The sequence below is a fragment of the Haliotis asinina genome, chromosome 14 (genome assembly GCF_037392515.1).
Source record: "Haliotis asinina isolate JCU_RB_2024 chromosome 14, JCU_Hal_asi_v2, whole genome shotgun sequence".
NCBI classification, from domain to species: Eukaryota; Metazoa; Mollusca; class Gastropoda; order Lepetellida; family Haliotidae; genus Haliotis; species Haliotis asinina.
Window position 1 is genome coordinate 9,841,356 of NC_090293.1, and position 72,089 is coordinate 9,913,444.

At 39.6% G+C, this 72,089-nt stretch overlaps 3 protein-coding genes and 1 long non-coding RNA gene across 5 annotated transcripts in view; 2 read left to right on the plus strand and 2 right to left on the minus strand.

Moving 5' to 3' along the window:
• Positions 1-2,150: 2,150 nt before the first annotated feature.
• On the minus strand, positions 2,151-20,542 carry LOC137261591 (zinc finger CCCH domain-containing protein 13-like). Of its 2 annotated transcripts, none has more exons than XM_067799370.1 (6): positions 20,476-20,542; positions 14,765-14,824; positions 8,009-8,056; positions 7,052-7,299; positions 5,629-5,786; positions 2,151-4,862 (listed from the first exon to the last, which is right to left on the minus strand). In XM_067799370.1, exons 2-6 carry the CDS (start codon positions 14,772-14,774, stop codon positions 4,331-4,333), a joined length of 996 nt encoding a protein of 331 aa, XP_067655471.1. In that variant the 5' UTR covers positions 14,775-14,824; positions 20,476-20,542; the 3' UTR covers positions 2,151-4,330. The 2 variants fall into 2 exon arrangements, with proteins under 2 accessions (XP_067655471.1, XP_067655472.1); XM_067799371.1 differs by lacking the exon at positions 20,476-20,542 and adding an exon at positions 20,316-20,353.
• Positions 20,543-21,733: 1,191 nt separating this feature from the next.
• Positions 21,734-31,897, plus strand: LOC137262015 (protein FAM221A-like). Its single transcript, XM_067799813.1, has 8 exons — positions 21,734-21,921; positions 23,993-24,071; positions 24,390-24,484; positions 24,838-25,028; positions 26,099-26,311; positions 28,131-28,241; positions 28,500-28,612; positions 29,402-31,897. The coding sequence occupies exons 1-8, from the start codon at positions 21,845-21,847 to the stop codon at positions 29,522-29,524; spliced, it is 1,002 nt and encodes a 333-aa protein (XP_067655914.1). The 5' UTR covers positions 21,734-21,844; the 3' UTR covers positions 29,525-31,897.
• Positions 31,898-54,116: 22,219 nt separating this feature from the next.
• The window catches only part of LOC137261668 (uncharacterized), an 80,942-nt gene continuing 62,969 nt past the window's right edge, over positions 54,117-72,089 (minus strand). Inside the window, exon 3 of the long non-coding RNA XR_010954860.1 lies at positions 54,117-54,777. This is a non-coding gene — a long non-coding RNA (uncharacterized lncRNA). The remainder of the gene's footprint in view (positions 54,778-72,089) is intronic.
• Positions 54,648-72,089, plus strand: part of LOC137261667 (streptococcal hemagglutinin-like) — a 101,736-nt gene continuing 84,294 nt past the window's right edge. Inside the window, exon 1 of the mRNA XM_067799444.1 lies at positions 54,648-54,801. Within this exon, the coding sequence (XP_067655545.1) occupies positions 54,711-54,801 (91 nt within the window). The 5' untranslated portion in view covers positions 54,648-54,710. The remainder of the gene's footprint in view (positions 54,802-72,089) is intronic.

Consider the following 72,089-nt stretch of genomic DNA (forward strand, 5'->3'; position numbering starts at 1 on the left):
TCATTGTACGTGAAGACGCGCCATGAAAGGTAACAATTTCAGATCAACACACGTGCTGTTATTCACATGACCAGGACCAGTTTGGAGTTTTCTCCAACGACCTGGCGGACTTGCTTCGGATATTTTATGTGCGCTTTTATGAGTAGGTCATGTCATTAAATATATATTGTAATATTAAGTACCTACCAGTTACCTTTATACTTAAACACCGTGCCCACATTTCACTTCACTGGGTATAGTTTAGTCTGACGTTAGTGGCGCCATTCATATGATGTACAGTGTATTCATTATAAACGTAAAATTATTTCATTAACTGACTGGGTTGAAGGTAACGTAATCAGACACATGCAATGTAATCAGACATATGTGTGCGTTATTTACGTGATCAGTGCTATTTTAACTCTTTTTAATCATGGAAGGTGACTTTTTGAATGACGTCACCAGTATAAAAATGCGTTCTCATTCTTCATTAAATTCAACAAAGAGTATGGCAGTGAGGTTGCATGCAAGTTCCCGCACCTGGTAGGCATCGATTATACTAAATCATGATAGTACTTCCTGCGAATTCTTCAGATCAGAAATACAGCTCACATATAATGTTATTTTTATTGTCTGTGCAGGGTGAACACCCCACCTGCGATACTCAAACAATGTTTAGACATACACCAAACGCTAATAAGAAACGTTGCCATCCTACCTTTATGAATTTTCAAAAGTACGTTAGAAGGCATTAGGTTACAAGAAAGCTGTTCAACACTGCTTTATGCAAATTGCAAAAAGAATGTCTCAAAAGCATTCATATTAAGGTAAAAGGTAAACAATTTGAAGCCTCCATTTTTCAACTAAATATATTAGAACAAGAAACATTTGTTTTAGAGTGTGTAAATTTGTAAAAGAATCATCCCTATGATTTCAGTCTGTTAAAACACGTTCTGTTGATGTACATTAGTGGAAACAAATACAATGGTAAAAGATGTTCAGGAACGCTTAAAGTTATCTTCCTTGACATATTTGCATGCAAAGTAACATTTTCTTCCATTTTTGTTTAGAGATATCAATATCAATCGCCAAAACAGGGTAAGATTCAAACAGTATTTGCATCAATGTCATGCGTAGAATGATTTTTTTGGGGTGTGAAGAGAGCTTGGAATGGATGATACACAAGTACTAGAAATATTCAGCTACTAGAAGTTACAGCTCAAGAGAGAGAGGGAGAGCAATTGTTATGTTGTAGATGGGGTCGGCATAAATTGTTGTTACCAACTCCTTCGGATGCCACCGTATTTAAACAGACTGTGCTGACCATGGACAGACCAAGAATATGACGTGCTTAGAGTGCTTCAGTAGTGCTTATTATGGAAATTAGCAAAAATGCTTCTTTGACGTTCTATCACAAGTACCAGTTCTATAAGAACTGTTCGAGTCAGAGAATACGTCTCCAGAAGGGCTGGGTAGTGGCCAAGAAACTGAACACTGAGACGTTGCTTCGAAGAAAAACCCGTATCAACCCATTTTCGTCCACAAGTCAACTTTCGTCAAACTGGATCTTGTTATCAGATAAATGTTGGTTCTTTTCAGGTCTTTCGTCAAGGGTGGGATCGAACCCAAAGCAGCAATATTTTCCTGATATGAAGGAACAGTTGACGTAAATGATCCTTATCGTCTCATGGGTGAAAAGGATGTCTTTAGTGCATCACCTAGTGGCCAGTCATTTCTAAAAGATGTAGTATTCATTAATACCAAGAATCTTGTAATTCTTCTTCTGTGTAAATGACAAGGTAGACTGACCTTAGACAACAAGGATGGTTATATCAAGGACTGGGTGTTTCAAGACTGGCCTAGAAAAGATAAGAATGTGATCACTCGATACATCAGTGTTGATGAATGTGATCAATTGAAACATCAGTTTGACGCCATAAGCACCTTACAAGACGTTTTGGTGAATGTTCTCTCAGAGCTGCCGAGATTCTCAGTTTTGTGGCCAGTTTTTTGCCAAAGGATATTACAGAATTCAGTGTGCTGTTTTTATGAATACATCCTGGAAAACGAAAACCTAACATTAAAACTACTTCGTCGATAGGCAAGCCAATTGTAATTTCAGTTTGAGACCAATCAAAGGCACACGTATATAATAACAAACACGGTATGTAAATCTTTATCAAATTTACTTAAAATCATCATTTACTTTTCATCATGTTAAAATAATTAGTGTTAGCTAAATGCAATAAAAGTAGAAAATGCATATTACTACAGTATACAAATTTTCAGTTGTGTGTGTTATGTTCGGTTAGTGTCTTCATCGGTATGACTCCTCAAACCTCTTATACAAAATATCTCTGCGTACATGCAGTTAGCAAAATAGTTTCAAAACTTCTGCTAGCCAGGCGAACTACCTATGCCTGAAAGTTACGGGCATTTGAATTTGAATATAGACACTCAACAAAAGATTACAAAAATAGAAAAGAAGAAGACATTGTCGACATGACGCGGGTTTTATCATTGCGCGCGCTCGTAATAAAGGACAAGGTATGATAAGGGTGGTTTTTGGCTCATTGACAGAATTGGCTGAAAACATGTTATTTGTTTAGAGACAAGTTAGCTTTGCATAAAAATGCTATATTTTATATGTTCTGAGGTGTAATTTTACTGCAGAGGGGCCCAAAATGGGTTTTATCAGTTTCCATGAAAAATAACAAGAAGTCTGAAATATCAGTGTGTATAATGGCTTATTTACAACTGTCATTTTATTTACATACAAATTACAGCAGTTTTACGACAGGTAGTCATGCTGAAAAACATGTCAATGTTAGTTATAATTTTTTTACCTCCAGGGGCCCAATTAGGGTTGCAAAACATTGTTAATTCAAATACTTGCCAATTGTGTCCCCAAAACTCAGTCATTATTCACAGCATTCTTTGCAAATGTAATCCATGGGTCCATTGTACAACATGTAAGCATGATAACAATCATGTTGCACTAAGAATCACAGGGGCCTGTGTTGGGTAAAGCTTCATTTTGGGCACAGCTTCATTCTAACTAGTAAGTGTTGCAAGTCAGCATTTACAACCAGTTTTAGCAAATATACAGTTAAAATCTCAATCATCATATGTTATTGCAATAGCCAACCATGTTGCACTAAAAATCACAGGTCTTGACCTCAAAGGGGCCTATTTCAGGTGAAATTTCATTGTTATCACAGGTTCATATTAACACCGTGCACATGTTAAAGTTAGTATTCAAAAGACTCCACAGAGTAATTATTCACAACCTTTCCACTTTAAACATCTAAAACATCCATTATTACTCTTCATTCACACAGTCATCAATCTCAGTATCTGATTCACTCTCAAGAACTGCAGTATTCAAAAGTGTATAAACCTGAAGTAGATCAAAATATATAAAATATGAATTTAAAATATTGGGAACAAAGGCAACTGGACCGACTTGAAAAGGTGAATGGTCAGTGTCTCAAGAAAAGATTTACATGATGTTAATTAAAGCTTGTTTCACCAGTGTTGTAACATAGATTACCAAACTTAAGAACAAAATTACAATATTTGGATTTGATGTGAAACAGTTTAGTTAAACATTGTAGACTTTATAAACAAAACTTTGAAAAAAAAGAAAGGTTACATGGATTTGAACCTGCATGTCTGATAACAAAGAAAACAACAGTCCACCATTGCAACCATTATGCCACATATTCCTTTGCCTCTCACTGTGAATTTAAGCTTATATATTACACTTTACAACTATGTATGACTTGACGTCTGTGTTCATCATCTGCTAGACCTTGATACAATGTTCTTATTCTAACTAACAAAATCTTTTCATACAGTTAAGTGTAGTGATTTTGGTTAAATGAAATCTAATATGTCATTGGAAACATCAAGGTTTCTAGAGGATATTGTAAAATATGTTAACCTTGAGGTCTTCCAAGAGGAAAACTAACAACACTAAAAACATAAAAATGCAATTGGAGCTATCTTCAACAATTGATTTAGCTCCTTTTATGCTAAAATTATCGTGTTGTAAAATTTGGATAATCATGACATGTTGTGGGCCAATAAGGGCCTCTATCATACCTTGTCCTTTATGATGAACATTTTACTAGGTCATAATCTTGCAATAATGTATCGTGTTTTATAACTTAATAAGTCGAAGACAGTGATATAGTTACAAAATGACCACGTGAAAATCACTTGCGAGTCAGGCCAGCTGAGTGAGGACATTTACTGGCACGACTGGATTTTTACCCTCGATTGCCAGATCCAATACTCCTGCTCAGCACAACACCGTGTCAAAACGCAACAGGATATATTCACGCAACTAGGATCTATAAGCTGCGTCGCCACTGTTAACCCGATTCTTGCCTCTGTTGTGGTCATCACCACTATTCACAGCACGAGGGTGTGGCTTATGTTTGGGGCTTTCTCTCACATCATCCTTTTCCCTGTAGTTTTCTGGGGAAGCCTCTCTTTTGCCTCTCTGGGTCATCTCCCCGCTCATGATCCGACTCTTGTCTCTCTTAAACATCTGACCACTGTTGGCTGCTCTCGGTCGTACTCGGGGAGGATCAGCCATTCTGTTGTCTCTTTGTTCACGCTTGTTATCTGCTGGGTCATTCTGGGATACTCTAGCTGGTCTTTCTTTGGTAGATCTTTCTTTGGCCTGTCTTTCTCTGGCCGACTCTTCTCTATTTTCTCTATTTTCTCTGTCCGCCCTGCTAGCTCTTCCTTCTTCTGTGACCTTAGCCCAATGGGCTGTTACCTCCTCTTTCAGCTTCTGTGCATATGCTCTCTTCAGTTCTTCCAAACGTTCTACCACACTTTCAATATGACTTTGTCTGTCCTTCAGCGCCCTGCAAAACAAATGATTATTTTATTCAAGATAATGAAGTTATTTGTGTTTCTGTAGTGACAATACGATCTTTGTCGACAAAATGTAGAGGAATTCAAATGTCTTCAAGATGTGGATGGTGGACGGCAATATTAAGTCTGTATCTGATATTCCCAAGCTATAGTATTCCTGGGATGATGGGATGATAATACGACAATCAACCCTCCTCCCTGTGCACCCACCATTGAGTACAGATGAACATATTGATAACTACATGGGACATGCTACAATAGAAGAGGTGGGTTTATGACTAAGCAGACTTCAGCATTAGTGTGCCCAATCCCATGCATCGGGGAACGGTAGAAATGGATTCCAAGCACTATACCAATGTGGAACATTGGACCCTGTCTGTATCACTATTTTGTCTCGATGTCTTCTAACAACATTCGTAAATATTGGTTGTTTGTTTTTGTAAGGGGGTGTTTTGCAGTTAAAGAGTCGTCACATTCGGGGACTGAACCACAATCAAAACCCCGATGAATGTAGACAAAAAGGCGTACGACGTATATAGTATTCAGCGCTTGTATACATGGTGTAGCCTAGTGGTTAAGATGATCGCTCCTAACGACTAAAAGTCAATTTCGAATCCCTACACGGGTACATTACCTTAACACCAATGCTAGTGTCTGCACTGACAATGTTCATAAAAGCGGCGTAACACCACACTCGCACACTCATATACCAAACCACATGGTGTGGGGAAAAACAAATGTATAAACCATACTCACACTTTGTCTATGATGAGACTGTCCTCAAACAGCTCCATCACCATCACCATCCTGTCTTGACGAGCCTTTCTTCTGTCTTTTCGCAGCTGGTCATCACCAGCTTCCTTCCACCTTCCTCGGTTGTCCCTGCTCTTGTCGTTTGCCTGTTTAGCATCTCTCTGCAACAATTCCTCAAGTTATTGAGCTTCAGTTTGATGATGCACTCGGGACAGGAGGGGTGTTTAGTTGGAATATGTGTTTACTTACAACAGCACAAAATGTTCAAACTCGTCAATGAATATATGTTAAAATATTTTGAAATACATACAGAACACGTTCTCTGCTCGACAGCCACCAGCGTAGGTCGGGACATTCTATTCACTCAGTATGTAATTTACTGATAGAATAGTTGGAATGTCATTAATCGTTATATTCATACCCCGGTAGAAAACACGTCAACCTTTCAAACAGTACTGTGGGTTGAATTAACTTAATCGAATTAAAATATAATCAGACTTTTCATCTATGTTTAATTCCATTATTAATTAATCACATTTTAACAGGTCCCGTTAACACACTGTGTATACTTCATGCATTCCACGTTTCTAAATAAGAACCGGGCTTGTAATACAAGGCGGCAGTGTGATTCATAAACGTCCTGAAAATGATGACCTCCCCTATGACATTGTTTGGATGACCTCCCCTATGACATTGTTTGGATGACCTACCCAATGAACTTGTTTGTTTTACCATGACCCCTTCCAAAACAGACGAAAGGCAAAACAAAATAAACCCTTAACAAAGACTCAGTCAAAACCTCATAGCAAACGTTGATGTGAAAATAAATGTTAAAGAAGAACCGCATCTATTCTCACTTCAGTACGAAGCAATGATTTCTTAAATCTATATATAACGTGATTATCAGGGATGGAATAACATATTATAAGATTAATTATTGTACCTGATTATTATATGATCAATATAAGTGACGTTGAAACAGCTTCCTCGCCTAACAACGGGTTCATGCGAAATATTGATCTCAACCACATTCCATTACGGACATTATGAACACAACAAATGCTGAGCAGTTTTCAGGACATGCTGTATTCAAACGAGGCCAGCTCTACCAAGTAGTAGTACCAAGTTATATACCTTAGTCGGTAGAGGATCCTTTGATAGTGAGTTCCAATAGTGGCCTTCATAATCAGTCTTGTTTTGTTATTATCATGCTCGAGGCAACGGGTGGCATACTTTAGAGATCTGCATTATATTGGTGGGTTTTTTTTTTACTCCCATATATGTTACTCCATGGATGATCGGAACGAGCCTAGTCATTACAGTATCATTTTAAATATCAATAAATATTGTTACGCGCTCTAATAAAAGTGGCGCGCTGATGCCCGAGAAACATGTCACTTTGTTCTATTTAGCCCTATATGTTTACCTCATTATTCGTTGGTGACGGGTCCCTGTCTGACCAGTCGTCATCCTCGTCATTTACATGTGGTTTGTTGTTATCATATTTGTGGGATTGCCTCCCCTGGTTTGTAGGCTCCTTACTCGATCCGTAGGGTGGGGACTTTGACCCTCTTCGGCCTGACGCGTAACGTCCGCCCTTTACATTGGAATCCCGTTCCTGGTTGTTCATGCTTCCCTTCTCAGCTTTAGAAGGACGCGCGTTTCCAGCATTACCTGAACAACATCAAAGGTAAATATACTGGAAAAAAATAGATATGGATGTATGTAAAATTTTGAAATTATGAATAATTAGGTATTTATTCACTGCCATACTGATAAAATATATGTCATAAAAAACAATATCCACAAAAGTTATTTTGTGCAGTATATATACGTCTACCTATTGGCAGCGAGTATGTACGCACCTCTCAAGCCACAACAATGAAATTCAATACAATTGCTCCAAAATGACAGACTGTGTCCGTTCAGCTCCCAAATGTACAGTTTAATATGAAGTCAACAACCCTTCTTGTCGTGACAAGCTACTGGTGGGAACAGGTGGTCAGATGCACTGGCCTGCCAGATGCATTTCGTCATATGGCGGGGCTGTGGGATAGCCTAGTGGTTAAGACGTTCGCTCGTAACGCCTAAGACCCGGGTTCGATTCCCCACATGGGTAGATTATGTGAAGCCCAGTTCTCGTTTGCCCCGTCGTGATATTGCTGGAATATTGATAAAAGTGGCGTAAAACCCAACTCACTCACTCACTCACTCACTCACTTCATCACTAAATGTCTGAATTATCTTGTCCAGATTCGATAATGATGTCGACCGTCGCTATGTATCCGGCATATTGCTGACAGCGACGTCACAGCAGACAAACGGCTTTGGGGCAGTTAAAGAACACTAAGGTAAGTAAACAATATAATAGCTCAATACGCACCTCTGTCTTGTTTACGCGAAGTGTCCCTGTTCTTGTCTCTTCCAGTCGCTGGAAACAAAAGACACATTGACTTCAGATAGGACGCAGTGAAGTTTAAGAATAACTCACAATGGCCATCACCAAGAACCAGGCAGGGTAGCAAGAAGTACAGTCAGAGCAATAGGAATGAATTCGAACCATCAACAACCTTTATCCCGGCAGATACCTGTGAAGGTCCGGGGTTGAATATGCCTTCAGCAACCCATGCTTGCCAAAAAAAGGTGGTTATGCATGTCGTAAGAGGCGACTAACGGGATCGGGTGGTCAGGCCCGCTGCCCTGGACGGCACATGTCATCGGTTCCTAATTGCGCAGATCGATGCTCACGTTGTGTGTCACTGGATTGTCTGGTCCAGACTCTAATATTTACAGACCGCCGCCATATAGCTGGAATATTGCTGGGTGCGGCATAAAACCCACTCACTCATGCTGGCAGACACTCTGTACACTACACCAAGTAACCCACACATGAATCTTTGAAGTACATGTAATTTTTATTTGATGATTAAAGACGCTCCTTATTACGTCTGTAGCAACAGGGTTTGGGCCAGATACTTCAGTGATTGATACTATGAACAACGACCCACGCCGTCATAATACATCAACAGAACCATACGGTCAAATAGCATAGGTAGCCGTGGACCAAGTCTAACCCAGAAATCCAGTTAATTACGTACGTCTTAATGGCCTTTTGTGGCAGTGATAACAGAATGTTCATACCCTAAGTGCCATATTAAGAATAGAAACGGCCACAGGTTATAGGAGTACAGTCAGTTTTATACAACACAAATTTAGCCACATAGACAGATATATTGTATCGTTGACCCAAATCTGTGTTCAAGACGGGAAGTCAATGGGCGAATTCGAGAGAAGTGAGCATGTGCCAGTATTACCAATCTTCAAGCAGTATTACGGCGGGGGACACTAGATGGGCCTCACACATTGTACCCATGTGGGGAATCGAACCAGGTGTGACAAGAGAACGTTTTATCCAGTAGGCTATTGCGACCGGTTACGAGTTGTATAAGTGTGTTCCACGTGGAACAATCGTTCAGGTGTTCATGAACGCCCAATAGCGATCCTTGATGGTGTGTATTAGGGGATTCCTAAATAATGCCATATTAATAGAATCACGATTAATCATAGTGTGAAGAAATTATGGAACATACCGTGTGCTTCAATACTTTGGTTTTCTTTAATGCATTGATCAAATACGTGGAATATATTTGGAAATAATCACGTTATAAATATACTCTCTGTTCTCACTTGGGAACATCATTTGATGATAGAACATTTCGGTCATAAATCAATGAATTCATAATTCATTCCACTATTCAACAGGATAGATAGATAAACAGGAGCGATCAACAACGTGTTTAGCGGCAGTGACGCAAGTCCCTAGCCTGTTGACTATAAACCGTCATATGACTGGCATGTGGGGTGTTTATGGAGTGTGTGTGCGCTTAAATGCTGGCATCAGCACTGTTCCATGTCACCGTGACCTTTGATCGAGCTAGGTAAACGAAAACCCAGTTAAGAAAATAATGCTACAAAGAGCTCTGACAGGTGTGATATCTTCCGAATAACTTAGCCAAGGATGCTATATTCGTACTTGTTATTTATTTGTTAGTGTTCTATTTAGTATGTTTGTTAAATGGCATATTCAGTGAAAAAAATCCAACAACTTATCCCCGGCTTGTAAATAATCGAATCTGGACTAGCATCTGGAGTGATTAATGCAATGACAAACAACCCATGGAGTCTCTGTACACACACCCAACCGGACCAAGTGACCTAGGCGACCGCGGCGACTGATTCTGTCGCACAGGTTGATGGGTATCAATTTACAGATGTATTCAGCAAGTGAATACTGAGGGAAAATATGAACCTAACGTCCGTGAGATTTGTTGAATGTGGAAGTGAAAAAACAGTTGTGAAATCCGGCAAACAGACTGTAGACGTTTACCATGTGAAAGGCAAATCATAAAAATAAGACTACAGGAATGGAACTGCATCAGCCGCTACTTAATTCCCACTGGAAGTGTGGAACGGGATAATCTTCGAATCCCATAAAAACACCCTCTCTACCTGTAGAATTTATGGACATGTATAATCATGTCGGATTAAAAGTATTTCTATCTTAAGGACGGCGAAATTGTCGGAGTTTCTCGGTGTCTTCTGTACTGAAGGAATATGATTTCATGCCGCACCCAGCAATATTGCAGCTGTATTATGGGTTTCCTCAATAAACTGACAATCAAAAGAAAGTGAACACCCACATTTGATGATAAAATAATAAAATAAATACAAATTGCATTTTCGAAAATGGTGCATTTGATCCTGATATTCTAGCTGTGACAGCAACAGCGACACTTGTTTCAGCGACATTTGTTTCAGTGACACTTGTTTCAGCGACAGTTGTTAGTATAATGAAGTTAATGAAACATGAGAATTTTTTGGCGAAGTTTTATCCAGTTTTCAAGCGTATACTTTCATTTGTCCCGTAATATACAATAGGTCACGCGTTACACCTGTAACTACCATATATACCAACTGCATATTTATAATAATATATATTTACAATAATACACCCAATCCAGACATGCTGATCACAGGATTGTCTGGTCGATTGCTTACATAGCACCGCCATACAGCTGGCATATTATTGTGCGTTAAATAACAAACGAACTAACAACGACAAACAAAAATATGACGAAAGGACACGCAATCCACCCACAAACCCAAACCTTAAAACGTTCACAGAAACAATAAAAAAAATTCATAAAGAAACTGAACCATAATGAAGCCGTACATTTTGTATGAAAGAAAACAACTAAAGAAAACTTCAGTTATTCGATTCTTACCTCTCTGACACTCCTCGGAACAGAAAATTCGAAAGGACTGCGTCCCGTGCGGTTTTCAATCCATAATAATACATATACCTGTACAAAGAGATCCCACTCTCTGATGTCATACTAGTATACACGATAACCGGACCCCAGTCTCCCTGAGTGTGCACCTGCGATGTAATCAATTTAGAGTGTTCCATTTCCTTAACCCATTAATATTGCAAGCCAGCTTCGATTCTTCTTCCAGTAACTTAACAAGCTATCGTATTCTCGCTATTAAGAACCAGCGGATTAACGGTTTCTATAAAACTCGGATCGGCATGAAAAGGCTTTCAGTGCGGTTCTGAACCTATAAATGAGTGACAAAAATAATGGTAAAAGAAACTGTCAATAATTCACGGATGTACGCAAATCTTGGCTGTCAATGTCTATTCAGGTGGTCACGGAGTAACGATATAACATTCCTAAAACACTGTAGGTTGTTAGAAGGCCGTGTTTCATTAGAAAAACGCATTTACGTCAAATCGCATTTTTATCAGGTTTGGCTTATACACGTTTAGAAACTAATTCTCCCAGGGATGTTGTTATACATTATTTGTTAGATGAAAACTAACATTTTAGCACAACTGGTTCTATACAAGACAACCCAGTGATTGATATTATGAGCATTATCTCTTGTCTTCGGGGTTTCAAAGAAGACACCGTGTCTGACCTCATCCTTAGGCCTCTAACAAACGCTTCTGAGTAAAAGTTCCGACTGGGAAGCCAAGTAGGTCGTCTTATCTAATGGTAGTGGAGAAGGATACTGGTTAAAGCTTTCCACGCTCTTCCCCGGGTTTAATTCTCCACACTGGCATACCGGTTAGAACCGAGGATAAACCAGAATACATTAGTGTTAGTTACACTTACACAGCCGTTCAAACACACACCTTTTACGAGAAGAATATGGTTTCTTTGTGTCACTTCACATTTTAGCTCTTTCCATTTTCCATGCATACTATAATTCATGTCATTCTGTCATGACACTGCTTCCACAGTTAACGCTGAAAATAGTCACCAGAGTGGTACAGGAATTCCTGTCACGAATTCGAAGCAACCTCTACTGAGGTCAACCTTAACTCCCATTTTTAAACATTTCTCTAGGGTTACCTTAGTGACTTACGACTACCTTAGTGCTTAGTGAAAGGAGGCTTGTTTCGTGATTACCTCCCTACGTACTAAAGGTTTTGCTTATCCAGCGGAGGGAGGGTTAACGTGCGATATATTAACTGTCCCATGTCATCCATTTAGTTGAGATCAATGAAACAAACTACAAAAAGTCCATTCTAGTCACCGTAAAAAATGACCATTGTGACCATGCACTTTCAAGCATAGTGTAAGGATTGGTCACTATATGATCCGTATTCTGATCCAGTGTTTTAACGCCAAAGTCTGCTGAAAGAAACACAAATTATGTCTGCCCTGTTTAATGCTGTTTAAGGCTTACATCACACCTGCAAAATCATAAAGCTATCTTTGCATCCATGTTTTTAAGATATGTGACATATATCTAATCTAGGCCAGAATGCATATTTGTTCATTATTAACGGGAACGCAAATTTTGTTTTTGCGACATATGTGGACATTGAGGAATTTAGACACTTGTGGTTCCAGACAATGATCATAGACCTCTGAAGTAATGATTATTGATCTTATCTAATCCTGGATAATGTGTATGATCATCAACACGTGTTCATGTGTCTGCATGCACTGTTTAGAGTGTGTGAGTTTTCAACCGCAAACTCGCACCGGGCGAGACGCACTGATGGAGCTATTGTGCAGAGAGAAGATGGCTTCGAGCAATCGCTGCTACAACACACAGACTACTTGTTCCATGAATTTCCCCCACAAAGCAAACGCTCACGTCCAATATCTCGAACAAGTTTGTTAAAAAGATCAATAAGCAATCTATATGATAGACGGCATGTTAAGTATTCTTTTCGTGGCATTGTGCATGTAACAGGGCAGCAGTTGTGTGATGTGGGATTCGAATCATCCTGGTCCGAATCCTTGCTCCGTTATATTTATGGCCTTGTGAAGATCAGAAAGAATTTGCCTTGAGCAACCATGGCATGTCTTAAGGGCCGGGATCGGTAGTGAGGATCGGCAGTGAGGTTGATATATGTTATCTATCTCTGTCGTATCCAATCATTGGATTGTCGAGACATGAGCTGATTGTTTCCAGACTGCTTTCATTTATAACTGGAATGTTATTGAGTGTGGAGTGAAAACATAAAAAACCCATGACTATCACTATTATCATTATTGTTATTACTCTGTTAAAACCTCGACGCTGGCAGTGGAACTAAAAAAGGAGTTACCAGCTGTTTTCCACCCACTTTAATGATATTCCAAGCGCCCCAAAACTCAGCTCCTTACTGACTCTCCCCGTCTGTCTGTGATTTTTAGTATATCATTTAACCTCGTTAATTTATCAGTGATTGCATTTGATACTAAGAACAACAGATCGAGAAGCTAATGTCTCATTTCAGCATAGCTGAATATAAAGCGGTTAAAGAGTTGATAGTTACCTGTTCTGGCTATGTAATTAGCACCACCACGTACACTGGAAAGATCACTTGAAGTCAAGTCAAGAGAAAACAACACGTTTAGCCATCTGTGCCAAACTGCTTTCTGTGAAATTCACATAAGTATCCTCCGTCTCTGATCACTGGCACATGCCGAATGCGACAGATGCAGAAAACCCGAGAAGCATGCTTCAAAAGAGCATCCGGTTACTCTTCCTTTTGACCAACGTTCGACATCAAGTGGAGAGTGTGGACCATATGTTCGAGAAGGATCCGTCACTGTATGGCCAACAAGCCATTTCCCGATGGCTAACGTATTGATTCTGTGCCTATTAATCAGCATAAGGCTGATGATGAACGATATTTGCCCCAGATCTCCTGTCGTCGGCATTGATTCTTAATCTGAAGTAATTAAAATGCCATCAATATTTCTGCGTTCAATGGAACGCGATAATTGGAACCATGGCGTCAGACAGACGCATAACTTTGATTTATGTATGTAAAATAACCAAAGCAAAGACGTACCCATACATAAATATATACACGTGTTATACGTACATATAACACATATTCGTATTTACATACATATATATATGTGTGTGTGTCTGTGTGTGTGTCTGTGTCTGTGTCTGTCTGTCTGTCTGTCTGTCTGTCTGTCTGTCTGTCTGTCTGTGTGTGTGTGTGTGTGTGTGTGTGTGTGTGTGTGTGTGTGTGTGTGTGTGTGTGTGTGTGTGTGCCTTTGGTCAAAGTGAGTCTTCCGTTTTGCACTGTAAACCAGGACATTTTTCCGAGCAACTCGCAAAATTTTATTGTCGCATTTATGGTATTGACTGTTCAATCGCAAAACCTTATCGACTAAAAACATTTCTGGTTTACATTACGTAAAAACATGTGCAGCAGAAAACATTAAAGCCAGGGAAACATTTCATATGTCGAAATAGATGGTATTTACAGGGTAAACCTAACTAGTGGTGAAAACTTGAACACAGATATTCACTGATAACACAGAAACAATAAACATGTCCTTCCCAAATATACAGACAGAATCAGTATAAACCTATCAATAAAGCCAGTATGATTGATATTGTTTCGGAAATTATATGAATAATAAAGCAATGCAACCGATTCATTACGAAGATATTATCACTGAAGTTGAATCTGATGCTCATCAGATTTTGGACGGCATCATCGTCTGTGATAAGCAACGATGAGTAACAAACAAAGAGACGATACAACTGTTTGTTTGTACAATCGATCCGTATGACTTAATAACCAGGAATCAATATAATGCCCAATACGTACATTCGCTCATCTTTTGCGGGATTCTGGAACATCTAGGTCCTCTAGATCTTCATTGATTTCCTGTAAAACATCAGAAGAGGTTATGTTAAGAATCTTTGTTGTTGTTTCTTGCACCAAAGTCACCAACAGTTCAGCTAAACTGACGGACTGAAGAAAGTATACATATAAGAGTGATAGTTGCTGAAAGTGAAACAAACAAGATGTGCTTTTTCGACGGTAATGCATTAGAGACGAGTAACATGAGTAAGTACATCTATCACATACGTGCGGTATTTACTTTCTCTTTCCCGAGTAGAAAACATTACGGAGATTTTATCTGCATACAAAATGTGCGTGAAAACCTGTTAATTTCAGGAAGCAGTGATATATAGTCACGTGCTTCCATATGTGCTTCCGTATATAATCATGTGAAGAAGACCATATGTGTTTCCTCCCGCCGTGGTAGTGTTTTTATATAATAAACAAGCTGTTGAAAAGCCAACATACTCATTGATAAATTCAAGTCATCACCACTATGACAGTCGCCGTTGGTGAGACAAAGGTCATATGCACTGTCATGTAGATGTATTGAGAAATGTTACAAATATTCCTGGTTCTCTAACAATCACATCATATGGAATATTTCACATGCTGTATACAAAATGCTCGCCCCAATCCACCCATCAAACCCAACCCATCGCCCATGAATACATGATCATCGTCATGCCATGTTACACTGATGAGTTTCTGACGTAAGTCAAGAGAGTCAAATTGTTCCTTCTCTGTGCAATACCTTTATACAAACCATATATGTTCCCTGATACTGAAACAGCGAGAAGACTAGACGGTAACTGCGCAATTTTGCAGATGGCTTGCGAGAAATATTGTAATCTGAGTGCTCATCAGCCAAGACTCTCGCCGGGTTTGCTCTCGCTGTAATAAGGCCGTGGTTGGTTAAAAACGGTAACAGCAAAGCGGGTCCATTCTTACCCCATACTTTACAGGAAGATAGCTTCGTTCTCAGAATCGGAACCTCCTCTCTGTCCCTCGTTTCAAACTGCAAACTATTCTAAGTAAACCCTTTGCCTGCTCGGCCCTTCAGCTCTGGAACTCCCTTCCTATCACCGTTAAATCAGCAGCTGATTTTAATTCCTTTAAACGATTCCTAAAGACCCATCTGTTTTCAATGCATTAGTACTAGCTACCAGTCTCTCATAGATAGATAGATAGATAGATAGATAGATAGATAGATAGATAGATAGATAGATAGATAGATAGATAGATAGATAGATAGATAGATAGACCTTGCGCATGGGAAAGGCGCATCATTATATCACATTTATTATTATGATAGTGTCCCAAGATGGAGATTCACATCGCGAGGATGGCACTTGGTGATAGAGGAACGTAGTGATCATTTAAACCATTCTGTAATGCAGGTATGCAGTTCTTACTGACTTAAAGAGTTGGATTTTACGCTTGTGGCAATATTCCAGCAATATCACAGCGGGGAACACCAGGAATGATCTAGGTTGGTTTAGAAAACTGGAAGCAGTTTAAATGTGGTCAAGATTGAAAGGTGTGAATAGGTGGATGATCATACTGCCATCATAGTAATCAGAATAAATGCCCCATTCTTTGCTAACTTTATAGGAACAGTACCAGCATCTGTGTTCTGCAGGCTTGCTGTTGAAGAGGGACAATACTTCATTGGTTTAGATGAGCGACGTTTCGGTGCAGATTCTAACACTGTTATCTATTTGATGCTTGCTTTTAAATGCCACTTAAAGAGGTAATAGACTCTCTATTTACAAATATTAACGTTCCGTGCAAAACATTTCACGGAGTTGAAGCTTTCCATTTTACAGGCCACTTTAATGTAATCTTTTTTAACTTTTGAGATCGAATTCACGCAAAAGAGATTTAGACGACAAGATGTGACAGAGCTATGAAGTACCGATGAAAAGCTTAAAGTTCAAAAGCAAGCTGTGTACTGATGCATCCATTTCAAGGATCTCGATGTATCTACTCCGTAATGCTTCATTGGTAGATAGCACATAACAGTACATTAGCGGTAAACAATCCCGCAACGACCCTTTAGTGATATGCACCAGACATGCCTCAGTTTATGTCACAAAACCTAGCGACACAATAGTGACAGTGCTTGGAGAAAAGCAAAGAAACATGTGCTTCCAAATAAATTTTTAAATTTCACCCATTCAATTCTAAACAACAAAACATGATCATCCTTTGATGCACTTCTTACTCGTAACTTCCACCAGTAAACCAACCAACCAACCAAGCAACCATTAGTAAACTTTGCGTCGATCTAAGAGATGAGGCTTCAACGAGACGATTGCATAATGTAGACAGACAGCTGAGAAGAACGGAAAACATACGATGGGTGACAAGGGTCGTTATTGAATCGCCTACAGTACACACATCACAAAGTACTAATGCTCTTTATGACTGTACTGTCGCATCACATGTACACTACACTATAACTTTCTGCATCACTCTATAGCACAGTACTATCCCTGATGATTACACGATGCCATTTAGAAAGTGGTCAAATGCAACATATGTCATATTTGGGATTTCACTTTCTTAGTAAAGTACAAATTCTAGTACTTTTTTTCGGTTGAGTCCCATCCGGGATTCGAACCCGCACCCTCAGAGTCAGGCACCTAATCGCCAGCACACAAAGTCAGCCGCCTAGCCCGCTCAGCCACCGCGACTTCCACAAAAATGAAAGTCGGACAACTGGTAGTCTAGACTGCGTACTTTGTGTACCCCTCTGATGAGTGTAAATTGGCACGGCTCCCACGGCCGAAAGCTATGATTACACGATGCCATTTAGAAAGTGGTCAAATGCAACATGTCATATTTGGGATTTCACTTTCTTAGTAAAGTACAAATTCTAGTACTTTTTTTCTGATGAGAGGGGTACACAAAGTACGCAGTCTAGACTACCAGTTGTCCGACTTTCATTTTTGTGGAAGTCGCGGTGGCTGAGCGGGCTAGGCGGCTGACTTTGTGTGCTGGCGATTAGGTGCCTGACTCTGAGGGTGCGGGTTCGAATCCCGGATGGGACTCAACCGAAAAAAGTACTAGAATTTGTACTTTACTAAGAAAGTGAAATCCCAAATATGACATATGTTGCAGTACTATCCCTATTATCAAATCGTAATATCTACCTGTCGTACTTGCATCGCGGTTACACAACACTGCATCGCTCTGCTGCATCGCAATATCACGAAGCAACATCCCGCTCTCTGACGGCGCAATCGGCCTATTTGCATTTAGTTACATTTATTTTGTTATCACAGTATCATACGGCCTTATCTAAAAAACTCCTAAGAGGCGAAGGTGATGTATTTATGGCTTCCCTCAGCCACCACGATAGACTAGGGCATACAATATGTAGTATGTAAAAAGTTGCATGTTTCACTCCACCAACCATGCATGCCTGCATGTAATGAAGTACACCGACAACGCCATCGACAAGAAGACGCATCACAATACATCGTGAAAGGAGAAGTGACACGTGCGCCACGATATTGACAATCTATAGACTTGGTCGTATGTCAAGTTACTTGAGGGAAATACTGCCGATGTATGCCTCTGGGGGATGTAACGTCGTATAATGGAAGCTGTGCACCAATGCATGATTAAACTGGTTTAAACAGTTTTAACCCATCACGGGTGTGTGAGTTTAGTTTTACGCCGCTTTTTACAATATTCCAGCAATATCAGAATTCAAGAAATTAGGCTTCACACATTGTACCCTTGAAGGAAATCGAATCCAGTTCGGTGTCACAATTAATCGCTTTAGCCACTAGATTACCCAATCCTGCTGTCACACTTTATGTAAATAATAAATTCAGTAAATAATCGAGAAGCAGAACCACCAACCACCATGAAATCTCTCTCTGGTGGTGATATGGTTGTGGATGTAATGGATTCAAGGCGCATGCAAACTAGTAACCTATACATGTAAATAACTGTTTCTATGAACATCATCCCGTATTGTTACGATGCGGAAGCACCCGCTAACGTAATACGTATATCGATTAACACTGCTCGGTGATAAACAAATGAAATCATATAAAGATAGTAGACACTGCGAGCTTAGAAACCGGAAAAGGAATAAAATCTAACCAGGCTACAATCCGTGTGTTTGTTTGTTTTGATTGTTGTTAAGCAACGCTCTTGGCAATAGTGAAACACATACCCTTCAGATTCAGAACCCAGTGCGAGAACGCCGACTGAGGGGTTTTATGTCACGACGAGTCAGTTTGATGAGGGAGCCGACACAATACTGACAACTTTGGTAAAACCTCCAGGCACTGTGGTGCTCACGAATCTGGAAACGTTATCTGGGAGAGCTGGGATCCGAACATTAGGTTTCCGATCCGAAGTTACAATGTCTCATCGTTGCCCTATGTCGGCGTGGCACAGGGTAGTCCAAACTACAACCCTTTGTGCACGTCGGAGTGAGAGACTGAGTGTTATTTGACGCTTGCGCTGAAATGGGCGTCACACATAGTACGTACACACGTGGAGAATCAAACCCGGGTCTTCGTAAGCGGAGCGAACGCTTTTCCCACTAGGCTACCCCATCTGTGCACGTCAAAAGCCCTTTTCTCTAAAGGGACCACTTGATCGATCGGGATCAGTATCTTGACTGGTGTATGCCACCTGTGGATCGATACTCCTGACGCCAACATCTGGACTCTCTGGGCTCACTTACACAAGGCGATCTTAGCGCTGCAACTATTTTAACTCCCGTTCTTTAACTTAGGCTTAAGACAGTCGTAGCGCAAAGATCATGTATTTACACAACCACAGTGACATCATTATTGCGTTTCTTTGACAACAACCAAAAATGAGGTTCAAAGAAAATAACAACGTCGTCGTCCGTGTACAACTTTAAAGGATAAATTTTGTAAATTGATATTTACAGTGTCCACTCTAAATGGATATGAAATGCGGTTTCGACGTTAAATGAGTTCAAAGTCAACCCGTTCCGGTCGACCGTTCAGTTTGAGTAGAGCGCAGGTAATGCTATGTTTCAAGTAAGTAACGGGGTTAATTGTCAACGGTATGATGAAGATCCAGGACACCAGAGATACATGGTGAATAAAAACTGGTGAAATCATGTCATGAAATGAGCGATAGTATCTGAGCAAAGTGTCTGAAAACGCATGCACGCACTCACCTGTATACACCAGCGTTCCACACACACCCTAATCCCGTTTACGCCTGTGCATGCATGTATGTATGTGTGCAGTCAGGTAGTGACATACATAACTCAATGTCCCTAAAGAATTAAAGTGAAATTACCAATTAAGTTCTACTAAAAAATTCGTTACGTTTTGATCATAACATGCAAACAATTTGATCATTTCATGAAACTCTCGAGGGCCCCGTTCCACAAAGTGATTTTAGCATTACGGTTGTTTCAAGCCCGCTTTGAAATATTTGAATACCGAACATCTTAGCTTTAAGATTGCTTTATGGCTGTGTTCGAGCTTGAAATACAACATAATACTGCGATGTAACAGCTCACCTCGAGCAGAATATATGGTAGTGTTCACAGAAAAAGACAGAGTCTCCAATAGCTTTCGTCAAATACATAACGGTGGCACGAACACCCATGAAGCTTATCCCAGGAGTTTGATTCATAATTTACTGTTATGCCCTCTTACGATTAGAAGAACAACACTCACCTTGTGAGACACCGTATCATCAGTGATGTTTGTTCCCCTTCAACATGCCAACCACCATTTTCTTTTCAGTTACGGTAGTTGGTGTAAACAAATCGATCTACTCCCATTGATGAGCGAGTTGTGTTCTGCAAGATATTTTCAATTTGTATTAGTGAATCAATACTACTTAGTGGCATGTTTTATGTAGATCCATTGATCCGTTTTTCGTTTGTTTACATCAGTGTTGCCATAGAGTTTAAACTTCCCGTATTTTCTCATCACTGTTGGCTCATGACGAGGCGGAAAACCTGAACATTTACTGCCATGAACGCAGAATGTTTTATTCAGTTCGTTTATTGCTTCTTTCAACGAAATCCCAATTACAGCAGCGTGTTTCGTTTTAATTTGGCAGGAGGGCGGTAACTGTTCCTGGTTTTAGATGTTTCCATCTCGGCGAAGCCTATGGTTTGGTGTATTGAAACCAAGTACCATAAATCGGGTGCAAAACCACAAACCACTTATTTCAATGATCAGCATATCAATCGAGTTAGCTTTATACTACACAAACTAGTGGTTGCCAGCAAGAGCAACGAGCCCAACCAGATGTCATTAGAAAGTGCATCAGTTAGTTGGCTCAGTCAGTTCACACATGTCTGGATTCAGGATCAGATATTCATACTTGTGTATGACTGAGATCAGATTTTCAACTGTGGCTGGTCAGATTCTAATATTTACAGACAGGCGATACATAGTGAGTGAGTGAGTGAGTTTAAATTTATCGTCACATCGGCAATATTACAGCCATATCATGACAAGAATTAATTTTATACATATTAGCTCAGGGTAAACTGTAAAAAGACGATATAACATAGCTGAGAACGGAGTTAAATAACAATCACACGTCGGTGAAGACATGAAAACAAAAATAGGAAACTAAACAAAAGATTTGCATAATTCTTGTTGTTTGTTTGATGCTTGTTTAGTTCTTATTTATTGTTGATGTTTTCGATGTGCATCGTGTATAAACACTAATTTCATCTAAATTTCAAAACATTATAAAAAGTGTGCAAATAATCGTATCAATCAATAACAGACTATATGGCCACATTCCTCTCATCACGGGATAATCCCAGTGCATGGAGACACGAAAAATGTCCGGTAACAATTATCTGAGAGAAGACATGCACTCTACCATCTATCGCAAGCAAACCAGTCTAAACTGAAGAAACTGGAGAGTTGCCTCCCGCGAAACTCTCCTCTCAATGAGATCACATTCCGCACTGGTTACTTCCGCTGTCAATGTAAACAAGCTGAACACAATCCTGTCGCGATATATTGAGTGTTTATTTACGGTCGATTACGCGTTCTCGGCTGCATTTGCTCTGACAAAATGGGTGAGAAACAGTACCACCTCAAATTTGATGGCACCAAAGCACAAGCTGTCGATGCCTACCTCGAGTACAAAAGGTAAAAGATGCGTTATGTTATATCACATTTGCGTCTCGCTCTCACTCTCACTATGTCGAAGTGGAGCGTACAATGTCCACCAGTGTATGGCTATGACCTCTGTCATCTCAGTACAAAAAGGCCATTTCACCTTACGTTTGCTTCGTATTTGTAGTCTTCAACACAGACTTTATGATCAGAAAGGGCACTCATACAGTGTTCATGGTGGTGTCTCAAAGTAACCGGACATTAGGTCCTGTAAGTTTCAGATTTAACATATCTTATCACTTGCATTGAAATTATTAACATTATATGATAACAAACATAAGATTTCTAAACAGCAAACAAGTGTCACATGCAACAAATAACAACTTCACACAAAGTCATTGTGAAATATTCAGTCAGACACTGGGACTGGCGGGTTGGTGATTTCTATCTAACCAACTGTCGAATCTGCCAGATTTGTCAGAGTGTCAGGCGCTATTCGTGAACACTGCTCATAGTGTGTAGATATCCTGTAATCCCGAGGTACAGTCGGGGTGGGGGATAGGTGGTTGTGATAATTGTTATGCAGTTACATGTACAATGTGAACCCCCGCCCCCAAAAGTGAATGTACAAAGTAAGTGACCATCACCACCCACCCCACAACACCCCACCCCAACCCACTCCACCCGCACCCTCACTCACACATCTGCCATAAATTATGAACGGTACCTAGTTAACATAAATTTGAAACAAATCTCAAACCGAAGACATAGTATGTCCTCTTCATCAACAGCGACAATAACAACAATGATAGCGGTTTTAATAACGATAACTGATCTACCAGGTCACCATTTCTCATTGCACAGTGTTACCCTGATCGTAATTAGCTATTTTACAGACATGGAAAGTCGTGAATAGGGCAGTAACAATACGAGTGGTGGCCGGTAACGTTGTCGCTGTGAAATCCATGTATGCTTTCACGACAATAATTCATTTATTAGGAAAATCGTGGATTCGGAAATTGCCAGCGGCAGTGCTAGTTTAAAAAGTTTCGTTGTATACTTGTGCAAATACAGTGTTATTGGTGTGATACATTTATGTTGATCGATTGGATCGGATTTGACAGATATCGAACATCTTGGAAGGCTGAAGCCCGTAATATATGCATGCTGTTTTACAACAGGTCAGGGGTCACGTGCCAATGTTTGTTAGATCCGCTATGTTAAACAAGGCGCACCCGTCAAATGTACGGTTAGAATAGAGTTCGGTGTGTGTGTGTAAGTTGAATATATAGCTGGTCAGACAGGGCGATTGAGATTTTTTCACTACAGACATTTCTGATAATATGAGTTCATGAATGAATGTTATTTGTTAATTTCTGAAAATATTAGGAACTATTGTAATCTAAATCAGAGGGCATAAAAATCTGAAAAGACTCTGACCCGCGGCATTATGTGCGCGACATTTTCTTTCAGCATAAAACCTTTTCGGCTAAGAAACATTAAATCTGCATTATCCAATAGATTTGGCGCCTCTTCATGGATACACCAGGCGGTATGTCCATAAGAGAGGCTTATGCACGCATACATGTACTCCAAATAGCAAACTGTGGAGGTGGCAATACTTAAGAATGTTTAATAAACGACCCTTCACTCACTCACTGCAGTGTATGCATTGTGTACATGTTACTAGACAGGCAAGACCGGTGCAGATCCGGGTTATCTTCAGTAGCCCATGCTTGTCGTAACAGGCGACTAACGGAATCGGATAATCAGGATTGCTGACTTGGCTGACATATGTCATTGTATCCCAGCAGCGTGGATCGACAGCCACCATACAGCTGGAATATTGCTGATTGCATCGTCAAACTACACTCACTCACTCACTCATTCACTCACTGAAAATCTTATCCTAATCAAGTCACGTCTGAACTAATTTTGACCGACCATTAAATTGACACAACAAGAAATCGACAGGTCACTTTACCTGAAAGCTTGCGACAGTTTCCCTAGTAACTAGAAACTTGCAGGTATTTATTTACACGTAAACAACACCACATAGTGAACCTTGCGATTGGGAAAGAATCTATTCTGTCACCACTTCCAGGATTGTTGGGGATGACGATGGCGGCGTCATGTTCACCCCCGACGAGTACGAGGACTACAAGAAAAGGGTCATACCTATGGTGAGTCGTCATCATCATCAGTAGCAGTATATTTTAGTATATTTGTAGTGCATATTTTTCTAATTTTAATGACGTTAGTTATTAAGGACGCAAATCTACTTTGGAGGTAGGGGTTTTTTTCCAGCTTCAATGTTGGTTTATGTACTGCAATCTATTAATCTATTTGTGTATACAATTATCAATTATCATCATTATTATCATTAAGAAAACTATAAATGCGTGTCAGTGCATTATGAAGAACAAATGTTCTTAAATACACGTAACTGTACCCAAACTAACTTGATGTAATAGTTTGACCTAATATTCCTCAACTTTCAGCGAATGAAAAACCGCCTGTTCACGAGCTGGTCGTCGCCGACTGGCATGGACTGTAAAATGATAGGTCCAGAAACCCTTTGCTTTTGTAAACACAGGTACGTGAACAGCACAAACACCCAGATCGGAGTCCAGCCAAAGAAAGCGTTATTTATCGAAGCGCCTGTAAAATATATTGCTTAAATGATCTTTATAAGCCCGTCTTGGTAAGACCGAACATCACACCAGTGTATGTTTACGTGCTTATATTTCATGTTTGTTTCACACAAAAATAGAGAAGGAAGCATATTGAATTGGTGATTATAGGAACAGGTTTCACTACTGCAGCATCATTGTAAAGATATGCTCGCTTAAATGGTTTTAATAAGGCGTCCCATTTATCAAGTTTCGACTCAGTCGGGGTGTTTACTGCGGTAAATACGGTCACTGTGTTTGTTTCTCCTCGGTGTAGGTATAAGCAGCACCAGACCGACTTCGAGGATATCCCCACAGAACGCCCCATCCTCCTCCCATGCCGGGCCAAGGGGTGCAAGTGCATTTCCTACCATTACGTCCCCCTCAACGGCGGCCAGCCTGTACGCTGCACGTGTAAACACACGGCAGATGACCACTCTGAGAAGAGGCCGTTCGTGTGCAAAAAAGGTCTGTATGCCCTGTTAGAATCGGTATTTACGTTAATTGAGATGTGATATGGGTCTGATATGGCTGAAATATTGCCGATGTGACGATAAATCTTAACTCACTCACTCACTGATAGGGGTCTACATTGTACAGCTGTTTATGGTGTATAGCGGATACACACAATTTCTCCAAGTTGTATCCGTTAGAGCGCCAGCTGTTAGGTACTCCTACTTGTGTCATTTCAAACGGCGTTACAAGATGGAACTTGTACATGTTGTTACCCCGACTGGCACTTAGCAAATAAGGCCGTGAAGATCCGGGGATCGAAATGATCTTCAGTAACCCATGCTTTTCGTAAGAGGCGACTCACGGGCAGTCATATGGCTGGATTATTGCTGACTGCTGCGTAAAACTAAACTCACTCACTCTGAAAGGAATAAAACCGGCACTTATTGGTTCGGAGTCAGTTAATACTATTGGCTAACACTATGAAACCAACGGTATTCCAGACCAGTACAGGTGCTCTGGAGTACTTGCAGCTTTAGGGGTACTGCAAGCACTAACCGCGTTTATGAATATAATTAAGGAAAATTCTTAGCATACGTAGAACGTCCTCAAACATATGAATATATAAGCAGACAGAGACTGTCTATGAATACCTTTTCCGATACACAATTCCATACCCCAGACAAACTACTGTTATACAAGAAGTGCTATCCCAAATCATCTGTGACCAATTGTGCTGAATCTGAATTGTTAGAAACAGACAAGTTGCCTTTTTCATTTTACCATAAGATCACATCACTGTCTACTGACAGATACAGTAAGAATTATTTGCTTGTCCATCTTACGTTGGCGTCAGTCTGATAACAAACCATTCATATGTAAATGTACATCATAACATACAGGATGCGATGGTGTATGTCCCTAGGGATCTAGATGGGGAGAGCTTATCTAAGTTGAATAGCTTGTGCCCAATCCGTTTCTTTATTGAATAAAATATGTTTCCGTCGAATCAATCAATCAGAGATATAGGTTATTACGTTTAAGAACAATAACTTAAACTATAACTGTAATGACTATTAATGTAGGTGGCTGTACAAAGTGCACAGGCTTCAAGAGTCCCTTCACCTGTGGCTGTGGTTCGGCCGTCCATCAACACATCATGATCGTTGAGACAGCAAGTGAGAGGGAGGGGAGAGGTCACCCTGTAGGTCAGGCCACGCCCTACGCCGCCATGGGTGGGTTGACTGGTTTCTCCTCACTGGCGGAGGGGTACATGAGGCTGGACCCAAGTGGACAAGGTAACGTGACAAGTATCTGTGACCTTCTGACTAAGACATCTACATGAAGGATTGTTTATTTTACGGTTTGAAATACATGTATAGTCTGGTTCATAATTATTGAGAATTTTTCTTCTTACTTTGAGCTATCCTAACACCTCAACTGATTCACTGATACTTAAAACTAAGTAATGGTATAAGGGAGGTAACTCATCTTGGCCTACTGAGTATAGTACAATTAGAGTTACCTCCCCTGAATTTGTAGCAGACGTCATTTTCCTCAGCACTGTCAACAATGTCTGCTGAAGATAAAAGAAGGTTGATTTTTGAGTTGTGTAATCAAGAAATTGATGATGTAAATACATTGGCAGAGAGAACAGGAACTCCTCTTTCTACTGTGTATAGGATTAGGAAGAATTTTAAAGAGGGAAAGGATTTGGGGCATCAGAAAGGAGCAGGGAGACCCAGAAAATTGGACTTCTCAGATCGCGTCCGGCTGGGAATTTTAGCGTCTAAAAAGCAAAGGGCAAGCATCTCCAACATCAGGTATGAAATGATAGAAAGGGGATCAACAGTTGTATCAAAATCTACATTTAGAAGAAATTTGATTGATCTTGGATGGGAGAAAAAGACTGGAATTCTTTCTCCTCTCATGAAACAAGAACATAAAGACAGGCGTGTTGAGTGGTGTTTGGCACATGAAAACTTTGACTGGGAAAATGTGATTTTTACTGATGAAAGCTCAATATGGGTATATCCCAATTATGTGAAAATATGGACAAAGTCTGCGTCAGCACCGTTGTATCGACGACCTAAATACAGCCCAAAGGTTCATGTATGGGGAGGGATATCCTTATCAGGAACGACCCCGCTGTGTGTGTTTGAGGGAAATCTGACAAGTCAACGCTACACTAACATATTAGATAATTTTCTGCTTCCAAGTGCACATGTGTTTTATGGAAATGACTGGATTTTGCAGCAAGATAATGATCCTAAACACACCGCAAAACATGCCAAGCAGTGGTTTCAGGAGAAAAATGTGACTGCATTACCATTTCCTGCATATAGTCCTGACTTAAATCCCATTGAGAACATTTGGGGGATGATGAAGGAATGTGTGAATCAAAAGGGGTTGACAAAAATTGAAGACATGAAGAGAGAAGTGGTCCGATACTGGGACAGCATAACTCACGAGACACTAACCTCTCTTATAGGAAGTATGCCTACCCGTCTTAGACTGTACCGTGAAGCTCAAGGAGACTTGATAAAATATTAAATTGTTACCTACACAACATGAAAAGGTCAGTTCACTTTCACAATACATTCAATTTTATCTGATTTGTTCTCGTTTAATAATATGAAATGCTTTAGCTATTCTCAATAATTTTGAACCATACTGTATGTCTTCACAAAGCGACACACGGCCTGACCGAGGAAACGGGCTGTTTGAACAGGAGTGTTACTTTCTTAAAGTAGCATGTCAATTGCTGTACATTGGTAACAAATCATTTCCTGTTCTGGCATATGGGGAGATGGGCTATGTGTCTGTCAGCCAGTATGCTGAGTTAGGGTATTTGCCAGTCACTGTTTCAAGGCATGATTTTGTTCTTTTTATCAAAGCGGCATTTCAATTTTCGTGAAGGCCAGTTTTCTCAGCGATTATTTTTCTTTCCTTGACCTCGCTGGGAATAGTCGCAAGAATTACTTACACACTCGCTCAAATTTTCCTTGGTAAACCTGACAACTGTACACAGAAAAGAATCACATACACGTAATAGCCGTTTGATACATTTCCTTTGATGGCTGATAGATGATGTTATACCTTCAATCTTGCTGATAGGTGCCCCCAGCCAGGAGTTCCTTGACCAGGAAATCACCTCCAACGACAACCCGTTCTTGAGGGCCAACGTCCATTCTATCAAAGCTCATCAGATGGCCAAGAAGACTTCAGGTAAACAGTAGAACCAACATGTGAGGAATGGTCACTATTAGCGTGTTTATGGAAAACGATATAGACCAAAGTGCAGTGTAGCCACGGGAAAAGAAGGTCAGTTACATCCTTTCGATAGTTTTACAACTTTATTGTTGGAGTTGCAAGAGATATTAACATGCAGAGGTGGGATAGCGCCTTTTAAAGATGAAGATATCTCCTTTTCTGCTGTTCCGTATCACCTCCTTTTCAACTCATTAACCGATTCTATGACACCAGGTATCAAGGGTGCGGACGACGAGGTGTTCGACGACATCACAGAGAGGGTGTCCGCCATGCGACGCCCAGGAGAGGATGACATGGATTACTTCGAGAGGCGGTACCAGGAGAGGGTATGTCAGTGGAGTGTTAAAGTCAAGACTTGTGTTGCACGCATGTACAAACGCTGATGGGAACATGGGAGGCCCGTCAGTTCCAAACGTATGATCGTGAGTTCGAATCCCTTAGGAGTTTTTTTATTGTTTCTAGGTCTGTCAACACTAAAGTCCGGGTGTTCCCAGCAGATTTGTAAATGTCTAGACTTACATATGTTTCACTTCGGACTGGCCACAATACTCAGTCTTCCTCCACATGCCACATTTCCTCTAGTAAGCTTTCTGGGGTAAAGCACCTCACTAACAATTATATATATGGTAATTACTAAGACAGAAGCGCGGGTCGGGGGGTCTAGTGAAAACATTAGCGCCGAAGCGCTTGTAGAGGAAATACGGTACCCTTAGGAATGTTAAAAGTGTATGTCCACGTAAATGTCATGTTTAATCCAGTGCTGAGTGATTTTTCTCTTCCCTCCAAGTTTGGTGTCTCTCAGCTTGATACACAATTAAGAAGTTTTCTGGTATCAAACATTCAGTATTCCGATACGTACGTAATGTTAATGAACCAGCTGACAACCTCAATGTCACAATGTTCCAGCTTTGTCAGGGTCATACCATATTTATTTCAAGAGTGGTCAACGTTTAAGACAACCACCAGGTCAGATTTTCCTTCCTAGCTGACGCATTACGGTTTACCTATGAAATACTGATGAAAACTCATTTACACAATTATTTACACCTCTCGCAAATGTTACTTGTCGCAAAGTGAATCACAGATAAATCTTTAATTGGATTGTATTTTTTTAGCTGAAGGCAGAGAAGGCGGCCAAACGGAAAGAGATCGGCCCAAACTTGAGACAGGGTCAAAGGAAGGCTATTACACCAAAGCCCAAGACACCAGCAGGTCGGAGTGGAACCCCAGGCAAATAGACGAGACTAAGCTGACACTGATTGCTTCACAAGTGCTATTGCGTAAACCTTAGAGCTTTCACTAATCTGTGCGCTGATGTGTGACCTGATCAGATTGTATTTGTCTCTGAACCATGGTTGTTGTAGTCAAAGATATGATACAAAAGGTCTTTGAACAACAAAGGTGTTTTTAGTTCAAGAGTAGATAGCAGACGTGTGTTGACAATGAAGACGCGTGTTCTTGAAGTGAAGAAATTCTGACTGCAAAGGACACGGGTGGTATAATGTATTCAATTTGGGTTATTTTTGCTGTGTGTATGGTGTAAAATGAACCCCATAACTCCACTGCTTGACAGAACAGTATTGTGCTAAGCCAGTCTCAGCGCCAAGTAACTGATCAATGCATTTATTTAATTTGTGAATACTATAATTGATTCATTATAATGATTATAATATGGTTTTAGTTGTTAGATAGAACAGTCAAAAAGATATTCATTTTTATAAATGACATTAGAAACAAATATAACTAGGACACCGTTTGTCTAGTTAGCCAAAGAAGCACCGGAAGGGACTTGGAATCCTTGTTTGGCTGTCCTTTCCTTACCTGGTCTGTCAGTACCATGAAGTTCTGATGGAGTTCTCCAAAGTGATGCCTACAGACGAGATTACCTGGAGATGTCACTGTCATAAAATCTGACGCACAATGGTACAACTGAAAAACTCGAATACTTAATGTGTGCCCTCAGGAGACACTTTTAAAGCAGTGCACAACAGAAAGGAAATGAACATATACTGGACAAAATTAGTTAGGGATATTGGTATTTTTATGACTGATAATTTATAAGTGTGTCACTGAATAAATACATCATTATTCATACTTTCAAAATTTACAAATATCCCTAACTACTTTTTGTCAAGTATATTACATTGTGACCACGAAACATCTTAAAAATTAGAATAGGGTAATTTCCAGACTAACTTCAGTCGATAGAAACCGTAAACTGTGTAATGGTATATTATATCATAGATGTGTGAATTTTTAATGTATACTGCTGGCCTACTCTATTAATTTATATAATTTCAGGGTCCCTACTATTCTATACATTCAAATTTTTAGATGTTTGCAATTATGTCTCCATACATTATCAACACATTATTTGTTTCCCATGCGATTCACCAACAAAACGCTAGAGTTACGTTACGCCAGAAAGCGTCACATCCACTTCAGGTTAAATATCACATCAAAGGTTACGACTTCGATCGACAAGATACATGAAATGTCTTCACTCGTAATGAAGTCCAGTTACCTGACTAGCCAGTTTCGGAAACATTAAATGTCGAAATCATACACAAGGATTATCCAACGTGACGTCACACTGTCTCGTATGACGTCTTCCATTTATCCCTCTGCGTCTTGGTTCCCGGATCCTCGCTGTTGTCGCTGCACATACCCGTCCCATCCTGTCGGAGGAACCAACAGGAACCAGTCTTACCCCACTATAACTGTTGTTTTGCAGTTGAGGCTCTATGTCGACCACTTTGACGTACGACATGTCTGATTTTGTGACATAAACACATTTCACGTGGAAATATTGTTATTCGTTGCATTATGGGCGGTAGAATGGCCTCGTGGTTAAAGCGCTACCTCGTCACGCCGAAGACCCGAGTTCGATTCGCAATGTGTGAAACCCGTTTCTGGTGACCCAGGCGGCAACTTTGCTGGAATATTGCTAAAGCCAAACCAAACTCACTCACTCACTCAGTAGAGAGTACGGGATTTACCACCTGTTTTTGTTCGTGTACAACCCTCGACTTTCTGTCTCGTGGAGTATCCCCCATACCCAGCTATTAACACGCACCTCATTCTTCGTCAACTTTAATCAAAACATTCCTTGAAGAGCGGCAGCAAGGACCAATAGTCTCTCAATGTGTGTTAGTTATGTAGTTATGGATTTCTTGATGTTAATGTGTGTTTTTGTCCACATGATACGTGTTGAACAGTTTAAAAGTTGTTTGTTCATATTTGTTTCAATCAAATCTTTATGTCCTTGTTCAGTAAATGTTATGGCAATAATTTCACTATTTACCCCCCGAGAGCCCAGATATTTCTGATGCTTATACTGAACATCAAAAGAAACGTAAGTTTCAAAAACAGAAATCTCATGCATGAAGTAATGTTTATGTTTATGTCTTCAATTTTAAAACTGGACAAAAAGCAGTTGCGTTTCTTTTGTTGTTCGGAATATTTGCACTATGAAGTGATAGGTCAAAGCAATGCTCGCACGAACTGAGCAAGTCATGATTTTACATATGATCCGTCCGCGAAGAAACATATATATTACTTTTTATATAGATGCATGAGTTTATTTTAATAAAGTATATTTTAGTTCACGACATATTTTTCAACTTGTTTATGGTATGTATACTTCATGATGACTGAAGTCTGGCAAACTACGGCAACGTATAAGGATACACAATCATTAACATGATATTTCAAAACATATTGACATTCTTGGCATTGGGAACCAATGCGGTAAACACTCCTTGGGCGGCTCACGCCGAAAACCAAGGCTCGATTCACTTCGTGGGTTATAATCAGTGAAGCCCATTCCTGGTGTCCCCCGATGTGATATTGCTGGAATGTTGCGAAAAGCGGCGTAAAACCATACTCACTCATTCTTTGGGCGGCGCGGTGGCAATGTTGTTCAAGGGTTCATTCTTGGGTTCAAGCGGTCATGTTCAGTTCTCAGTGTGAATCCAGTATGCGAGACCCTATCTTGAGGTGTTGAACACCTACCGTATCTACCGTATCATAATGTCTTCAGTGTGACAAGACCGTGGGATCGTGGGCGTTGAAACTATTCATTTAACTTTAACAAGATTATTTGATTTTTTTTTTTTTTCCTTTCTTTATAAATCAACATCAACATACATACGTGTTCCTTGCGTAGAAATATATAAACTCACTCACGTTAGACTCGTGACGATACAGGTTAAAACTGATCATCAGTGGCCGATCCATAGTGGCGACTAACGGGATGAGGTAGGCTCCCCGACCCGGTTGACACATGTCATCGTGCTCCAGTTGCCTAGATCGATGTTGATCACTGGATTGTCTTGTCCAGACTCGATTTGTTTCGGTCGCAATGTAGCGAGAATATTGCTGAGTGCGAGCTTAAACAAAGAGCACCTATAACCCAATTCACGCACACGTATTCCCCTCATACTTAAGACATAACAAGTACTCCTCTCTTTGACACAGTTACCAAGACCATTCTAACACATGTTCTCGTGATATGAACATAGTTTCAAAAGCTTGGTGTAAATCTGTCATCACCTGTCTAATATTGTTATCAACCACATCAAAATACAGAATGGCGACGTCTAGTGTAATCACTCACCATTTCTTCGATGCTGTTGGGGCAATTAAATAAATCCAGCGACACAGAAGATATTAACCATGAGAATCAGAGCATGAACATAAGGTAGGGAATCGATAGAGATTTTACTAACTGGTCCGTACTTGTACAGTAGTACCGTCTACGGGTCCCGGAGTTGTTTATTACCCATGTGGTCAACGTGTGGGTAGTTGCATACTAATCTCCCGCTTACCTGTGTCGTAACGACTTGACCAGAGATTCTAACGATTTGATTGGATAACCGATGACCTCTCAATTACTTGACCTTGTGACTGAACTTGTTTCCATACATAACAAACACGTGAATTCAATCATTCTACAACTTATGTGCATTGATTGTGAGTCGAACTGGCACATTATATCTGTCGAAAAACATAAACGCAACATTTCTACCAGTGATGTTAGATGAGTGAGGCAACTGCAAACCCAGAAAAGGGGTGCTACGCAACTCCATGCTAAGTCATCGCTGCACTAGAGTGTGGGTAGGACACTCGTTATAATTCGTATGTAATGAGAAGTAGGATTCTCTAGGTGTCACCACAATCCTTCGAGTGGTTGGTATTGCCGGTATTCCGCAAAACGCCCTTTAAATGGTACGTATTACAATAAAACGATTACGGTGTTTTAGACGAGAAAATATAATTTATGGTTTTCAGTTAATATCTGAAGACTTTCCACCAACTGAGAATTTAACAGCATACTTCGCTTACTACAAAAATACATATAAAGGGAGACAACTCTTTCAAACCTGACGACACAACCAAGTGAAGTAGAAGACACAACCAAGTGAAGATATATAAGAAGGCATTAGTTTACAAGAGAAATGCTTCATTCAAATCACGAAAAAACTACTCAGATGGACTCATATTTAGGTGAAATGCATCTTTCACAGAAGAATCATTGTTCCTATTTTCGGCCATGCTGAAACAAAACAATAACAGTGATTTAGATGTCCGAAAGAAAGGTTGAAATAAATGTCTGCTTTTAAACAAAGATAAACCATTTAAAATCGCCATTTTTTAACTATTTTAAAACAAGAAACAACTGTTGTGTATACAATTGTAAAAGAATTACTCATATGGTTTCATTTTTTAAACATTTTCTGCTGATTTGCATTAGTAAAAACAAGTAAACCGCGTCTTTGATATTCTGAAAAGGCGTTTAGGAACGTCTAAAATTATCTTGCTTGCATCTTTCTATTTCCTGTTTACACATTGGGAGGCAATATCAGTCGCCAAAACGTAGCAATATTCAAACAGTACTTACCTCCATTTCACATGTAGAATGATTCTATAGTTTATAAAGAGAGAGTAGCATGCATGATATGATGCACAGATACAAGAAATATGCCACGATTAACAGCTGAAGAGAGAGAAAGATGCAGATGGGATCGACATGTTGCCAACGCCTTCGGATGCCACTGTATCGCGATTATGTATAAGACTTATACAATGCTACAGATAGACTGGGATCACCATAGACAGACCAAGAAGTGGGCGTCCACGCATCACAACGCCAGTTTAAGATAAGTTCCTCACACATTGGATAACGTTCCTTTTGGCGTTTATATTTAGTGTACATTGACGGCTTGAGTGAAAATCGAAACATCATATTCTTTTAGGGATTCCAAACGACGCCTTTCATTTAAACACACAAATTGTTTAAGAAAACAACCAACACATCCTCCAGTCAGATGATGTGTCAGCGTAAAAATGGTTTTCAGCAATTCCTGCTTGCCACAAAAAGCGACTATGCTTGTCGTAAGAGAGGTGATCGGGGGCTCAGGACCGCTGCTTCGTTGACGCATGTCTTCGTAGATCGATGCTTATGCTGTTGATCACTGTGATGTCTGGTCCAGACTCGATTATTTATAGACCGCCGCCAAATAGCTGGAATATTGTTGAGTGTGGCGTAAAACTAAACTCACTGACCCACCCAAAACCTCTCATCACTATCCCGCCAACCAATCAACCAGTCACCAGATGTAGATCTAAACCAGCACGTTTTCACAGTTCTAGAAATTTCTTCTGCATCTAACGCCGCAGGACCATATGCGTGTTATTTCTAAACACTTAGAAACAATAATCACACCAACCGACCAGTTAATATCGTAATAGTTAGTACTTCCTTATCATTTCTTATTTATCAGTTTATTTAAACATTTCCAAACCATAATATTTACACATACCCAAACAATCACACATCAATCAACCAGCAGATATCGACATATAGTCTATGTCAACACACTTCGCCATGTAGTCAGGTCACCACCTGCATCAACATAACTATCCCACACCTAATCATGAGGCTTCGTTATCTCAATGAAGCAATCTCACTCTCAATGGATAACCCCTCTGATATTACGTCCACAAATATGACACATAGCAGAAGCGGTTAATTAGATTCTCATGTCTTCTCGCCGAAGGTGTCAGAAAGAAACACGCCCTTTTAACTGTTACGCAGAATGGCGCGGTGCGTTTCTGTGCAAATACGGGTAAGATCGTGATGTTTGCTGTCTGTCGATTTCTTTTTCTCTCTTCGCGTTGTTTCTTCATTTATAAGTGTTTCAAGTAGGCTGGAATGCTGGGGGCAGCTAGTATAATGCGTCTTGATAATGTGTCGGTGAAACATTCCCCTGATTCCTCATTCAACGAGTGGTCTGTGCGGGCTTGACTCAAGGGGTTGCAGTAATTCTGCACACTATCTGTCTGAGTGGTGTCGTAGCGCAGTAGTGTAAAAACTTTTTTAAGTTGATTCAGTTTTTTGTTTCTTTTTACCGACCAAACTGCAAACATCGGGTTGGTGTAATCACGTAGGGCAATAACAGCGAGATTATTCGATAGCCATGGCCATTTGGCCAAGTGAGTAAGTGAGGTATTATGCCACTTTCAGCAATATTCCAGCAACATCTCTGTAAGGGACACCAGAAATGGAATTCTCTCACTGCACCCATATAGGGAATCGAACACGGGTCCTCCACGTTACAGGCAAACACATTAACCACTAGGCCACTCAACCGCCAAACATAGCCAATTGTGGAATACTTAACATCATAATGGGTTTCTAGCGTGCCCCTTCATGAATTTGGTGAAATATCTGTAAAAGCAGAAAATACACTCACTCAGCTGGCGTTCCTGATTATGAGTTCCAATCAAAACACAATCTGATGTATATCACGTTTGTGTCGCCATGTTCCTGCAATTCTTCTCCATTCGTTTTATTGAAAACAGCGATCATTTTCAATTTGTTTCAGCTTGAGATGTATTTTAGATTCACGGAAATACATGTCGATGAATAATACCACTGAAAGTGAGTGTTCTAGTGGAGTTTAATGCCAGTTCGTACCAAGCCGTGAGCGTTACATAAACTTGGGCATTCCTTTCAACATTCCTGTGTAACATGTGATTCCCCTCATGGATACAGCGTAGGAAGTCCATATCTGGTGTCCCCCGTCGTGATATTGCTCGACTATTGATAAAAGCGGCGTAAAACCAAATTCACTCACTCACATCGCTGTGTACATGAACTAATCACAACGCCAAACCCTATGTCACCGAGCCGATGTGCTGCTGACAAGACTAGCCTACTTGATGAGCTTAAAGTCTGACATGTTCCATCATGGTTTGCACTTCATCAAAGTCGTCTGTATTCTTTAGACGATTTTTCGATTAACGTGCAAACGTCAGTTTAAGAATGACATTAAATGCTCCATTCCTGAATTTTATTGCTTTCAAAATCCACACAAGAGTGTTCAAACCAAACATTTACATTTTATGTCACATCAAACGCACACAGCTCAGGAAAACCTTCGGTTTATGGTCTCCCGTGCGGACATTTATGTCATTAAAATCTCATTCAGCCTTCCTATACTAAACAGACTACAGAACAGAATAATCGTAGAGTTAAAGCGTCAGGAATCACACCAAAGTCCTGGGTTTGATTCCCAATATGGGTATACCATTGTAATGTCCTCCTCCGTATTATTACATAGCATTGCTATTATAAGCTTTACATATGGTTCGTTAGCAGACTTGGTCGGTAGGCTAGTCAAGTGGTAAAAGCGCCCGCTCCTCACGCCGAAGACCCGGGTACGATTCCCCATACAAGGCAGCGTATCACTATGTTCCTCCGTTGTACAGAGCTGCAGATAATATTTGGGGTCACTGAGTTATGTAATCGCGTTTGTTCAACTCCCTTTGGGTATCTTAATTTTCCTTAAATAACCAAATAAATTGTTCTCACCTCACATATCTCAGTTTGGTAATTTGCCATTTTCGAAAAATTTAAAAATTAGAATAAAGTTTAAATGTTAGTGCTGCTATTTATATCTGATCTGTAATGTGAAAAACGATAAGAAGGACTGCAAGTTGTCAAGTGCATGTCCTGAAATAAAACATCTTAAGATACCTCAGTTATTTTATCTATCCACCGGTACGCCAGATTTGACACTTTTGTGTGAACGCACGTAAGATTTATTGAGTATTTACAAAAATTCAAACGTACTTGTACGCAATAGATAGATAGGAATTGAGTGCTCACATAAATATTTGTGTACTTTACGCAGATATGCAGTATATCTATATCTCTGAGTACTGAGATAGTTACATAAATAGAAATCGACACAGGATAATCGTGGTTAGAGGAATTAAAATGTAGCACGCAGTAACAGCCAGAAATAGATTACATGGCTCCGTTAGATATTTGCAATGTTGCAGAATAAATCAACTTTCAGTTTCCACCAAAAGCCAAACGCCTCCAGTTCCCACCAAATAGCATCATATTGACGTATGAATGACATTTCCCGCTGCAGTGGAGATACACTTTATGCCAAAAGAAATGTTACCTTTATGAATTATTGCAAAATGATCAAAGACACATGTATGTTAGAAGGCATTGGTTTACAGTAAAGGTGAACAACGCAGCTCTATGCAAATCATGAAAAAATCCAAATTCATTCATATTTTGCTGAAATGCATCTCTTTCAGAAGAATTATATTGTCTTATTTTGACCATGCCAAAATAAACCAATAAAGTCCATTTCAGTCAAAATCTCCCCAATGAATTGCATTCTAACTCAGAAACAAATAGTCGTAAATGACGAACGCCAAAGTAAATAGCCAATGCTAAGATTTCACTAGACGGAAAAAAAATAGTTGAGATAATTGAAAATGTTGTGGGGCATCAGTGCTGGCTTCAAAGCGGTTTAAAACAGGTGACTATCACTCACTTGTCATACAAGTGCTCTCTGATGACTCTGATGTCCGATTCAGAAGCACAGTGTGATGACATTTGATACCACCCCTTACATCGCACGTGCCTCTCGCTTACCTGGTTGTTACCTGAGTTGTTGCTACAGCCATGTCACAAATCTTGCTGTATCGAGTGAAAATACTGATGGTTTGCTAAACAACCTTTGTATTTTGTTGACAAAAAATATAACAAACTTCTGCAGAATTGGTGTGTTTTATTTACTTTGGCGTTAGTTTGAGTCATTTACGATTATATGTTTTTGAGTTAGAGTGCAATTTATTGGGGAGATTTGACTCAGATGGACTGTAACAGTGATTTAGATGTCCAAAAGAAATACCATTCTGCTTTGAGACAATGATAATCCATTGTGAAAAAGTGTATAGGGACACTTGGCTATTACGTTTTGAGATTGGCGCTGGTGTGTTTCAGTACCCTTGTTTTACGCTGTTTTTGACAACGTTGCATTCACCCAAACTCGAGAAATATTGAATCAGTGTCTTAGTGCAAGTTACATTTCTTTTGGCCTTTACTGTCTGGTTACCACAACGCAGGAAGACATTGCTATTTGTCTTACCTCGACTACACGGCCAGGTGTTAGATGATATTGACTAGTGACTAATAATAACAGTTTTTGAAGAACCTAAGGTACTGAATTCGTGTACGCCGATAATTTTCTCTGGCGAATGGGTCAGATATCATAGGTATCTTAACCAAACAGTGATATTTTCACCATTTTACATGAATTTCAAAGACAATAATTATTTCAGATAATATATCAAGAGATATACACTGATGTTATCCTGCCCGGGATGTTTCTCGAGCGCCCTTAACCCTTTGACTACATAAACCTCGCACATGGTTAGCAGACTTGGTTGGTAGGCTAGTCAAGTGGTTAAAACGTCCTCTTATCACGCCGAAGACCCGAGTTCGATTCCCCACATGGGTACAATGTGTGAACCCATTTCTGGTGTCCCCTGCCGTGCTATTGCTGGAATATTACCGATAACGATAAAGCCTCACTCACTCACTCACTCACTCACTCACTCACTCACTCACTCACTCACTCACTCACTCACTCACTCACTCACTCACTCACTCACTCACCCACCCACCCACTCGTGTTCAGACACTTTCGATGGTCAACCCACATACTGACAAATGGCCATACTGACTCCTGGGAAAGGGTCCTGGAATCAAGGTTAACTGACAAATCAACTAAAACACATACTCTGTCCATCCTGATAAGCCGTCTTTTCCGACAGGCAGCATGTGGTGAGATTCACAGAAAGGAGTGACCCAAGCATTGTTGTAACGGATACTCTGACCATGTGTAATCGGAGTAAACGGTAAAATTGAAACCGCAAACTGACTCCTTTCTCGCTTGAAATGTAGTAAGGCAACGTTGTTTAGAAACAAGTTTATTCTATAACAGCATCAAAGCTCATGGACACACACCATTGTACAACCTCCCTTATGGCCACGACGGGAACAAATCCGAGATACCTCTCGCATCCCTCCTTAATTTGGCGTGGATTCGTCTAGGAGTGTGGAAACACAGCAAGTAGCTTTGTACAGAGTTTTTCATGTATCCGTTAGATCCTCACTATAACGCCAATACATGTTTATGTCGTTTCACACATGGTTCAAACATTTCAACATATGAACACAACTTTGATCTTGGGAAATTGGTCGATAGTGTTTAAATATTCCGTTTCCGCTTGGAATTAGGCTTCAGCTATTGACCTTGCCTTGACTTTGGGGTCGTGTTTATATCGGAGAGAGCATTTGTTTAAGATTCTTTGGGAGGATAAAGCGTGTGCCGTTGATAAAAACGACGAACCAATCGATTTCATATATTTTCAAATTTAAATAACTTCCAATTCGTACTTGGTTTGCACTTTTCTTTGTGTTCTTTGGATTCTTTGATTTCTATGTCTTGTCCATTGGATTTGATTTGATTCTTGCAAAGAATTAAAGGGATCCATAATTACCCATGAGGCTAATGATTCAGAAAATCTATCTGTTGAACATCTGTTTTTATGCTGAAACCTTTACATCGGAACCAAATATTTCACGAATGCTTGAACAACTTTACTTTTACAAATATTATATTATTTAAACATATGATGACAGTAAACAAATATGCATCTAGCACGTGCACATATGCACAACAAAACAATCCTGTTGAATATCTACATACCGCGAGTATCTTTCGCATCACGTATGCGCATCGCAGCACATTCCTCACACCAGTTACATTGTCACAGTTGTAATTTAGAGACATTAACACGTCCAAGGTGATTGTGCAAACATAAGGTCGTTTACTCTTTGTCTCTATAGTTATCGATATTTCAACCTTTCATTAAGGCACATTCCCTCATAGCGAAATTAGAGATCTCTTTGACAATGGAGAGATGACACCGTTACCTTCAACCCTAGTTACAAACAAACTAAGTCTACAATCTCCTGTTGACAATTTGGACGTAAGGCACAAACAGACCCCTCAAATCAAATATCAAATATTTGATTGGGTGGAATTTAAAAGGGATTTAGACGGTAATCTCTACTTTCGCAAATATGTCCACACAATCAAGAGAAAGTTCCTTGCATCACAAATACAGTTCGTACACACCAATCTATAAAGTCTGATTTCTGTTTGATGCCAGCTTGTTTCCTGGCAAGGAACAAAGCAACATTATACAAAACAGGGCTGGGTTCAGTCTTCTATGCCCTGAGTATCCTTATTTTGTGTCACGTTGTTTCAAGAGCTAGTGCCTATCATTTTCAAATATTTAGTTCTGAAAACTTCAATAGCCACGACTGGCTATTTTTTTCTGACAAAACAAAATGCCATTCTTTGTGACTCTCAGGATCTGAGCTTATTGGCCCCATAGACCTTTTGCTACAAGCTGACCGAAATCCATATTTTTTGCGGCTTTAGGATTGTCAACACTCTGGTTACAGATTGTAATTGAGAATTCCAGCAACACCGAATAATGTGCATGGTAACAGGATTTTTTTATCTGTTTTTCATGGGTTTTGGACAGTGTGAGAAATAACCACTGGCCAGCTAGACCGTAGCTAGTAAACGTCGATACAGTCGGGCCAGTAAATCTCCATGGTCACTGGTCTCACTGGCTTGTGAATTTTCATCGTCATTTTATAAATCTATCACTCTCACTGACTTGTGAGTTAATAGTTACACATTTAGATTATGCAATATTAAGGCCTGATACAAATGTTCGTCATATTAACAGCTTAATGATGGAACCCGTGTCCACATTTAAATTTGGGGCTAGTGAATTATGTTGCGGGCTAGTAACATTCAAGCATAGGTAGCCGGACTGGCTGGCAAAATCTGGAAACTAGTTCTCACACTGGTTAAGAGAGAGACAGACGCCGGTCACTATTTAAGAATTCGAATTGTGTTCACGTGTTTAAAGCCCACCAGAAGTAAACGTTGATTGGCGATGGTCACCAGGCTGTAAGGTATAATTCTTGATTATGTAGTCACGCCATTCTATTTTGAGAGAGACAGCTAGCGAACTGAGGCTGTGACAATCACCTCCGGGACAAAGCTTTAGTGGTAAATGGGCCCAGGGTATATATCGCAAGAAAATGGAGGTGTGATTCTCTGGACAAGTGGAGATAATCGAGCATAAACCTTGGTTAAAGTACTGGAAATAGACAAGGAACGAGAGGGCATGGTGGGCGAAATGGCTAAGGCGCCAGTATAGTGATCCAGCGAGCTTGAGGTGTTAAGATCGAGTCTACTTGTGATTGGGTGTAACAACCTTTGCAGTCAACTGTGTGTGCAGACTCTTTCAGTGTCGTTACACCCCCTGGTACACAACCCTGTGAACTTACAAGAACCCACGAATCCGTTGGCATGTGACCAGATTAATACGCGCAAACACCTATAATTGTTGCAGGTACAGCAACGTACAGTAAACTTGGAGACAGTACTGTGACTATGTGTCCCAGTCAACGCAGCTGTGAATGGGTACCTCGTTAGGATGAGAAAGTCACAGTAGTGGCTGCAAGGGCTGTATAGTCCCCAGGGAGTTGAGACTGATAATATGACATCTAATGATCGAGGAAAAATACCAGCACCTTGAACAGGTGTACTTACCTGCATATGTGCGCTACATAAACAGACTATAATAATGACAACAATAATAGCGACAGTTTTGTGAGAGAACGTGGTTTTACACCGCTTTTAGCAATGTTCCAGCAACATCAGGGCGAGGACAGTTTTGTGAAACGAGGCCATATTTATTTATTTATTCATTCGTTCGTTCGTTCGTTCATTCATTCATTCATTCATTCATTCATTCATTCATTTATTTATTCAGTCGTCTTTTTTCCCCATACATGTATAGTTGTCCTCCCATTTCATGTATTTCTCATGTCTTATTTGCCTCCTATCACGAAGACCCGTGAAGTCCGGAGTAGAATAGGTCTTCAGCAACCCATGCTTACCACAATAGGCGTCTATGCTTGCTTGCGACTAACGGGATCGAGTGGTCAGGCTCGCTGACTTGGTTGGCACATTCATCGGTTCCCAATTGCGCAGATCGATGGTCATGCTGTTGATCACTGGAATGTCTGGTCCAGACTCGATTATTTACAAACCTCCGCCATATAGCTGGAATAATGCTGAGTGCGGCGTAAAACTAAACTCATTCACTCACCTATGATGAACTTCCCACTTGCCCAACCATTCAGTCTACTTTACATTTTTTTTAATTTCGAGTCCACCGTATCATTCATTCATTATTTTGTTTTGTCACTAATTACACGGTGACCTATGACGTGGTATCTCTGCCCTGGCTTATGACTAAGTACAATCTCTCCCATCAACCATTAATAATACATTGCGCGGCTGATTGTGGTGTCGTCATGGACGCTGTTGCTGCTGGTGTACTTTGCACCTGATGTAAGACGCTGTACATAGCAACGCGAATCATTTAAGGGGACACTTCAAAGAACTGCTTCCGACAACGAAAATATGGAATTTAGGCTGAGTTGATTGAAGCATTCGTTCTTCGGAATATCATGTCATTTTCGGCTTAAAGCATTTCTCGGTGCTTTCGCCTGTTCACCCGCATGACAACAAGGTGGTTTTGTTTGACTTCATATTTTGCCTCCTGACAGTGAGTCGCCTTGTAGTGTATGAGAGAGAGAGGCAGACAGACAGACAGACAGACAGACACACACACACAGAGAGAGAGAGAGAGAGAGAGAGAGAGAGATTTCACACCCCCACCCCTCCTCTGCTGGATGACAACGCCGACAGGTGGTTAATTTGGCGATCGATCACCACTGAATTATGCATGTCTCTATTTCCTGCGCTTATCAAATCACGACATTAGGGTGTATATATCATCGCACACACAAAAACAGCAACACCACCGTAACAACGTCGTCAGGGTCTGCACACGTCACTTGCCCTGAGACATCAGACAAACAGTGTTGTAACAGTCGCTTTTCTCTCTCACGCAAACTCAGCTCAAATTCAGAAATGATGAAGCTGTGTTTATCTCCAAGTACAGACTTGAACCTGTGCGATGACGTTGATTAACCCACGCTGTCGCTGAGTGGTTGAACAACTAACTTGAATTTATTGTGTGACCAATTTCTAATTTCTAAAGCGGTAGAAAATAATATCGCTCTGCATAGAGAGGAGCAGAGTGGATGAAACGTTCGCTCGTCGCATCGAACAACGGTTCGCTTCCCAAAACTGTCTCCATGGGTCCAGTCTTGGTGATATCCTCTAATATAGCCACAGTCATATTAGAGACGATCGAGTACGTTACCCGACTCACTCACTCACGGCATCGACCAGAAATAACCGTTGTCACATCCCTAATTAATATTCGTCACAAGTAAGCATTTCATCTCTCTCTCTCAAACAGCCTTCGGCCCTGAGATGATAAATTACTTCAATAAATACCCACATTGAACTGATAAATAGGTTAATTAGCTGAACTTCCTGACCTAGTTCCGTGAAGTTCACCTACCTACACATTTGTATGTAACACGCCGTTATCAGAGACTGCAGGCAATGTTAAAAACATATGAAAATGGAAGCATATTTGAGAATACACGTTTACATATGGATTACCGGCGATCGTAAAAGTAGGTGATACAATGTCATTTGGACAGTAATAAGTTTTTGTGTGTTTTTATTATTATTATTATTATTATTATTATTATTATTATTATTATTATTATTATTATTCATTCAACTCAGTAGACAGTTACACAAATAAATGATGCAACAGCACAAGTACACAATAAGACAAAAGTTCATATGGATAAAAGTTATACATACTGGATATATGGCAGTAATAAGTTACTAATAACACTTTTTTCCCTTGTTATGGTACTGAGGATAATAAGAATATTAATACCCATGAAGACCTGGGGGAGAACAGTTGCTCCTTTCATAAAGCAAACTTTACTAAGGTTAACCTTAACCCCCATTCTTTGACACTGCATTGAGGTTACCTAAGTGACTTACGATCACCTTAGTGCTCTGTGAAAGGACGCGATGGGGCCCGTTTCACAAAAAAATATACATGGAACATAACCGACTGTGGCGTTAAACAGCAAACAACGACGTCGAGAGTGTGGGTTCGATCACATCCCGGACGGATCTCAAACACCCCTTTTATTTTGTCAAAATAGGTAATCTCAAAAATGGACTAAAACATGTGTTTTCTATATCACAATGTATTAAAAAATTGCGTCAAGTTAACTGAAATAGCCATGACAATTTCGAAAATACTAAATTATCTAGGTCACTCCTAAATAGAAACTAATTATTACATAGACTACATTCACCGGCGCTACATCGCATGCAACGTTATATGTATCAATCAGCTGATTATCTCATTAGATTCACTGCTGTAATTGACTTGCTTAATTACATTATCCATCAGAGTCTATTTCTTCATGGCTTTCTTCACAGACATGCGTATCTGGCATTCGGGCTGATTGAAATGGACACGACTATTGTCGATTTCAAACGTACATCTGGAGCTGTCAGACACCGCACAACTGTAAAAACAGCATATATCGATGGAATATAATTGTACTTGCCCCATTAAGATGAAAGCCGACTAACTTATCACAGAACAACATTATTAGGCTTGGAATGTAAAATTGGGTCCAGACGGGGTCGTTGAGCTCCACAGGTGAAAGTTGGATGACAGATGGATCTTGGCAGCAAACGAAATTCAAATTTTATGTACCTGTCGTGAAAACAGAGTCAGGTGTGACAGTCAGTGGCGGTATGTCACTACCGTACGTGACACCTGGTAGTCACACCTGTAGTTTGTTAGTTCCTCTATTGAGGACCTCGGGTCATAGGGATGATGACTCGTAGTTACAGGGTGTAAAGGCCGTGGTCACATACAGATCCATTTCTAGACAACTTACACTTATTTTTCTTTCATCGCTTACTTTCGAAAAAAAACGTCCTACTCATACTTTAAAGTGTTACGTCATATCCAGTCAAATTTGTGTAGGAGGAAATCCCTTGATGATGTAATTCTTACACATTTACCACTGTAGTGAAATCAAGGACAACGGATATTGTACTGACAAGTCAAGAATCTTAATCAGGGGCAAACTGGAATTCTGAGCCCCAATCACAGGACTCTGTCACGTCGAAGGGAGGGAACTCTGGACATCGAAATATGGTACCAGAAGCGATGAAATACTGATAGAATAAGTATAGTTTAAAATAGTTGCTTTACCTCAGTCACAGTGATATAACTGAATTACTGGTCAAAGTGACGTAAGTACGAAGTCATATACAGTGGTAGCTGTTTAAACCGGCACTCGTCGGGACTGAAGAAATAATCCAGTTTAGACAACGTGAAGGACTGGGGAGCTGATGGTAAATGTACAAGTTACAAATGGGACTGTGATTTTATGCCGGTGTGACAACATGCCGAAATGGGCAGATGCCGCCTTTGACAGCTTCCACTGTATATACGATCCAGTCACTTATACTGACACCGTAGTGTTAACTGGTTCTCTTTGTTAACTGACCGGTGAAGAATAGTGTTTGAACTGATCTTCAATAACACATGCCTGTCGTAAAACGCGATTGACAGGATCGGGTGGTCAGGCTCGCTGACCTTTTTGACACGTGTCATCGTATGGCAGTTGCATATCCCAACTGGCCCAGGCTCGTGTTGTTGATCATTGGATTGTCTGGTTCACAATCGATTTTGTATTTACAAACCGGCACCATATATGGGTGGAGCATTACTGAGTGCAGCGTGAAAATAACTCACTTACACTTTGTTAACACGGCATTCTCTGACCATCAAGGGAAAATCTATGTTTTACAAGTCTGTGGTTGAGCATGAGAGCAATCCAGCGTAGGACGTAACGTAATCCATCCAACCCTTGCTCCGGTAATAGTGAAGTTTTCCCGACGGGCATTCCTTCACGGAACACAGGTAACAGGCCGGAGGTGTGTTTGTCTCTGACTGGTGACTCAATCACGTTTTGCTCAAGTAATAACTGTCATCTTCGAAACACTTCCTAATCGACTTTTCCACTGCTAATTTGAAGAGGGAGTTGAGATTTTTATGAGGTGGCGATTGTGTTGACTTATTTTTAAGATGTTTGTGGAGAAAATAGTGAAAAACCTGCTTGTGTTTGAAGATGATCTTCAACTACGTACAAGGCGGCGGGGCTGCTTGTGCAGTGTTCGCTCGTCACAGAGAAGACGCGGGTTCGATTCCCCTGGTCGCATCATTAATTAAATCCCATTTCTGGCGTGCTGCTTAAATATTGCATAAACCAACGTAAAATAAAAAAAATGTAAGATGGCGTCAATAGCAATGATAAGAAGTAAATATTTCAAAATGAAACAGTGTTTGTTGTTTTGATGATTTACCATGCGTAAAGTGTTCTTATGTTTCAACTGATAAAGTCTGTATCATTGGTAACACAACACCAGGACATGGGAAGGAAATGTTTAGTGAAAGCAAAAACTTGAAAAATCATTTTCACGGTGTTCACCTTTTACAAATGCCAATTCCCATGGTGGTGGGGTATAAATCGGGTGGGTACAGATGATAGTCGGTGTACGGATTGTGGTTTTACACAGCATTCACTCACGAAAACATTCGCATTATACCGTTGATCCGATGTATTGTCCAACAAACCTGAATATATAAATAGCTTTCCAGTATACCACATGCCCGTATGAGACCTTCAGCAACCTATGCTTGCCACAAAAGGCGACTATGCTTGTCGTAAGAGGCTACTAAAGGGATCGGGTGGTCAGGTTCGATGACTTGGTTGACACTTGTAATCGGTTCCCAATTGCGCAGATCGATGCTCATGTTGTTGATCACTGGATTGTCCCGTCCAGACTCGATTATTTACAGACCTCCACCATATAGCTGGAATATTGCTGAGTGCGGAGTAAATCTAAACTCACTCTCTCACTCACATGCCCATTTGAAGGGTGAAGATTCGGGTTAGAACTGATCTTCAGTAACTCCTGCTGTCGTTAGAGTCGCTGACTCGAATGCCACGTCATCGTACCCCATTTGCGTATCACATCTGATCGATATTCCTATTGTTAATCACTGGATTGTCTTGTCCATTTATTTACTGACCGACGCCATATAACTGGAATATTGCTGAGTGTGGCGTAAAACTAAACTCACTCTCCCACTCTGACTTTCGATAGTTTCTCTATCCCTACTGTTCATCACTCCGATACACCCAGCACGTAAAAATGCCAAACATGTCCGGTGTCCACAGAAGATATGCTGAATCGGCAAATTTGCGTTCGCGTTAAACCTACCAATCACAAACATAGCACCAATATTCAGACATGGAGACACTTAAAATTCTTCCCTGATGCTTTCATCCTCCAAGTCATCCACCACGAATCAGAGATTGTGTTTGAGGGGAATAGTTTTAACTGTCCCCACCTCCCTGGACCGTGGATCTAAAACCACTCTGACCGGAAACACAATTCTATACCGTCAGCAAATATTGACGGCGTGTGTGTGTGTATCGCCTCTCCGTGACCATCGCTGCTCGCCGTGAGGACGACGTTGGTAACCATGAATACTAGTCATGTGATAAGACTCAATTTCAGATTAGACAGGACTGCCTTTGTTTTCGCAGTGAATGGTTGCAAAATTGCTTATGCGACGTAAAACAATACTCACTCACAGTTTCTATGTGTGTGCATGCGCGATGGGTAGCTGAAGTAGGCAAGAGCCGGCAGGTAGAATTATGTCAGTAGTGACATAGTCACTTTGTTCAAGTGTTCTTAATAAAAAACATTACTCACTTAAAATATTTATTATATGTTATGTTTAAGTATGGTTATATCGAATATTGATTTCTCCACTGACATGTGGAAATCAACTTCAAACCTTATACAGATGAAATGCACGAGGATCAAGCATGTAACTGAAATGCATGTGCAAATATCGTGCGTGTGAAGAGCTGCGTTTTGGTATGACTTTGAGTGAATAATTTTCCGATTTTTTTCATTTATTCATTAACACTCATTTTTAACGATACGAATTTGTTTTACAATACATCAGTTCATCTGTAAACAGTACCTTACACAGTATGGAACTTCAAAACATAGAACATTGCCTGAGGTAAGAGGCTATATTTACACTCGTGAGTCTAAACTTTGGTGGGAAGTATCTTTTTACTTGGTTTTACCATCTGCGTGTCATGTAGACGTGTGCTATTCTGAGCTTCAGAGACCAGGAGTACGGACACGCGTGTCAGCTGTAATATGACTGCCAATATTCGAATCACGAAGTCTTGCACGTATTTGTCTGATACCGGGGAGGTCTGGAAATATGTTGCACGGCTTTGTGTGCTGTAGCCATCGTATGTCTGTAACACGCAAAATAGAAATGCCACACGTTGCTTCTTTTAACACATGGTGTAGGATTATTCTGAATCAAGTGGGTGAGTGAGTGAGTTAGTGTCACACCATGTCTATTTCTGGTGGTTTTATGTGCTGGAATATTATTTATGTCAGGATTCTTTGAATAAATTGAACCCGTCAAGATCCAGGTCAGAATTGATCTTCAGTAACCCATGCTTGTCGCAAGAGGCGACTAACGGGGTCGGGTGGTCAGGCAAGCTGACTTGATTGACACATGTCATCCTATTCCACTTGCGTAGATCGATGGTCATTTTGCTGGTCACTGGACTGTGTGGTCCAGACTCGATTATTTACAGACCGCTGACATGAACCTGGGATATTTTGGGGTAGAATAGGTCTTCAGCAACCCATGCTTGCCATAGAAGGCGACCGTGCTTGTCGTAATAGGCGACTAACGGGGTCGGGTGGTCAGGCTCGCTGACTTGGTTGACACATGTCACTGGTTGCCAGTTGTGTAGGCTGATGCTCATGCTGATGATCACTGAATTGTCTGGTCCAGATCTGATTATTTACAGACGGCACTCACTATTACTTGAATAAATCAGGATCTCTAACCCACTTAGTTTCGGGCTTAAGCTTAACCCCTCTGGCACATGAAGTTCTGTACAAGGTGTTGCAAAATTTCATAATATAGCAGCTCTCTGTTTTCTGAAATTTCAATTTTGATGACACATGAGTGAGTGAGTGTACATATATACATGGTTTAAGACCAGATACAACTTAAACTACCGGTGACCGTAAATAACGTGATAACAACGTTGCTGACATAACCTCAGATTTCCCCCAAAGGTTTATAATGAAACACAAAAGAAGTGTACTAAGGACTCTTTTAACATCATTATGGGAGACCCGTGAAGGTCCAGGGTAGAAAAGGCCTTCAGTAACCCATGCTTGGCACAAAAGGCGACTATGATTGTCGTAAGAGGCGACTAACGCAAGTACGGTATCGGGTGGTCAGACTAGCTGACTTGATTGACACGTCTTCGGTTCCCAGTTGTGCAGCTCGATGTTCATGCTTTTGATAACCGGATTGTCTGATCCAGACTCAGTTATTTGCAGGCCGCTGCCATTTAGCTGGTATACTGCTGAGGGTGGCGTAAAACTAACCTCATCCACTCATTACGTGGGAGGAAATCCCGGTGTTGGTGTAACTTCCAACCACTAGTGGGGTTACCACAGCGGGCAGAGCGTGAAATATAAACCCCGCTCTACCTTAACACTGCGTAAGCAATACGTCAAGTCAGCCATATCTATCACCTATATCTGTGACTGTCTCCATTTAGCTACATATAGACTTCGTGTGAAGTATATCTCTTTGTCAATATTGACCCGCTGGTGTTCAAACACTACAATCCGATCCTAATGATAGGCCCTTATTTACACATATGTGCTCTTACGGTTAAAGAGAAGGCGGGGTATATCAGTGCCAGTATGAACTGTATGGGGATCGGTTTTCAGAGCAATGAATCTGTTTGAAAAGACTCGAACCGTTTCAATGCCTAAACCCTTTAACCATAGACGACTGGTCGATGAACATCACGATCAGATTAGCCGTTTAGTTAATCTCCATACCATTATTATATAGGCCATGTGTGTTTGTCGTGTCTTCTCCAACCCAAACTCTGGGCCCAAAATAACATACAAAAAGGTGTGCTGTCTTATATTCCAAGAATGGAAACAACTCTCGACATTTTGGATTTGTTTTTCTATTTTTATACAATCCGCCTTTTTTACAGATTCTTAGCTGTTATTAGTCGTTTAGTAGGTAGTATAACAACAGGCAGTTGGTCAGATCCTAAATCAAACATAATTTCTTTATTTGGGATTTTCTTGTTGCTTTGTTTCTGTTGGTTTTGTTGATGCGAAATATGTAGTTGGTTGTAGTGTTGTAGTTTTTTTTCCTGCCAGTTGGCTGTTTTGGAGGGAGTAGATGAAGAACCCATGGCACAACTAAGATGTCCTCTTAACCACGTGACGTCACTGTGTGCTTAGGGTACACATCTTGAAATATCATTTGTCTGATTCATCCGGTGACATCAATTTAAGTGACATCCGTATGGGGTTTGACAAAAGATATGACAGTATGTCACACAACTGCGTCCGTATATGGAGATTCGGTGAAAATAACTTAAACATTACATTAATGAATCAGCATTGGGCATGCACTGTACATTCATGGATGACTGGGGCTTTTCTGACAGTGCTGTGAGTGTTATACAACCTTGAAGTCTTGAGTGCAAGGAAATAAAATCCGTGAGTAACTGTAAATGAAATCAGTAGGTGGTAAAACAATTAAACGACCGGAACTCCAAGTATTTACATAACACTCGGCCCAGCAACGCCAATGGTCAAATTCGATGACGACCACAGAGACTGTAAACTGGCAGGGGTGCCCATTAATAGTTTGTACCATACATGCACACACTCATATACACCATACACGTGGGGTCTCAGATTTGACTTTCAATATAGGAATAGATAGCGGTTCATTTGACACCATCTGACACAAACAAATGTGTACTTCTGTTCATGATTTTATAAGTTCAAAATGAATGAGTAAACATCGTTGTTTGTGTCAGTAGGATACATCAAAGGGAAATTCAGTTCCAGAAATATAGTTCATTTGTTCATTTTAACGTATCCACTAAACACAGAAATATAAGCCTAATAGAGACAAAAGCAAGGTTTAATTTCTGATGACGTATTTTAAATCTAGCCTTTTGCCAAATATTTCTAAACTTGAATCGTGGTATCTGGTAGGCATAAAATTGCTGTTTTAATGAAATCAGAAAGAGTGATGGTGACGATTTACAGTGTACCCATCTTGTGAATCGAACTCGGGGTTGACCACATTAGATACTGGGCTAACACAAAACTATACTTCGCTCGAAACACTGGATGTTTTGAAAAAAATAATCACTTAAAATCTACCTTTCCTTTCACATAGAAAGAGAGTGCATGTGTACCGAGGCCGATTAAATCTTTGATCTCATAAAACAAATACAGTCACAACAGTAATAAGCAGCGTAATAGCAACAGTACCATAGAGTGTTATGATAAAACTAGCTAGCAACAAAACAGATACCGAACGTGCAACAAGCGTAAATATTAATAGGAAACACAACGCATTGTCACGCCAACGTCCGCAACGTCTCTGAGAATCTACACCCAGTCTCGTGGCCGCTGGCTACATGTACGTATCCAACCACCAAACAATCTCGCTTCTACATTCCACGGGATGGGGCCTGTCAGCTTATTTGACTTCACGACGAATCGATCAAAAATCGATATCAACATCTGCCGTCAAACGACGTAAATTTCACAGGGCGTTCCTTTCAAGCTGTCAGAATTTAACCTACTTTTTATAGCAAACCAATGAGTTAGTAGATTGATATCAAACGTGCTTTAATGATGGTAAAGGTTGTATTTTGTAGAATTACCACCGTTGTAAATTAAACATGCGCGTTCGATGACTCTCAACACCTGTGGAAGATGCCGTTGCGGTCTAGAGTTCCTTCCCTTCGCTGTGTCGAGAAACTACTTTCTTAACGGCTTACCTAATAAACTTTACACGATTTGTGCGTGCAGGCACATTCTGTCACTGTAATTGGACATTCCTGCTTTTTAGGGATGTGTTAAGCACATGTTTAATTCACATGGACTTGCCAACCGGCATGTTCACGTATCAAGCACATGAGATGTATATATTTATACCAGTCAATTTCTTTAAACAACCTTTCAAAAATTGCCCTTCAAACTTTGTATGATAAGGGTATATGATATTGCGATTATCTAATGTGAAATCGTAAAATGAAACAAATACTTGCGTATATATTTCAGCATTTTGTGTGCTGTTTAACATCACATTAAGTTATGGCCACAGCCCAGACAACACAATCCAGTGATTGACATCGAGAGCACGCCATTAGGATAAGATGGCACTCAATCAACTAAGTCGGCGATTCTGACATAAAGGCTATTAGCAGTCCGAAATGACCGGTATAAACCACTGCAGGTATATTGTATCCCTTCGGGTTTATACTTTTAAAACAATAAAGGGTTTTGATTTAAGGTAGGAATTTCTATATGTGGACTGTTTATTGCACTTTAGTAATTGCCACTATATAAGGCTACAATAGAAAGTACGTTGAAAAGTATGAAAATATTGCTGGTCTTGTCATATCTACATGTCTTCAATTTGAGTGAAGATATTGTAATAACTTTTTTTAGCTAATAATAGGACGAAAAATAATTATTGAACAAATTAACCCCCAAAATCCACGCTGACGTGAAAATTCATGGCACTACATAATCATATCCCAGGTCAAATTAGTGTACAGAGTGCACTTGATTTCAGCCTCAGATCCTCATGTATTGTACAATTCAAGCGATCATTATATGGTTACATCAATATTCAAAACTATGGTACTTTTCATGAATGTAAGAAAAACTATCAAGCACAATTCATATTTATTGTGGTCGGGCAGGCGGGAATTTTAAACGCTGTTCATAACTATAAATCTGGCAGACTGGAGAATACATACTATCACACGCCACAGGCGTCTCCTTTAGATAAAAAACACACTAACCTTCACATGACATTTAACTGTCTTGTATTGTGGAAAACAAGACAAGCGCTAAATTTAGCAGTGTCCTTTCGACACGGACTTTTAACTTGCGTGTAATTAAAAAAAGTACAAATGTTTTTGTAGGGACTTCGTGTAAACACTTCTGGCACAAGGTTTAAATGGAACTATTTGTGTAAGTATAGTTACGTTTTGTGTTGGCTTACATTTTTGCTTGTCTTACGTTAAAGACAGCATGTCCTTGTATAGATACTTCACAGTTTTGACGGACTTCTGGTACATTCTGTCCGCAGGTCAGGTCCCATTTCAGCACCTTAATCTTTCCACAGGCTTAAACATGTACACAGACTGTGCCGAAAGCATACATTCCAATGTTTTAAAAAAATCAGCAAACAAACGGGAAAATCTATTTATTTTTGAGATAATGTTTTCTTTAAGGTTACATACACGCTAAGTACCTTCAATGATAATAATGAATTCGGTATTTGTGTAAATGAATAATTCATATTTGTACAGACTGATAGATTTATGAAATCATATTGGAGTGAGATGGCTATATGACCTCTGCACCAGGAACCTCCTGATCATATGTGACAGGTGCGCGCCGCAACTTCATAAAAGCTAGTCGCGAGGGAAACCTTTCAGAATCACAGAGCGCTGTTCACGGCTGACGCATGTAAACAAAGTGCCGGCGCAATGTGGCGATTCTACGCTCCTCTTTTGAAAACCCTTCGTGGGTCGTGTTTAATACCTGTGTTACAACTGGAAGCCACATTAACTTCTCTTTAACGGATTTCGCATTTTTCAACCCAGACAATGCCAGGTTACGGTGTAGGGGAGTGTCTTCGCAGATGACTGAAGGTTTGAGCACCGCTTGCCGATTGTCATTTTGACGGCATGGATGTAGATAGCCACAAAGCATCTCTGAAGATGTGAAATTGAGTCGGATATTATTGCACGTGGCACATGACAACCTCTGAGTTGCTAAAATGGAAATATTTCGATTTATTCTTGGATTGCTACTGTCATTTTTTGTCATCCAAGGAAATGGGCAGTCTGAAACAAGACAAGAAATTACAGGTAAGTCAAGTCGATAGTCACGTCATTATTTATATACTGCGCAAACATCCTTAACATATCATGTAAAAGTATTGTCACGGAACAAAATCCCATTGTCGGTGTTCGTGTTATCCGAATGAACATGCTCTTATAATTATTCCTTACTCTCGTCTCAACTTACGATATGAAAATAAACGAAAATATAGCTGAACTCAGACGAAGCACGGCTTTTACTTTCAGACATTACATTGTGAAAGTTTTCATATATTATTAATAATCCAGTAACATATCGGATGCTATTAGATCGATATTTTCTACCTGTAGGTAGCTTCTGATCATATTTCTAACCGTTCAGATTGTTAGGAGGAGAGAGAGAGTGTGTATGAAGCGGTGCCCTTTTGAAATTGAGATTGGAAGCGCTAGCTTGGTATTAGTGTTCATTGATCTAGATAAGCCAGGTTAAACACGCTTTGGGCGGTCGATTCATGCCCCAAACCATCTGTTTATTCTTGATTGCAAGTGACTAAAAACAAAAACAAATGAAGATGTTAATGGTTTAAAAGACTTCTTAAATGAAAGGTATTTCCTCAAAAATATTCAAAATAAATTTTGATAAATGAATGTTCCCTTTATTGATGTGATAATGTTCTAACAGTCATTGTTACATGTTGTTAGAGAAATGTGGGATTTGTGTGCTGTGTTTCATGTAAATGTATTAGAAAAGGAATAAAAGGTTAGACAACTTTTAGCAAAGGGTTATAAATACACCAACTTAGATGTACAGTAAATGAACTGTCTAGTGCCTTATTTTACACAGACTTTGATATACACCAGTCTAAACTCCCCAGTCCGGAAAGAGATCCGTCCGTACCCCTCTCTTTTTACATTGAATATTTCCACCTTCCCCGGCGTAATATTCAGCACTGAAATAAGTTCATTGATTATTTATTATACCTGTTCTAGTATGTCGAAGGTATATTTAGGGTCAGGTGGTAATTTTGGTTTTTGATTGGTGTGGGGGGTACGGGTGGAACTCTTACCCCCAATCCACACACAACACACCTAACTCTCTCTAGATCCATTACAACCTCCAGCCCAAACTCCAACAACACTCAGTCAGTTCCCACACATCTCTCTCCCACCCTAGCTCCTTTCTCCTTATACCTCTCCCCATAGATACAGTTTTCACCTCATTCAACATTCAAACTATCGCTCCACCCCCACGCCATACCAAGCATCTCACTCCAATGGGAATCACCCACCCATCCAAAATATCACTCCACTCATCTCACTCCCCCTGACCCATAGCTCACTCAACTTAATACAGTGGCACTACACAAGCCCCCTTCCACACCAACCACACCCCACACTCTGACCCCTGTTTCATCCACCCCAGGCGCCTTGCTCTCCGTACACACCTTACCCTATGTAATATCTTATTCCACCCTAACAAACCTAACCTCTCCCATTGCAAACTTGACATTTAGTCACATACATGCACATCTGCATTATATAAATTACTAACTGTACAACAATACTTAGCTGTGTACGTGTAACCTTTATGTTGCACTGTTGGTATACATTCACCACAAAAGATTTGTATTTCAGATATTTATTACATATCCTTATTCATATTTCATGTAACACAAAAATCAATTCACTCTGTTCACCATGCTGTTGAAGGAATACTGCATTTACATATAGATCATGCAGCAATGAGATATAATAAGTCCAGTCTAAAGTAGCAACACAATGGGACAATGTCAATAGAAGGCTGTCACTCAGGCGTAGTCTATTGACATGCAATTAACAGCCCAGCCCTTTCAAATTGTGGCAAAAAGTTTCAATTTCAGGTAGCCCTTCCTCCTGGTTGTTTGTTGTTGTTTCTTCAGGTGTGTATATTGGTAGAATACATATATAATACCTATGACAATACCTATATAGACCTGTGAAGATCTGGGTTTCAGTTGATCTTCAGTAACCTATGGTTGTCATAAGAGGTGACATGGTCAGGCTCACTGACTTGGTTAACACATACCCTCATATCCCACTTGTGTAGGTTGCTGCTCATGCTGTTGATCACTAGAATGTCTAGATCAGAATTGACTGTTTACAGACCACTGCTAATTGTTTGGAAAAATTGCTGATTGCAATCAAGTGTTTAGTGATATCAGCCTTAAAAATTGTATCAATTATTCATGTGTAGCAGACTGTATACAGTTTTTCCATAAATATACATGAATACCTATATAAAGGGTGTACATTTACATTTGCTCATGCAAAGTAGGTTACAAGGACACTTGTTTCTTAATGTGATTTACAAGTGATTGCTTCCCTGTTCTGAATGAACAAAGGAAGTTATTACTTAGTTCTGTATCTCTGCTTGACTGTAGGAGGTGCTGCCTCTGTAAACTGGGGCCAGACACTGTGTACTTTACCAATGACATACTTGAAACAGTTCAGTTAATTCACGAGTGGAGACCAGCTGTTAAATATTCTTGAAGTGATATTGGGCAGGGGGGATTTTGGTTTTACAGGATATTGTCCAAGTGTTATTGCATAAATTAACTATTTTGATGTTTGTGTTAGTTTTAGCAGGATGTTTTACAACTGCTTGCAGTCTGATCTGTGGGCACTTTCCAAGCAAGATACTTCATGTATGACAACTGCTTTATTATGTCATAAAATTGTGTCTGATGTATGACTGTTGTCATTTGTTCCAGATATATTTACAGACACATGGTATAAATGTTAATCACCATTATTTGTTAATACAGTCCAAGAGTGTGAGTGCAAGTTTGGTTTTATACTACATTTATCCATATTCCGTCAGTATCAGTAACAAAAACCGGTAGTAAATGCCGTACCTGCTTCTCAATGTGTGAGCTTAGTTATGTATTAGCGATATTTCAGCATTATCACAGTGTGGGACAGCAGAAACTGTTTTCAAACATTGTACCCATGTAGGGAACCGATCGTTGATAAGCAAAGACTTTATCCTCAAGGCTACCTCTCTGACCCTCCTGCAAGTAAGAAATAAACAAACATCTATCACATTTGCCAGGACTGTTTTATGAACATCACTATACAGTACTCAGGTGTCACCTGATGAGGGGCCATGATGTAGTCGTGAACTAAACATATATACATTGAAGATGTTGTCATACATGATTTATCTATAGAATCAGTAGGGAAAATATTTATATATTCTCAATTTAATGAAAAGTTTATAACTGAAAATTTAATACATCAAAACATTGTGTCAATTTCATACTTGTGCTGACATTGCTTGAAGTCGACACAATACTATGTCTTCAGTGTTGCAAAATAATTTTTTGTCAATTTATGTTTATCATTAATTGATTTGAGTCTGGTGCAACATTGCAAGGATGTTGTTGCTTGCTGTAAACAGAAGCCATGACATAATTTACATCAAATTAATCCATTAGGTTAATTAACCTTGTCTTGACTACAGGTACACACAGCTCGGTCATAAAAAGGCTTCATTGCCTTCAGGCATGGTAGTTGTCAAGCTGAGGTTGTCAAGGCACTCCTCAAGTCTGTGATTGTGTGTGTAGTTTCATAGGAAATGTAATATTGAAAGCAAAGATGTATTGTTCGTCATTGTGCTTTTATTATAATCTATCCATGTTAAACCAGAAGTAATTTTAATTACAAATTACATGAATACAACTTTTTGTGGTTAAATATGTTTCAAAGCCAATTTATCTACTTTCAATGGTTACTTGGACAATCTCCATGGTATTTCCATGTCTATCTATGTCATGCTAAATGATGCAGGGCTGCCCTGATGCAGAAATCTTTTATAAGAAATATTCAGATTGATTTTGCTTTTAGTTTCAAATTATATTTTGTGTCAATTGACATTCTGGTTGCCCTTCTTTCATTATCTTCCATTACTTTCATTATCGTTGGAAAGACAGTTTCAGAAAGTGGAATAGCTCTTAATTAATCATATCAGTATTGTGTATATTCTGACTGGCTGTCAGTGTACTGCTAAAGGTTACATGCAACATAAAACAAAACTTTGCACTTTCTGATACCTTTTGGTATGCACTTACTGAAACAAATCATCAAAAATGCCAATTCAACCTATAAAGTTGAGAGAAATGCGTGATGAAAACAAGCCTGTGAAATCAGAGTTCAAACAATTCACTGTTCTACTCCCAGTCCCAGTTCTGGGGAAAAAGTGGTTTCAACAACTATGGTGCGCTGCGCTCATAACGCATGCGCAGTGAATATGTTCGTGGAGCTTGAAACAGTATGCCTACCCAGAGTATGAGGTCGTGAGCAGTAGTCCAATCATGGTTGTGTGCACAAACAAGTAAATAATCTACTCGTTATATAAAAAAAATACATGTTGATTGAGGTAAGCAGACTCTGTCACAGAAGAAACTCAGTGTCTGAATAATTGACACCTATATGTCTGCCTGCCTGTCTGCTAATGACAGCTTCAATCACTGACCACATGCAAGTTGAAATTAACACATATCAGGCTTATGAGTCATAATCAAAGAGCTGGCTAAGCGTATTGGCAAATGAACCAGTGGCCAATGACAAGGCTTCGTTACACTTGAGTTCACACCCACCTGCTCTGACTGGATTGGTTACACGGCTGCTTTCTTTTCGAAAATATTACGCTTTTGATTTGCAATTATACGCTTCTTACTTTGTTTATTTGTTTTTTTTCGGAATCAGGAATGCATTTTATATATCATGAATAAGTAATGACTGTATTTTAGTTATTGGATTTTTTGGTTTGCTTGTTATCTTTAACAAATCAAATTGTGTGTTACTTTAATGATTATGTTTGAATTAATTTTCTAAAATAAATTTGTTTATCTGACAGACACCTTATCCTATGCATATGACTCCCTTGACATAAAAAGGAATCAAGATATGACCCCAATATGTCAGGAACCTAGCAATCCCTTGAAGATGTCCAGTGATAATCGTTATGTTTTCATTGCCAGGTAGTCGTCATGTTTTGCTCCAAGTCTGCTTCAAAGGCCATTAAAATTACAAAAATAAAAACATCCAATCGATGTGTACCGTTTTACATGTGTATGCACAAAGTAATGAGTTTTCTTGAAATTTGAACTGCTTTTGTCACAATGCCTGAGAAGCCCCTTGCTTATGTAAAAAGTTGATTTCAAACCATAAAATCATAAAGCATTTTGTAAATGTTTGTGTATGATGTCACATTAGGCCTCATAAAGCCACAAATCGTTACTTGCAATGGGTTACCGGACATATATTACCAGTACACATTATCCTAGATGTGTTTGGTTTTGCTCTCAAAAAGAACGTGCATAATTTACAGAACCTTAGGGATTTTCCTTGTTTTCAGAAAGGTATACAATAGAGGGAGTATTCAAACAAAGGCATAAGAAATACACCTGTCCAGTTTTATACAACTGAGGACATGTGTGGACTGACATGTCCCAGTCCAGAGGCTGTAGGATAAGCAGTATCAGCTATTGAACAACTGCAATGATGTGTTTTGTGTAGACATATTCTGTGTGTTAAACAGGCTGCTCTGACAGTAAATAGCCAGGTCAAGGTGACATCTTCATGATTATATTGCTGGTAATAATGTAAGATGTTCAGCCAAGTCCCTTGGGCAGGCAGCTTAGGAATAAAGTTGTACTTCGTTGGAAAATGACATTTTTAAATTCCTTTTTTCACCAAATTGTTTGGTGATTTTGAGCGTTAAGTTCAGTACTGGTAGGTAAAACCAAGCATATGTAAAACCTTGAATGGCTTTCATGTGTGATCCTTCAGATTTGTAGGAATTAACACTGATTATAGAGCAATTGAGTCAGATACTTGTTAGAAATCTGTGATCAGGATTTCCAATCCCACTTTCCAAAGCCTATTCCTGATGGCCCACTCTGTGACACTGCTGTCATATCACTCTCACTCACTCACTCACTCACTCACTCACTCACTCACTCACTCACTCACTCACTCACTCACTCACTCACTCACTCACTCACTCACTCACTCACTCACTCACTCACTCACTGTGTTGTAGGAATGCAGGGTCTACTAATGAGTGGTCAGTCGGTCACTGGAGGTCATTATTGATGGGTGAATCAACCAGTCACACATCACTGTGTTGGAGGTTGTCATGCTCCAGCTTGCAAGATAACAATCCCAAAACACATCCCTTGTGCTGTTTCCACGTGACGACATCAACACAACAGATTAGCGGCTGCATGCTGGTGTGTCTTCTGGTCATGTGCCTGTTATTTCTAGGGGCTGCTAGGTGGGAAAACAAGATTGATTCAAGTAGTTTCTGGCACATTCCGAGTAATTACGCGAACTGATGATGGTGTTTACAGTGGAGGACGTAAATGGACATGGAATTTTTAATTATGTTGTTTCATGTTGGCCAAGAAGATTTCAGTGTTGTTTTTTTTTGTCATTTTCACTTTTAAAATAATATCCGTGGAGATTTAAAGTAATCATGGTTATTCCAGCTAATACCTCCATTAAAGGGCGGTAGGGTAGCTAAGTGGTTCGGGCTGTCAGGCTCACAGAATTGGTCGTCACATAATCAGTTCCCAATTGCACAGATCAGTGGTCATGTTGTCGATCACAGGATTGTCTGGTCCAGACTCGATTATTTACAGACCGTTGCCAGTGTTATAGCTGGAATATTGCTGAGTGCAGTATAAAACTAAACTCGCTCATTATAATGGACTTAAGAGCCAAAATTCAGTGAAAATTCAGCTGTGAAATTCTCCCTTGCACATTTTCTTTGTCCTTTTCGTGAAGTTTGATTAAGAATCAAAGGTATATAATTTGTGATGTGAGAACAACATGGATGGATCCAGGGGACAGTGGAGGTTTGCTGTAAATCAAGCTCAGCAGATTTATGTAAATTCCTGTCATGACAAACCAAGTAAAAGAGTTTTACTATCTACAGAAATATGCTGTCTTTCTGTTTCGTCATAATTCAGTGTGACTGCATATAAAGAAACATGTTAAGAGCACTAATGATAGATATACTAGAGACCACAGGGGCTTGTATTGCTGAAACTAATACGTCCTGGGTCCAACAAGCCTCCACTGATATCCACATACATATAAAGAAGGAAAGGGATTTAAAGTGCACAAAGTTGTCAAACACCCCACTCTTGATTATGGGTGAATTCTGGATGGGAAATTTTGGAATATAGTCCCTTATAGTCCTTATAGATAAATTCCCTTTTCGAATAAACCCAAAATTATCAAAATCAGCGCACTATGTACCGAGTAACTTTGCTTGGAACTCAGAAAAAGACAACTTTTGCATTTGTTCGCCAAAAACATGCCTCCGAAAATCATTGCCTATCGGAAAAGAAATACTACGTATTTCACTTAAGACACCCGATCGTTGAAAAAACATAACCTTTCCGTAATCGCTAGATATTCTGCTTTCATTCTATAACATCTCAAATGAAATAGGGTATTCTTTTACCTGCAGTACACGACTTTATTGGGAAATTAGCGGTATCGTGTGATCGGGTCCACCATGTTTGTCCATCACCCTCAATAGGCTTGCACCAACGAAGACCTGCTCTCTGATTGGTCAAAAATAAAACACCAGTATTATTTTCATTTCGTGGCATGATGTATTGTGTTGGTGCAAGCCTACTGAGGGTGAACAATAAACATGGTGGACTCAAACTATTTTTGACTATCATGCATCAGTGGCACAAGGGCGCAGTCTAAATTAGACTCTGTAAAAGGTATTTATACTGAAAAAAATAGTTAGGGATATATATAAATTTGGAAATTATGAACAATAATCTATTTATTCATTGACACATTGCTGAAGTATCTATCTTAAAAATTCCAATACTGTAACTTATTTTGTCCAGCATAGTAAGCCTGTAGCTGTTTTGATATCAACATGAGTGAAACAATGTGTGACAGTGTCTGACTACTATCAATATGTCCTAGGTATTATTGAGCATGTTGCAAATATATGCATATCAGGATTGAATTACATTTTATTATATTGTGCTGTAAATTTGTTTAGATTACGTGTATTAGTATTGAAAATGAATGCCAGAGAGTTTAGGAATATATTGATGTTGTCAGTATCAACATTTTCACAATCTGTTCATCAATGTGTTTAAATATGACAATGCATGCCATCATGAAATTATTGACTGTTATTCTGTCTGTGTCCTTAATATACATACAGGAGTTCGATGCATAGTAATTTCTTCTTAATTTGAAGTTTGAATAGACGTTAACTGACACATTTAGAAGTTGGAATACAGTGTAGGTTAAAGGATTCTTAATTGTCATTGAATATTTACTTCTTTGCATTGTAAATTATGTAATAACTGACTTTTAGTAAATCTGAAACAGTAATTTATAATATTATGATTCATCCAAGTTAAAGTAAATTTGAGGATTAAAACTGGTGAAACAAACAGCAATATTTCTGTTTGTCTGGATGACAATAAAACACTCAAGCAATGTAGATCATTAGTTCTGAGTGATGATTTAAAGAAATTTAAAGCATATATTTTTTAACATTGAAGTATTTGTCATCAATCTGCATTCCACTCCTGATGGGTAATTAAATCTCATTTAAGACAGTAGATATACACCCACTATAATATATATTTATAGGAATTCATTATCAGTTTTGGTAGGTGGTCTTTACTTTAAGAGAAAACCACTTCCAAACATATGTTGTGCCTCCTTCTGTAAAGCCATATGTGGACCCACCCTTTCCATCAAGTAGAAGTAATCACAAGATTTGATGAAATAAACATGATTCAAGCATGTCCTGCTTCATCAGGTGATACAGCCTGTCGATATTGACCACAAAATGAAGTAATAATTCTTTGCAAGGCATGTCACCGTGTCGATCAACAGCTGTCAAGGTCATCGACAGATGTAGTTTTCACGTATGTTTCAGTGGGAGAATTTACTGCTGACTGGATACAACCTCTTTGCCTGTCCGCATTTTGACACATAGCATTGCGTTAGATAACGCATGTCAGCTGAGGTTTTATGACGGAAAGTTTTCTAATAAAGTGTTTTGGTTTGGTTTTCGTTTTCAGCGTTTAAATTGTATGCAAGGAGTACAATATTTTTCAAGTTTTTATTTGTCTTACGCAATGTATGTGAAGTTTAGTTTCAAGTTAAAGTTCGTTTATCACATTTTTATTATTTAACAGTCACATGGTGTTCGTAATGTGAGACTACAATAAGAAAATTCTGTTACACTGTGTTGATTACAAATAACTCATGTAAACTCATTTTTGCGTGACATGTAGAACTCTGTTGTCTGTGGTCATTGTATAAGTGATTGCCACTACTGGTTCTGAATGTCTTATAATTGCAGGATTTCAAATTCCATGTATTATAATGCCAGTGGCGAGGTTAAGACCATAAAAAAGTTAGTTCTCTATTCTTTAAAAAATGTTTAGAGTGACAATCTTGATAGGTTGATACTAGTAATTAATGACATCATGCAAGAATTTGACAAGCCGTGGAAAATGATAAACCTTTGAGTCAAAATTATGCTGAGTGAAATGAATTACGAATGACATGTTTGGTTTACTGACAGGTATGATTCTGTCTGGCACACTTACACACCAAAGAGCACCCCTACATGCCTTATACCCCTGGGATCAATCTGACGAATTGTGTCTGAAGGCATGACAATAGCTTCTGAAATATATTCAGTATCTGACAGTTTTTGTTTTTTTATAATGTCTGTCGTTTCACCCTTGGGCAAGGCAGTACCCTGGGTATTTGGTATTAGCTGTAACAGGTACTTTGAAGTAACATGTCATAAGATACAAAAACTGATCCTACCTCACAGTAAAACTAATACAAACATTTAACCTTGACCATGTCAGAGATGAAAACATTACCATACCGTTGAGTGATTATCTGGTATGAGGTGCAGCTCTATCCCTAGCTGAAGGCCATTGATAGGTCTTTAGAAGTCATGTAATTCCTAATCCACCTCTTGACTGATTGATTTACTTCTGGTTTTAGTCACATACATGTTGGGGACCTTCATCATGTTCTGGATATTCCAGCCTGTAAGTGCCACCCTACCCTGCTGCCTGTAGGGTAGATTAAGTGGGATTAGTGAACACTTGCGTGGGATTATGTTATGTCACTGTTAATCAGATTCTCAGCTTGAAATGATTTCTGGAACTGATTATTGGAAATTAATGTGTCTTTTGGAGGACATTTCATTACAAAAGGGCAAAAGATACTATGATATGTCAATTGGCAGAACATTTTGCACCAGAAAGCTTACAGTAAGCTCAGGGCAGCTCAACTTTTATAATATTCTCGTTTATCGGTTCAAAGAGCCACCAATAAAGCTGAAAAGTCCCCCATGCTTCACACCTCCCCTCTTCCCTCAAGATGACTTCCCAGTGTGTTTCAGAGAACACAAAATTCATGAAATATTTGCCTTTACCTGGCTATATTGAATGTATTAGTCCGCAGGGCTTTATTAAATATCATGAAATGTATGTTCAACTAAACTAGGATGTCCTTCAGTGACACCTTAACATATCCTTAGGCAGATTGAAGACTTGCCTGAAGCAGTTTGATATATATGGCAGTGTACAAGGACGAAAATATTCTGGAAATGCAGCTATGTTTTAATATCTGTCTCTTCGTTATCCAGTGCAGAAGATGACAGCAGAGAGTGCATGCATTTATTAAATGCTGACTCAGTTATTTTAATGTCATGTTGGACATCTTGTAAGCCATGACTCTGAGAAGTCAGAGGTTCATCAGAGGCTGATATCCCATCAGAGGATATCAACATCAGAGGTTGATATCTCATCAGAGGATATCAACATCAGAGGCTGATATCTCATCAGGATCTCACCAGCATTAGAGGCGGATCATCTCATCAGCGGTATATTATCTCTTCAGAGGCTGATATCACATCAAAGGATATCACCATTACAAGCTGATATCCCATCAGAGGCAGATATCACATTCGAGGTCAGCAGTAAATGTTAGGAAAAATATGGAAAATCAATTTAAAACTTTTAAAATTAGTTTTAACACAATAAATTCTTGCGTCAGACTTCAAATGAACTTTCAGTGATGAGAGGACAAATAAAGAGGACAAGATGCTTATGTAAGACAACCTCGAATCAGAATAACAATGTTATTCCATTTTTGCACAGAAAAACCCAACGAAAATAGCCACATTGATTTTGAACAGAAGACTTCAAAATTCCTCAAATTGTAACTGTAGTCCCTTATGTATGACCATGAAACAATATCAGAAAAGTCCAAGGTAATCTACAGTACTTTGGCAAGTTTAGATGTCCTGAAGCCTAAGCTGGCCCAGACTCCTCTCTTTTAAGTCAACAGACAAACGGACAAAAAACTTCTTAAATATTTGTATTTCAAAGATTGAATTTTTGCCATCTTGAACAAATGCAGTGCAACAAGAAAAGTCAGTTGAGAATTCCTTGTGTGGCCCATATCATGTCTAAGCTCCTTCCCTGTGGTGATAGCTTATGCAAAACCATGTACTACAGTACACAAAAGAGTTCCCATGTCTTAAACAGTGTGTGAAATAGCCACTGGCCCAGTAGCATGTGGCTAGTAAAAATCCAGTCAGACCAGTCTATCTCCAGTCACAGGCCTGACTGGCTACTAAACTTTCCTAGGGCATTTTGTAAATATACATGTATCACTCTCTCCGACTCGTTAACTTTTAGTTAGCATTTTACATGATGCAAGATTATGCACTGACAAGATTGTTCATCATATATAAAGCAGCTTAATGACAAAACCTGTCTCATGCCGACCATGTCTTATTCTCATCTACTCTGCAATCTTTTTGCATTTCTACATTCAAATTTTGGGTTAGTAAGTATTATTTTGTGCCCCAGTAACTTTTAAGCCCGACTGGATAACCAAATTTGGAAACAATTTCAGACACTGATCATAAACATAAAAATCAGTATTCTTTGTCCATGTTACTAGTGTTGCCATGGGGAGAACTCACCAGTTTGTGACAGTTTGACATACATAATAGATTTTGAAAAGCAGATTTCATACTTGATCAAAACTTGCTATAAATAAAAGCAAGTTGAAGTGGTTTTGGACTTTTTTATTAACAGACAAGAAACTTGAAACTCAAATCGTCATGTTTGTTAAAGAGGTAACAGCGGTGGATAGCTCTAAATGAAAGTGAATAAATCTGGCTGGTATCTGATGTATTTTGTTCTGCAGATTTATCAACAGAAGTCTATTACTATACCATAGATTATGAGTCATAGTGCATCGATAGTTTTTCATTTCTACCATTGATCATGTTGATTAGTTGCTATCGGAGACTTAACCACTGCACTCCGTTGATAGTTCGATGTATGGTTACAGCCCTAATAAATGGCTACCATAAAACAACATTCACAGCCAGCCACAGTCACCAGATCCTCCTTAATCTAACAGCTAATCCCTTCCATCCTCGTACCATTCCCTGATGCATGATCTAACCCTAACAGCTTATGAGCAAGCAAGTTTCCATTCAAGATGAAATGATAGGATGTACCTGCCAGTGAGGCTGGCAACAGCACCTTGGCCCCAGCCCCAATAAAAAACCTCATCAGAGGACACCTTCCAGACACCAGATCGGCCATGTATGACTATTTACGCCTATCTCGTGAAAACCAACATCTCAGATAAAAAAAACTACAGGTCTTATGTCTCCCTAATCCAGGGGCTGTTCACACCTGATGACAATCCCAGACCGAGCAAGTCCAATTATCAGAGTTAAGCTCATCCCTGTCTCCAGACTTCTCATTGGTGCCTGATCTTGCCAGATAGCAAAGCACACGTTCGTTGTTGTTCTCTTGCATCAGGCCCATTTACTGATGGGCAGGGCTAGTTTGCTGGACCAACATTGGGTGACCTGGTCGATGACATGACACTCTCCCATGTCCTCCTCTCTTGTTCTCCGAATAGCTTTTCAAAGAAAACAAACCTGCTAGTCTATTTGCTAACTCGTAAGTTGTTGATGGTCGGCATCCAGCGAGGATCATTAGGGATCAGGTCTGTCATCAGGTAATGATGCTTGCCAGGAGTTTGTTGGTTTAGAAAGAAATGTGGCATTATTTTAAAAAATTTTAAAAGTTTATCTGATACCTTAAAGATTCTTTCAGATGTATATTTAGTTGTGTCAGGCATATGTTGCCAAGGTTTGTTGATTAAAAAACAGTGTAGTTACTCTCATGTCATTCATTAGATGTGATGTTATACAAATTGTTGTTTTAGCTGAAATTTGACCTATATTTGACATTCTTGCCAGTGATGAGAAATAAGGCTTTAGTGATTATTATAATGATCTATTATAAGGAATGGATAAATTGAGCCTGGGACTTTTGCTACGCCTGTAAATGTCAGATATATGTTCTGGTTTCCATGGCTTTGTACCAATGTAAAGGGGGTGGTGGGGTGGCCTAGTGGTTAAAGCAGTGGTTTGTTACACCAAAGACCTGGGTTCCATCCCCCACATGAGTGCAATATCTGAAGCCCATTACTGGTATCCCATGCTGTGATATTGCTGGAATATTGCATATACAATATATACATTAAATAGAAAACATATTCACTCATCAATATACAAAGCCATAATCATTTCAGTTTGGCAGGGTCTGCCAGAGGGTGGAAGGGTGTCAGCAGTCTATAAATAAATGAGTCTGACCAGACAATCCAGTGATCAACATGAACATGTCATATCCTTCATACTTCTTATGTATCTTGACAAAGAAAACTAAGTATAAACAATTTGTCATTTTTTGAAATAGTATTTTTACAGGTGTATATACATGTGGATTTTTTTATAGATATAGATTTAGATGATTTATTACATGTAGACCAGCAGTAACCTGCCTGTGGTAAATTCATTTCTCAAAGTACCACAAGGATAGCTGAATATTTTCAAGATCTGTTCAAAAAGGAGGAATGTGGAAATTGAATCTATTTGACATATCTAAGCCATTCCAGAGTATGGGTTTCCTGCTGTTGCTAGGTATTTGCTGTGTAATCAAGGGAGTGTGAGGTATGCATTTGTACACGAGACGGAACAGGTTGTCAAATAAACATCTCCAGCCTTGTGTTAACTGGTGGGAGTTTCAACATAATCTCGATTTACTTTGTTTCAAAATTCAATACTCCTCTTAATCACTGTTTGGTATTCGAAAAGTCATTTAGGAATTGGCTGAACGCTGCGTAAGATGATTGTGGTGTTCTCATATATTTTTCTGGTCTCATCGATTTCAATCAGTTGCTAAATTTCCAACAAGGAAAAGTATAAACTGGGGGATTAACTTTCCCCCAAAATATGTATTTTAATCCAGTTCATGATATGCTTAATTAAACATGTCATTAAGGTCAGTGCCCAATTCTCAGCTTTGGTACAATGTCACTCACATTGACAGCTCACATTGACAGAAAGAGACCCCCTCACGGCAGTGAAAATGAATAGAATTGAGTATAGATCAGTAATTAAGTTTTTAGTTCTTGAAGGAAACTCGGCAAAGAACATTGAAGAAAGGCTTTCAGCAGTTTATGGGAAGTCTTCCCCTTCATCTGCTACCATCAAGCGATGGGTCAATGAATTTAATCATGGTAGAGAGAGTCTTGAAGATGACCCCAGTCCAGGTCGCCCAACAACAAGCACTAGTCAGAGAAACATTAACAGAGTGCATAGACTTGTGCTGGAAAATCGTCGAATCACACTCCACGAGTTAGAGGAGACCACAGGCATTTCACACGGATCCATCGAGACAATTCTTCATGAACATCTCGTCATGTCTAAGGTGTGCGCAAGATGGGTGCCAAGAATGCTTACAGATGAAATGAAGCAAACAAGGGTCACCATAAGCAACTCCATGCTAACCAGATACAACAAGAATCCAGAAGATTTTCACTTTAGGCTAGTAACCTGTGATGAAACCTGGATCCACCACTATGATCCAGAGAGCAAACATTAGAAGCCATGGAATGGAAACATGTCACTTATCCCAGGACCAAAAAGTTCAAAGCCTCCAGATCAGTGCAGAAGGTAATGGCGACAGTTTTCTGGGATAGCAAAGGCGTCATCCGCATAGATTACTTACCAAAAGGAAGAACAATGAATGGGGAATATTATGCTAACTTGTTGAGGCAAGTGCGACAGTCAATCAAGGAGAAGATCAGACGTGGTATTCTTCTACATCAAGAGAATGCTCCAGTACACACCTCTCGCGTTGCAGCCGCTGCTGTCCAGGAATGCGGGTACGAAATCTTGCCGCATCCCCCCCACTCTCCAGACCTGGCACCAAGTGATTACCATCTGTTCCCAAATCTCAAGAAACACTTGCGTGGTCGTAGATTTCAGGATGATAATGAGCTTATTGCTGCCACTGATGCTTGAAAAATAAATGTGGTTCATACCAATATTTTGTGTTTTTCTATGCAAGGCTCAAAACCTATTGACATCCCCTCGTAACAGTCATAATATTCAAGGATGCACCGATTCACCTACACCTTGATTCGATTAGATTTTTTATATTAAACCATTATGTGGAAATAATTTCAACAGGTATTCAAATATCGAATCCAAAAAATGATAATTGGTGTCGAAACTAAGGAGTTTGAGATGAGATTTTCGATGAATCAAACCAAATCTTTGCAACGCTAATCTCCATACAAGAGACAGTTAACAATACATAAAGCCAGCTGATGCTCCTATAATATCCAATGACACTGTATAAAATTGATCCAACAATAAACAAAGTGATGAAATACTGAATAAACGTGCCAGTTGAACATAGTCCCTTTCTGTTACTGAATATATGGTGCTGATATAATCATGTGCTAGTTAATATTAATGATTCTTGTGGTTTAAGAGAAGTGAAACCTAACACACTGTAATAATAGCGTAGATCATGTGATAATGTGAAAAAGGCCTGTTCGAGTTGTATAATAAGTGTCACCATGGTAACAGTAATATTTTTGTGATGTGTTATGACTAAAACTGCTCTGTATCAGTGGATACGGATATCACAGATATCAGATTCCAAATGATGACATACATACATAATCATATTTTGTTTCCTTTGCTTTTATATCTCAGCAGACAAAAATAGCAAAGGTTTGAAATATAGGCCATTTTTTTCACTCACCAGTTTGGGCATCCTTGATATCTCTATGGTATAAGTCTCCACTATACCCTAAGCCTGGTAAATTTATTACCTCCCTTGGCTGACTTTTTATCCAATCAGGTTTATACGCTGGGAAGTTGAGCGAGTCAATCACAACACAATTTCGCTTTTTAAATTATCTAACCGATTAAACTTTGCAAAACAAACCATGCAGAGGTTAAATCTAATAGAGGCAGACTTCAAGGAGTTCTTGCATATATTTTTTTTAAAAATTTCGGGCCTATCAGTGTGTCTGTATGATTTCTCCTAAATCTGAGTTGCACTGTGAACAAACCTTTGCAGTTACAACCACTGTCTTTATTGAAAGTGGCAAATTCAGTTATAATGGCGGCTTAGCTGATTGGCTGATTGTGAGGATGCGAGCCAGTAAAGGGAGGTAATAAAATTTTCAGACTGTGCCGTAGATGCATACAGGGTATAGTGGAGACTTATCGGAACGTATACCCTGGAGGTATCGAGGATGCAGTTTGGGTAAAAACAGTAGAAATGGGTAAATGTAAAATATATAAATATAAAGTATATATTAGCCATAGTATGTTGACAATCCTATTTTTTTCATGTTTAACAAAAATATGAGGTTTGACTCGATTGGAAAACATGTATACAAAGTAGTACGTAAATGTAAATGCTCATATTTATGTGTTCCTTATGTCATGGAAAAGAAGAAGTGTTCACGGCATTAGTGGTCTGTATCTATCATTGTATCAATCAGTTCGATATGCATGAATCAAAAAAGAGGGATTGGCTTGGAATACATTGAGCATTGTTCTAGGTCTGTAAGAACAAAGGAATAATTATGTCAGTGGTTTCATTTCCATATTAACCAGTGTTTAGCCATACGAATCAGCTTAATTGGAGATGGTCCAGCCCTGACAGTCATCGTGACTACTTTGGATGTTGCTCATGCTATCATCAATCATAGGTTTCCCCCATCAAGGCCATATTATTTGGACCCGTGAAGGTCCCGAGGTAGAATAGGCCTTCAGCAACCCATTCTTGCCACAAAAGGCAACTATTCTTTTCGTAAGAGGTGACTAACGGGATCGACTGGTAAGGCTCGCCGACTTGGTT

What these genes read in the sequence shown, in the direction of transcription:
- LOC137261591 (XM_067799370.1), bottom strand. An exon ending in CGTCACCAACGAATAATGAG is followed by an intron (nt 5,787 to 7,051) that starts GTAAACATATAG and finishes GAATTGTTGCAG; the next exon opens with AGAGATGCTAAACAGGCAAA. An exon ending in AGTCTCATCATAGACAAAGT is followed by an intron (nt 4,863 to 5,628) that starts GTGAGTATGGTT and finishes TTTGTTTTGCAG; the next exon opens with GGCGCTGAAGGACAGACAAA.
- LOC137262015 (XM_067799813.1), top strand. Translation starts at nt 21,845, where the DNA reads ATGGGTGAGAAACAGTACCACCTCAAATTTGATGGCACCAAAGCACAA. An exon ending in AGAAAAGGGTCATACCTATG is followed by an intron (nt 24,072 to 24,389) that starts GTGAGTCGTCAT and finishes CTCAACTTTCAG; the next exon opens with CGAATGAAAAACCGCCTGTT. An exon ending in GCTGGACCCAAGTGGACAAG is followed by an intron (nt 26,312 to 28,130) that starts GTAACGTGACAA and finishes TCTTGCTGATAG; the next exon opens with GTGCCCCCAGCCAGGAGTTC.